This window comes from Eucalyptus grandis, chromosome 7, assembly GCF_016545825.1.
Source record: "Eucalyptus grandis isolate ANBG69807.140 chromosome 7, ASM1654582v1, whole genome shotgun sequence".
Taxonomy (NCBI): Eukaryota; Viridiplantae; Streptophyta; class Magnoliopsida; order Myrtales; family Myrtaceae; genus Eucalyptus; species Eucalyptus grandis.
In genome coordinates this window covers 53,224,199-53,296,287 of record NC_052618.1, presented here as the reverse complement: position 1 = coordinate 53,296,287, position 72,089 = coordinate 53,224,199, and the positions used below count along the sequence as shown (strand labels likewise).

At 38.8% G+C, this 72,089-nt stretch overlaps 4 protein-coding genes across 5 annotated transcripts; 1 reads left to right on the top strand and 3 right to left on the bottom strand.

Moving 5' to 3' along the window:
- Positions 1-24,865: 24,865 nt before the first annotated feature.
- On the bottom strand, positions 24,866-34,936 carry LOC104454220 (protein ENHANCED DISEASE RESISTANCE 2). The gene is given in 23 exon segments (XM_039316430.1): positions 24,866-25,298; positions 25,301-25,316; positions 25,620-25,721; positions 26,138-26,196; positions 26,199-26,232; positions 26,339-26,482; positions 26,571-26,621; positions 26,714-26,815; positions 28,317-28,492; positions 28,604-28,667; positions 28,924-29,237; positions 29,443-29,590; positions 30,381-30,457; positions 30,547-30,611; positions 30,686-30,781; positions 31,495-31,595; positions 31,673-31,719; positions 31,792-31,925; positions 32,829-32,890; positions 32,971-33,036; positions 33,124-33,177; positions 33,273-33,347; positions 34,236-34,936. Coding segments are annotated over 23 exon segments (2,196 nt in total). The 5' UTR covers positions 34,371-34,936; the 3' UTR covers positions 24,866-25,224.
- Positions 34,937-39,313: 4,377 nt separating this feature from the next.
- Positions 39,314-45,276, bottom strand: LOC104454222 (dolichyl-diphosphooligosaccharide--protein glycosyltransferase subunit 1B). The gene is made up of 8 exons (XM_010069008.3): positions 45,075-45,276; positions 44,166-44,210; positions 43,335-43,966; positions 42,530-42,677; positions 40,682-40,861; positions 40,500-40,568; positions 40,110-40,199; positions 39,314-39,653 (listed from the first exon to the last, which is right to left on the bottom strand). Exons 1-8 carry the CDS (start codon positions 45,186-45,188, stop codon positions 39,531-39,533), a joined length of 1,401 nt encoding a protein of 466 aa, XP_010067310.1. The 5' UTR covers positions 45,189-45,276; the 3' UTR covers positions 39,314-39,530.
- Positions 45,277-47,625: 2,349 nt separating this feature from the next.
- Positions 47,626-51,551, top strand: LOC104454224 (BTB/POZ domain-containing protein At5g03250). Its single transcript, XM_010069011.3, has 4 exons — positions 47,626-47,770; positions 48,555-48,624; positions 49,376-50,572; positions 50,721-51,551. The coding sequence occupies exons 1-4, from the start codon at positions 47,712-47,714 to the stop codon at positions 51,264-51,266; spliced, it is 1,872 nt and encodes a 623-aa protein (XP_010067313.2). The 5' UTR covers positions 47,626-47,711; the 3' UTR covers positions 51,267-51,551.
- Positions 51,552-51,628: 77 nt separating this feature from the next.
- On the bottom strand, positions 51,629-56,874 carry LOC104454223 (synaptotagmin-3). 2 transcript variants are annotated; one of them, XM_010069009.3, is made up of 12 exons: positions 56,441-56,874; positions 55,108-55,206; positions 54,971-55,021; positions 54,759-54,882; positions 54,229-54,347; positions 54,028-54,129; positions 53,865-53,939; positions 53,681-53,757; positions 53,287-53,536; positions 52,269-52,640; positions 51,990-52,118; positions 51,629-51,885 (listed from the first exon to the last, which is right to left on the bottom strand). In XM_010069009.3, exons 1-12 carry the CDS (start codon positions 56,549-56,551, stop codon positions 51,757-51,759), a joined length of 1,638 nt encoding a protein of 545 aa, XP_010067311.2. In that variant the 5' UTR covers positions 56,552-56,874; the 3' UTR covers positions 51,629-51,756. The 2 variants fall into 2 exon arrangements, with proteins under 2 accessions (XP_010067311.2, XP_039172477.1); XM_039316543.1 differs by lacking the exon at positions 56,441-56,874 and having other exon boundaries at positions 54,759-54,836; positions 55,108-55,180.
- Between the last annotated feature and the right edge of the window lie 15,215 nt (positions 56,875-72,089).

The following is a 72,089-nucleotide window of genomic DNA, read 5'->3' as shown; positions in this document are numbered from 1 at the left end:
ATGAGGAAAATAGGTTTAGAGGTATTGTCAAATTCGGGCCAACGAAACAAGATTTAGACGTAATGATCTAGTAGAAGTTATACCTAAATAGTGATCGAAGCATTCAGACGCCACAAAACCAAGATTGCATTGCTCAAGCACTATCAGGAAAGATGATTTGCCATCATAACAACCTCGCACATTAACAAATCCACTGCAGAATAGTAATTGCTCAAGCACGTGCGCGCCTTTTCTTACATTCCACAAATGCCTCAACGAGAAATGCTCTTTATATTAGCCCCGACATGAACATTATCACCACCTCTCCCTTCGATGCCTAGATCTTCATGTGTTTACTCACTTCTCTCTGTGTATTCTTGTTAATCCGGTATTTTTGTGGGCGTGTTCGAAGTAAGGAAGAACCATATGTAGCTTAAGTGTGTGCAAAGTCAAAGATCTATGAGTCGTCATAGAGCTTCCGAAAATGCATCCCTTATTTTATAGAATGGTGAACATCACCTTTATGAGGAGGGAATTCTTTTTCCTAGACTTTAGGGTGTATTTAAATGGGTGACCAAAAACTATTTGATGTCATGTCTTATTTATAATTACCTAATTCACAAAGTTAAATTTTGATGAATTGATATATATATATATATATATATATATATATATATATATATATATATATATATATATATATATAATTCTGTCCTCTTTTTTGGGCTTAACACATTCTCATACATATCATATCGTATTATATCATATCATTGGTCGAGTTGGAAGCACTAATAAGTCATGCTCTCATGTCATGTGGCGCTAGAGATTGACATTCTTCTGGGCATCATAAAACTTTGATTGCGTGAAGACATACATTCATGTTTTGACACGAATCCAAAGAGGCATGACAAAGCCAACTTCGATATCTTGTAGAGGTTACCTTTTCTTTTGTATTTATATTTCATTATCTAATTCTGGATAATGGAGCGTAGACTTATTTTACCACACTTGAAATTTCATAGCAATGTACTTCACTCGTGGTCAAGCAGAAAATTCAAAGGCAATTTTTATTAGTGGAGGAATGAAACCATAAGTTCGATGACTTCAATTCAATGAATGAGTCTTCCGGCAACTCTGAGAGCATGAATCTGCACAAGTCCTAACCTTCTTCACATCCACTCCAACTTTCTTGGTATCTACATGAGGTCAAATATGAAACAAGAGATTAATAAAATATTCACATCAAAATTAAAATTGATTATTTTTTTTTAACAAGAGCATTATGTCGAAGTCCAAGAAAATGAAATGATTTAGTGCGCCACCATCCTTTCATAATTAAAATATATCAATGAACATCAACAAAGAAAACACATATTAAACAATGACTTTCTTGGTTCTATAAATCTCATAAGAAGCTGCGTTATATCTTTGATCTTAATGTGAAGATTATTACCACGATGGTAATCGAGGCAAGTAGACAAGAAACAACCGACATCACATTGCTCTGATGCAGACATCAAGGACTTTTTCGATTGACCATTTAAGCATCGTAAAACACATAGAAATGGGCGCTTGAAACATTTTACTGCACACTTGATTTTCTTCCATAAGGAAAGTGTGCGCACGTCGGCGTCAGCACCCATGGATGACCAAAGTATTAGAGCTGCCACAAGCAACACCGACCCTACTCTCTTGGATGTTGTTACTGCCATGGCTATTTCCACCTAAAATGTTCTTAGCCTCTCTCTCTCTCTCTTAATGAGTCTTGACAGCTTTGTGACCAAGTGAAGCGATGTGTGGAGATGAACTAGTGTAGCATCTTTACATACAAATACATTCATTCAAGTTGTTGAATGAGTGGTGACCAAAAAGGTCTATAGATAATAAAAAAAAAAAAAAAAATCCATTTCTTTTAATGAGATTATGCTTGATATATCATTTAATTTAAAGATTTGGATTTCTTACCAAATTTAAGGGGTAAGGTGATAATAGCTTGCCATCTTTTGTGAGAGTTTCTTCTTAGATGCAAATACTTGTCAAAATAAATCTCATTGATATGTTTCTTTATAGGGTCAATATCCCCAAAAATCTCAAACTGGTACACATGACACAAATTTAATCCAAATGACTACAGAAAACTCTAATAGTACACTTGTGATAAGTTTACTTCAAAGAAATTATTTTCCTCGATAAAAATCCCAAACTTGTGCATTTATGACAAATATACCCTCCGTTAAATTAGGTTAATATAAAAAAAAAATACAAAGTTGGTGTAAAAAAATACAAAGTTGGTGTAACTGTGACAAATGGAGAGTAAAACCCCAAACTAATACATTAGTTAACATTCACGTGTCGTCTAAATTAACAATTTGATAATAAAATTTAATGAAAACTAACAAATATAATTTTGTTGTAAATGCACCAATTTGGGTTAAATATATCAAAAGTATACTAATTTAGAGTTTTTTATGGCAAAAAAATTAGTTTAGGATAAACTTATCATAGATATACCAGTTTGAGATTTTTCAAAGCACAACTTCTCTTTATAAAAGGCCCTAATTTTTTTGAATAAATTCAATTTAATCCCTAACCCCTTGAAACCCTAGATTTTCCAACTCCTCACCTTGCAGTGAAGCTTCATGGCTGAATTAACACTGTTTCCACTTGACTAGGGTATTTCCCCTCTTTCTCCTTCACCCCAAAACCACTTACATCACCTTCTAGATACACCACTGAAAGAGCAAAAACAAATTAGTGGGAGTGATTCAAAGCAATCCCTCCTCCAGTAGGTCTCCGACTTCCACAAATCTTCACCCATAGGGTTCCCTTCACTCTCAAACCCAAAAATAGCCACCCATTTTGTCAATCTAACATCTTCATAATTTTCCCATATCCATCTTCATAAAGCTATCTTGCCACTTCAATACGTTGTAAATGAAATTGCAACTAGGTCAAGATGGAAGAAGAACACAAAAGTCACCTTAGAATGATGGCATTGAGCAGAAGAATGGGAGATTTGTGGGCTAAAGAGGATGTCACAGAACTGGATGCGGAAATCCCCAGAGAAAAAAAAGAAGGAAAGTGAACTGTTACTACATGGAAAGCTATTCTCTTAACCAAATGTCATTTTTCAAGCGTTCTTTAGTATAATGAAGAAAGCATTGAAGCTGGAGATAGTAAAATGTGAAATTATAGAACTGGGGTTTTTCCTCTTCATAGTTATATTGGTTGAGGAGAAGAATAGAGTGCTAGAATCGAGGCCTTGGTCTTTTGCTAGTAACCTCCTAATCTTGCAAGAAGGTGATCCCAACATCCAGAAGCATTGATACGATTTTTCCCACTATACATTTTGGGTGCATCTATTGGGGCTCCCTCGAGCTACAGTATCGGAAGACTCTGTGAGACTGATTGCTGCAAAATTAAGCAAAGTGGAGGAAGCAAAAATCAAAGCTAGAAACACCAACTCTCATAAAATAGGTAAAGTAAAAGTCAGGTTAAGTCCTCTCAAAACAGGCACTGTTATTAACTTGAGAGGAAGGAAATTGTGGATTAATTTTAACTATGAGAGGCTACCACATTTCTGTTTTTCATGTGGTTGTATGGGTCACTATGCTAATTACTACCCAAAAATATCTTATGAGGAGACTAGTTTAGCTCAAGACAAACTAGAGAGACATGGATTGTGGCTGAAGGTGGAAGTGAGAGAATTGAGCCCATGTTTGAAAACTTTCTATATGGATATTGATCCATCTCTTGAGGAAGAGGAAATTGTGCCCGAATCACCTAACCCCCTTCTAGTGAGAATCTAGATTATGACATTATAAGGCTAAATGAGAAGGCTTTAGTTTTATATAATCCAATGGTAAATGAGCCATCTAATGATGCAAAAATGATTTAATATGTATCCCCAACTCGAGGGAAAAGAATGCAGAAAACTCAAGAGCTTATTCGTACATGACAAAGCATCAGAAATGTGTAGAGTCATCCCAAAGAGGGAAAGCAGTACTTAAATCTCAAGCTATAAAGAAATAGAAACAGTTTTCTCCTTATGATACAATAGGAGCTTTGATGAATTTAGTTGACGAGGAGAAACTTTTGGACACACCAATCCAAGTGTAGGAAGGGGTGCACAAACAGGCTTTGATGACTAGCCCTAATAAGTCATAGGAGAAGACATGAAAATATCGAACTGGAACTATCAATGGTTGGGCAATCCCTTGACAATCCAGCATTTTCGAGCCTTAGTGGCTCAAGAGAGGCTGAACTTCGTATTCCTCATAGAAACCAAGAACAAAGAAAAGGTGGTTAATCAAGTAAGAAAGCGTCTTCAGTTTATCTTTTCGGTTATTATGAATCCAGTGGGAATTGCATGCGGACTTGCTCTTTTTTGGGATGGGGAGGTGGAAGTGGAAGTGGATTCTAGCTCCAGGGAGTTAATTGGGGTTTTATGCAGGGATCTTGGTAATGATACTATAATGAGGATTTTTTTTCTCTATGCTTACACCAACTTTTAGGAAAGAATCGGACTATGGAAAAAATTGTGTTCTACTAACTTGTCTAATTCTCTACCATGGTTATGCATAAGAGATTTTAATGAAGTTTTGTATCAATGAGAAAAGATTGGTAGATGAGAAGCTTATCGGTATAGAATGGTGGCATTTCAGGAGTTTGTGAATACATGTTCTCTTATGGATATTGAAAGTAAAGGTTGTGCTTACACATTGACCAATAATAGAGAAGGGGATGAGTTAGTTGAAAAGGGATTTGATAGAGCCCTGTGCAACCTTGAATGAAGAGTTTCATTCCTAAACGCTGAGGTGCTTGTGTTAGGGAAATCCCTTATGATGTTTTGAAGATGACAAAATAAATCAAAGGCTACTAACATGTTTGATGGTTGAGTAATAGACCATGCAGATGTTAGAACATGTAAAGGATATTATCAAAGTCGAAGACGGCGGAAGACTCGAACGTAACATATGTCCAGTATATTCTGAAGATTTCCAGACTTCGTGTCAAAGTCTCGAAGCGCCGTGTCAAAGTCTCGAAGACGCGACTTTAGTGTCAAAGTCTGTTCTACATCGAAGTCCGTCAACTCGCCTAATTCCGCATGAACGTGAATGCCGAAGGTAAGACGAGATTCTATCAAGCTGAACCGAAGACAGACTCTATGCTGAAGCTGAACTGGGTACATACCTTAAAGCTAAATCTGTTCAGAAGCAGATATGTTCAGACCCAGATTGTAAAGTCTACAGACTCAGATTGTAAAGTCTATGGCTATCAGACTTTACATCCAGATTCAATGAATCGTAACTCAAGCCCAATCATACAACGGCTAGTGATCTGGTTTGGATTCCACATCAAGATTGATTTGATTAATTCAATCTAATTGATTGACAATTGGATGTTGAAGACAAGATCTTTCTATACGAAGAAGCTTTACTTATGGAAACCAAGATTTCGTTTGTATGGGCGATCGGAATCAATTTGGGATTTTACCTTTGTCACTCAACGGCTACCAAATCTTCTAGATACAGAGCTGTCCAATGGGTATATTGGAAGACGATTCTTCGGGATACTGTCCAACGGGTAGTTTGGAAGTGGAGGAGTATTTAAGGAGATCATGGACCGATGAGCAAGTAAGAGACGGAGCGTAGAATTTATAATTCCAAAGTCGAGCGACTTTAGATCATATACTTGTCTCTTGAGAGCTTAAACGTTTGTAATCGTGAGAGAAATACCAAAAGAGTGACTTAGTGAGATAGTGTGATCTACTACTAAGTGTTTGCACTCGAAGTTGTAATCTCTTGTTGATTGCATAGTGGAATCCAGCCAAGAAGGTAGCGTGGGAGAGTGGACGTAGGCTTGGATTAAGCCGAACCACTATAAATCTTGTGTTCTTATTCTCTTCCCTAACTCCTTTATTTTGTTCATACTAGCACTCTCAGCTTGCTCTTCCCGCTATTAGTTCGAATTATAATCCGATTCTTCTCTCATTACATTCAGCTGGGATAAAAAGATAGAAACTTTTCAGGTTTGAAGCATATTGGCTAAAGAATCCAGGAAGAGCTAAAATAGGCAACCAGCAGAATATTGTAAGTAAGATGAGGACGAAGGTAACGAATTGGAGAGATGGAGCATAAAGAAGTTTAAAAATGTAGTCTGCCAATTGGACCCCCTTAAGGAAAAGCTCACAGAACTAACAAATGTTGAAGAAAGGACTTCAAATGGAGAGGAATACATAAAAATAAAAAAAAAAATTGAGCTAATAGAAGCCTTACGGGGGTAAGAAAAAAATGTACTGGTGTATGCAATACAGGATTAATTGGATGACATGGAGGGATATGGATACCAAATTCTTCCATGCCACCACGATCCAGAGAAGACAACGTAATAAAATCTCTATGCTAAGGCTAGATGATCACAATTGGTGCCAAGATCTTGTTGTCCTCAAGCAACATATAACAGACTTCTACAAATCATTATATACCTCAATTGGATTGAGACATTATCAACCAATTCTAGAACAATGCCTACTAGTGGTTACTAATGAAATGAACAAGGCTCTAGTCAAGCAAATCACTAGAGAAGAATGCGGAAAATGGTGTTTCAAATGGGAGCAACAAAGGCACTGGGCTCAGATGAACTAAATGGTTTGTTCTACCAAAGTAACTAGTCAACAATTCATGACGATATATTCAGGGTGGTGAATTCTTTCTTCAATCAAGGTACATTTGATCCTGAAATTAATAAGGTTCAAATTACTCTCATTGCCAAAGTCGCTAATCCTGAGAGTTTAACCCAATATAGATTCATTAGCCTTTGTAATTCCAAAAATAAAATCATTGCGAAGGTTATAGCGAATAGACCAAAATCTTGGCTTCCAAACATTATATCTCTGGAACAAAGTACTTTTGTAGGAGGTCAATAAATCCAAGACAACATTTTTATTGTCCAAGAGGTATTACATCAACTAAGAGTTAGAAAGAGAAAGCAAAAGTTTCGGGCGATTCTTAAATTGGATATACAAAAAGCCTACAACAAGATTGATTGGGACTTGCTCTGTGACTAAAATAGGTTTCCGTGACAAATGCGTCTCATTATTCAAGCGATGTATATCTTTAGCATCATTCAGCATTACAGTTAATGGGAAATCTTATGAAGCTTTCCGTCCAACTTGTGGGATTAGACAGGGGAATCCATTATCCTCATACCTCTTTATCATTATGGCTAGCGTCTTATCTTCCCTAATGTGAAAAGCAATGATAGATGGAAGTATAAAGGAAATCCAGCTAAATACTAATTGCCTTACATTCTCACACCTCATATTTACGGATGATGCCATTTTGTTCCTAAATAGAACTATCACAGAAGCACAAAATCTTGCAAACATTTTGCATTAGTATTGTTTTGCATCGGGTCAATCTATTAACCTTAATAAATCAGGTCTTTTTTTTTTTGGGAAAAACTATTTTCAGCGGCTAAAATTGAACCTTGTAGTAGAACTACAAATGCCTATTATTAAGAAAACATTAATATATTGGGCATACCCTCAAACTGGGGTCAAACAAAAAACAAATTTTTTCATAGGTATTAGCAAGGGTCGATAGAAATTAGAGGAATGGAAAGAGCAGTTAATTTCGAAGGCAAGGAAGGAGGTGCTTGTGACATCCTGAATTTTTCAATCTGTTTTCTACTGAATAAATCGGGTATTTCATTAACGCGCCTATAGGACTGTTCTCAGAGTTGATTACTCTCGAGATAATTAGATGATCTTGGGAAGCTATTAAGGATTTTAAAGCAAATAGACTTGGGAATTCAACTAGGAATTGGCTTCTCGACCGTGCTCATCTTTAGAGGCCATTACGGCACAGTTAAAAATCGATGTGAGATCGAGAGATAGCAGGTTCGACCGAGATGTGTAGCCAATCGTGGGTGACTCCACTAAATTAGAAAATTCTCATCAACCGACACTAATTTCATTTTATTGTCGTTTTGGTACCCTATGTCCGTAATTGAATCATCAAGATTTTCACGACAATCGAGCATTGCTATTGAGTCGAGTGCATTCATAGTGGCTCAACGAAAATTAATCATGGGTCATTTGTCCTAAAAAGTTCTAAAAACTGTCCGGTAGTCTAGGTCACGCTAAAAACGCACCAAATGGAAATTAACCGTCAATTCAAGTCTGATTTCAAAAATTGAAGATTCTGTCATATCATAATAAATTATAAGAGTATCGACTTAGTCTCAGGATATTTTTCTGACAACCGAGACTTTTTGGGAAAAAATTGGTTTATGACCATTTTGTGCAGAAAAGACAAAGGATTAATTTTGGTTGTGAAAATAGGAAGTAAGAATATATGGGTGAGGAAAAATGCTAAGACGATAAGTGAGGCATCAATTGAATTTACTATGGCCAATTGAGATTAAATCAAGTAAGTTGAGTAGTCCAATCGGAGCCATCCTCCCCCAAATTCGTAGCTTTCCTTCCCCTAGCCAAATGGACCATTTGAGAAGTTGTGAGGAGTGCATATGTGGCTCAATGTGAGCCAAGGAGATGTGCTTGGCCTAGGATGACTTGAGAGGATATTTTTGTGGAAAATTGAGGCCAAAGAGCCCCTCCACACTTCTCACTTATCCTCCCCATCTCCCTCTCCCTTTGGCCGACCATACCATTCCCTTCCCCCTCCATTTCATACGCCTCTAGCTAGCAAGAAGAGAGAGCAACAGCTGTCGCTAGCCAGCTCACTTGAAGCCAAGCCGCCGCCACGAGCAACCGCCGTCGGCGTCGCGCGCCTCCACCTGCGCCTGGCCGCGCACCACTTGCCCTCTCCACCCGTTCAGCCACCGTCTAGCAACCCCTCAGCCCGTGTTGAAGACCATTCAGCCTTGCCAGAGCCTCGCCGTTGGCCATTCGACCTCCACTGGTCCACCATCCACTTTGTCTCGCCAACCCAGCTCATTTCCCTTCTGTTTTGCAACAAGAACAGAGAGTTGAGGAGCGGGTTTCCAGCAACCTTGCAAGTCCATTTTGAGGTGTTTTTGGGCCCCGAACCCGAGGCCCGCTTTGGAGCTTAACGTCCCTTGTGACATTTCCGACATTTCAATCCGAGCGGATTGTTAAATTGGTGAGTTTAGCTCACTAATCCTTGCTTAAATTGTTAATTATGCTTAAAGGTTGATTAGTGTTAATTAAGTAGGATTATGTGGTTAGATTATAGTAGATTAGTGATTATTAATTAATTATGATACATGTTAGGCATTTGATTAGTGTAATTAGCTAGAGGATAGCCTATATTATTTATGGAATGCATCTCGAGATTTTTCCCAACCCGTCTCGGGCTTCAATTAGGCATTACATGCCTAAATTGGATTTTTAGTATTTATTTACTAATTTTTTAAATTAATTTAACTATTTTTTTTTTTTCGAAAATTAGGCGGGGATAGCCAACGACCGGAATTTTAAGCCGATTGTCATGGTGCAATCCATTTATTTATTTGAGCTCTACGTTGCGTGGAATTGAATTGATTGTGGAATTTTATGAATTATTCCCAATTGTATGGAATTTGAGTAATTGATTGGTAGATGGCTAAGTATGATTATATAGCTCAAGTAATATTTTGATGGGCTATAAAGTGGAGAAAATGGTGAGAGTAATCTGTTTATACTCTTGGCTAAGACCAGTTGGGTACGATGTTATCGGGTATGTTAAAGTTAAGGCAAAATTAGGTAGCACATGGCTCGGTGATTAAGTACATCGCCTTGGCAAAAACGGCGCCTGAGAGAATGCACGTGACTTATGGACTTACGTGGCTCGGTGATTAAGTACATCACCATGGCGAAAACGGTGCTTGAAAGAGAATGCGCGTAATTGGTTTGTATTGGCTTTGTGATTAAATATATCACCATGGCGAAAACGACGTTCGAGAGCATGTGCGTAAATTGTTTATATTGGCTCTGTGATTAAATATATCACCCCAACAAAAACGACGCCCAAGAACATGTACATAAAGTGTTAATTGTACATCACATTGGCGAAAACGACACCTGAAAGAGAATGCACGCAATTGGTTTGTATTGGCTTTGTGATTAAATATATCACCATGGCGAAAACGACGTCCAAGAGCATGTGCGTAAATTGTTTATATTGGCTCTGTGATTAAATATATCACCCCGATGAAAACGACGCCCAAGAACATGTACATAAAGTGTTGATTGTACATCACCTTGGCGAAAACGGCACCTTAGAAAATGTGTGGGATGGGTGATTGGTACGTTGTCTTGGCGAAAACGATGCCTAAGGGAATATACGTGACTCAGTGACTAGGTGTGCTATACTGGGAATTGTATAGTATGGTTGGGTATGACCAAGAGATGATCCGAATTGACATGTAATCGACTAGGTCGATTGATTGAGATATCGATCTGTGATGTGATTGCTTGGGTGCCTATTGAATTGTGCTGATATGCAGGTGGAATCTGAGGCCAAGGTAAGTCTTCTGACCCATGCATGCATAGGCAGCCCGATTAGCATATTGGTTTATTAATTGAGTCTTAGGGGGTAGAACTTGCTGAAACGTGGTCTCAATGGTTATTGTATAACAATTTCAGGCCCTTAGATGGCAACACCTCCACCTCCTCGTCCTCCTAGGCATTTTGGTGTTCCAGTGGAAGTTGTTGGATAAAGCTCATTTATTATTTTGAAGTTTACAAAACGTTTCCATCAGTCTAGTCTGAAAATTTCCAAACTCTGTAGTCAAAGTCTGAAGACTGCAAGACTCAAGACTCAAAATCTACCCTCACCGACAGTTTCCAGACTAACGAAGAGAAGACTTATCCAAATGTGATTTTATCTTCAAGGATTCGGTTCGTACGGTTTGTAGAAGATCTTACGGCTAGAGATAGCACCTCATAATCCTTTATTCTTATTGAAATCAATTCAAATAATCAGATCTGTTGAAAGGCAAAGTATACTTGGAAGGTTCTACTTATGAAAACCTAACTTCTAATTGTGTAGGCGAACAGGATTGGTGGGCTATCATCACATTCCTTAATTGACTCTTGATCTCCTTAATTGATTCAATCCAACTGGTAGATTGGAAGAACTCCTTTGGAAAGTGCCAACAGTTGTAAAGGCATGAAGGAGTATATAAGGAAGACACTCAAGTTATTCAAGTGTGTGTGTGAAAGAAGAATTCCAAAAGCTCTTAGTTCTTTACTATTTCAATTGTAGAGCTATACTTGTACTCAAGAGAGAGAGAGAGAGAGAGAGAGAGAGAGAGAGAGAGAACACTTGTGAGACTTTGAAGAAATGTAGTAGAGTCTCTACACTGTAAAGTCAATGACGTAAGACTGTAACATCTCTTTTGATCCTTAGTGCAAACCAGCCAGTGGGCTGTCAGCACGAGAGAGTGGACGTAGGCTTGATCTAAGCTGAACCATTATAAACATTGTTTTTCTATTCTCTTTCCCTTAAACTCCTTATTTCAATTTATAACTTCATATAACTGTTTACTACTGTTTACGTTGCTAACAAATTATTCTGAAGTTTCGTAAAAATTTCTTTATCACCTATTCACCCCCTCTAGGTGATCTTACTAGCCCTTTCAAAAGTCACGGAGATGGAGACCCACTTCCCGATTCATCCTCATCTTGAAGGACTGGAATATGTCCTAGTTCAGTCGACCATCTAGGTTGACGTGGGAATAGATGCTCTGAGGCCCCACAAGTATCGGTCATGGTATTATGAGTATTACGACGGGCGAAGATTGGGCCCTATGCTTGAGACCGATGTGCCTATGTTTGTCCTGGAGGAGGCATTCGGGAAGGGGACAGCCGATCACAAGGATGGGTCGGTAGTGGATGCAAAGGACCCAAAACTCGAGAGCAAACCTAAGTCACCTATGTACTAAGCAGCGGGATCCAACTGGAGCATGCTAGAAGAAGGGGAGATAGTCGAGCAAGAGGAGGGACGGGAGGAGGATCAAGAGTGGGAATGGCCAGAGACGGAACCTATAGCAAAGGAAGCTGAGGACGAGCCAGAGGTGAATTTTGAAAAAGAAGAGCTCGAGGACAAACCAGAAGAAGAAGAGGAGCTAGAAGAAAAACGAGCTTAGTGAAGAGGAATCGGAGGAGGATGACCTCGAGGAGGATCCTGAGTACAACCCGAATGAGGACTGATATCCGATCCTGTTTTGCAAACTTTGGGTTTTGATCGGACGTATAGTAGATTAGACTTGTGAATAGTATTGTATTATACTATGGCTTGCCTTGTATAAAAGTGTGGTTATGCGTTTTCATGTTGTGAAAATTATGGCTTGCTTTTCTATCACAATGTTTTATTGTCTGAGAATTATTGTTTGCTTCCGCATGCGTATTAATATGAAAGGGGTGGACGATGTGCCCTGGGACGTCTCTATTAATCGACCAAGTGAGAGATGGGCACGTGATCGAGGATCAAGGCGTGCATCCCGTTTAAGTGGTATCAGAGCAAAGTTCAAGATTGGAGTGATAAGGAGCAATGGGTCTTGGGATAGTAATAAGAAAGGCTTTTAAATTCATGCTAGTGCATGTTTATGTTAGTTGGATGCTAGAATTGCTTATCGTTTGAATCACTCTGTTTCTAATTCAGTGCTGAATTGGAAGCGAATGTTAGTTGATTAAAGCTACACCATGAGCGATCAGGAGCCTAGAACTCCTGCTAAAAGGGCCGGTAGGGTCGTAACTCGGGGTAGAACGCCAACCAGGATCGGTGTCCGAGGAGGCCATGGTAAAGCGTCAGTTGTGGGTAGCGCTAGTGGCGAAGCATCACCTCCTGTTGGTGTTGGGGTAGTAGCCCCCGATGATCCCAAGTTCGATGGGATCATGCGTGTACTTGAAGCCTTGGGTAACAGAATGGATCAACAAGCTCAGAACCAAGCCGTCGTTGTTGAAGCCGTCGCTCAAGCCACCTTTGCCGCCGCGCGAGCCGCCCCCTATTTGCACCACCCGCCACCGTACCTATTGGAGGTCCGCTGGGGATTGTGGTCGCTAAAAGACCAATTCACAAGCTGGTGAAGCAATTCTTAAAATTGCACCCACCTCAGTTCATCAGGATAAGAGATCCCGAAACTGCTGCCTTGTGGGTTCAAAAACTTGAGAAAGCGTTTCCACTGCTGATGTGCAATGAGACGGAGAAAGTAGTCTTAGCAACTTACCAGCTGGAGGGAGTTGCAAATACTTGGTGGATGACTACTCGGGAAATGATCTTTCCAGAAGGCGCTGTTCAGGAGTGGAACATTTTCCTTGAAGCCTTCAATGATAAGTATTTCTCTAAGACTGCCAGGGAGGTGAAGATGGCCGAATTTCAACGTCTTCACTAGGGTTCCCTAACTGTTGATGAATATGAGGTGAAGTTCGCTAAGCTTTCGCAATATGCCCCTGAGCTAATTGAGAATCCTGTAAACTGACCGAGAAGGTTTAGAGATGGATTCAGACCAAACTTGAGAAGCACTGTAGTCCTTCTGGATCTGAAGACTTCCAACAATCTATATCGAAGAGCCTAGAAAATTAAGAAGGATTATAACGAGAGAGAGTTTGCCTCATCTAGATCGAGGTTTAGCTCTCATTGAGAAAGTATTCGCCAAGGAAAAAGACCTATGCCTGGAGATAAATCCCATGCTCCACCCTTTAAGAGGAGTGGATTCAGTAGGCCGATGCCTAGTAGGATTGATACATGTTGCTCGTGTGGAAGGCGACACGGGTCAGCTCCGTGCCCCACCAGGTCAGAAGCATGTTTTGAATGTGGCCAACAGGGTCACATCGCAAAAAATTGTCTGAAGAAGCAAAGAGGGCAACCTCAGTTGCCACCACCACCACCGATGAAACAGATAAGAGGGTATGCCCCTCCGAACGTGCCGCGGGGAGGACAGTTGAGACCTCCAATTCAAGGCACGGTTTATGCTATCACGTAGGGTCAGGTAGAAGCTGCACCTGACGTGATCACAAGTATGGTATCGCTCAACGACCAACCTGCTTATGCTTTGTTTGATTTGGGAGCAACCCATTCCTTTATTACCGAGCAGTATGTTAAGTTGTTAAGATTGAGTCCTGTATTGCTGGAGTCGGCAGTTTGCATATTTACTCCATTAAAGGAAAAAGTGATTGTTGCTTTTGGTTGTTCCAGTTGCAAGTTAGTGATTAGTGAGCGAGAAGGGAAAATAGACTTAGCCATATATGACTTTGATTTGATAATTGGCATGGACTGGCTCACCAAGCAATGAGCTATAATAGATTGCTATCGTAAATCGATTCAGTTTGACCCGTTAGAGGGTAAGAGCTTCGAGTTTGTCGACAATCAAGGAGGACCCTCAATTGTCCTAATCTCGTCGCAAGAGACAACTTGTCTATTAGACGAAGGTTGTCAAGGTTACTTGGCAACTGTCGTGGATACGAGAGTTGTAGAGCGGAAAATGGAAGACATAGCTGTGGTACGAGAATTTCCAAACGTCTTTCCAAAAGAATTGCCAAGTCTACTGCTAAAAAGAGAGATAGAGTTTGTGATTGAGCTAGCATGCGCCATCATGGACCTAACCATTTCTAGTAGGGTTCTGTTTCTTCTCTCCGCAACATCATTTTGTTGAGGAGTATATGGATTAGACAACTGTCTTTCTATTCCTTTTTCATCACATAATTTTCTGAACTCATCAGATAAATATTCTCGACCTCGATCGGATCTCAATGCTTTTATTTTCTTATCTAATTGATTCTCTACCAGGTTCATAAACCTTTTGAAACAACTTATTGCTTCAGATTTATGAGAAATCAAATAGATATATCCGAATCGAGTATAATCATCTATAAAAGTGATGAAATAAACAGCCCCATGCCTTCCTCTCACATTCATTGGACCACGAGACATCAGAATGGATTGAATGCAGAGGAAATTCAGCTCTTTTACCTTTTCCAAATGGTTTCCTTGTCGTTTTCCCTTCTAGGCAATGCTTACATATGGGCAAATCGACTTTTTCAATGTTTCTCAACAATCCCTCTTTAGCTAGTCTATTCATACGCTGTTGGCCAATGTGACCAAGTCTAGCATGCCGCACATTCACATCATTATCATATGTATTAGGAGACGTGAAAAGGGAATAACAAACATTTGCATTAACATAATCAATATCTAATACAATGAAACCATCCAGAAAATAACCACAACCATAGTAATTTGTATTCAAAAACAAATCCACACCTCTATTATAGAAGTTCATATTAAAACCTAATTTAACCAATACTAAAACAGACACTAAATTCCGACGAATCTCCGGAGCATACAACACATCATGTAGGAACAAAGTGCGTCTACCACGCATATTCAGTTGGCATGTGCCAATTTCTTTCACTTCAGCTCGGGAGTTGTTTCCCACATAGATCCACTTAGTTCCAGTTGGTACTCGTCGGAATTCCACGAAGGATCCTCTATCCTTCACTACATGGTCTGTCGCTCCTGAATCCACAGTCCACAAAGGATTAGACTCAATCAAGAATACAGAACTCGACACAAAAGCAAAGTTCTGAAAAGTACAAGGGGTGTATACCTTCTTTGGCTCACAACAGTCGCGAGCATAGTGACCTTTCTTGTCACAGTTGTAGCATTTCACCCTTGCAAGCTTCTTCATGCGAGGACGCTTTCCTCTTTCATGTTGGTTAAACCTGGATTTCTTCCCTGAAGGACCTGCTTTCTTGCCTTTCCCTTTATCAAACCAGCTAGGGCGTTTGCGCTTGGAGCTCGAAGCTCTATGTGAGCTAGAACTAGCATGATAGAGTTCAGCATCCGGCTTAGCCGCCAAGAGGCGGTCCTCTTCCGCTCAAGATGGCGCACTGCATCCTCAAAAGTTTTGATATTTTCATTATGGGTCAGGTGCACCTTCATATGCTCCCAACTCTGAGGCAATGAACAAATCACTGCTTGCACTTGCTGCTCATCAGTGAGGACATGGCTAGCATGTTTCAGATCATTTATCATGTTTGACATCTTTCTAAGATGTTGCTTCATGGTCTGACCATGAGGCTTCTTATATGAGTCAAACCTAATAGTGAGCTGTCTCGGTCAGTCACCGAAGTATGACCAAATCTAGCTGCCAATGCCTCCCACATTTCCTTGGCATTGTCAAAACGCCTAAACTCTCGCATGACGTCATTTTCCATGCTACTCAGCAACGTGATGCGAGCAAGAGAGTTCTTTCTTTTCCATGCAGCAAAAGCTTCTTTATCTCTCTTGTCTTTGTGCGGTGTTTCCTTCTTCAGGTTCTACCATAGTCAGGTTAAGAGCTTCAAGTGCCTCTTGCTCCTCCAGCACATATTGGATTTTCATGTGCCATATCTCATAGTTGTCACCGTTGAGCTTTTCACCTTTGTTCAGCTCGGCAACTATGCTCTTCGTGGCTGAAGCCATTGATCTGAACACATCAGACATATATACACGAATTATTAATGCCTATCATTTATGCATCCCTTTTGCACAGACCCATCATATTAATGAACAATTTCAAGCAAGGTTTCAGAATCAAAAGGTCACTAAATTTCCAATCATCCTCCAAAAATCCTAACTTAAAACTATCATTAATATAATTGTCTTATGCAAAATAAATTCTATGAAGTTACAAAAACGTCTATAACTACCCACAGCTAACTACCCACAGCAACCAGCAATAACAGAAAACAACAGATAATTGACATCCAATAAAATAATAATGCTTTCATCTAATACAATCAAGATATCAGTTGCTATATCAACAACAATCAAATAGTAAACATTACATAAGATGTCCACAAAGCACACTTAACTAAGATCAGCCAATACATCTAACACCAAGTCAGCACACAACGGGAAAGATCCTCTTTTGTTCAATTTCTTGATCATTTCCTTGTAATAATCCAGTAATATTCATTTACAAAATCCATCAATTTTCTTATAAGAAGCAGCTGTTGACATCCCATATGCGATTCAACACTCCTTGCCATTCAGGTGGAAGGGTGTTCATGAAAAATCACACCATCTCTGACTATGGCATAGGACGACCATTCCATATGACCTTTTGAACTTTCCCGTTGACTTCAAGGACGTGATCGATTAAGTCACCACTCTTCCATCGATGATCCGTCGGCTCAACTATCAACTAAGAAAGCCTTTCCTTTTTTTTTTTTTTTTTTTTTTGGTGACCCAGGGAACCCCCGTACGCTGCTTCGCGGTGGAGTAAACCCTGGGAGGGAGTAGAGTCACCACCACCCTTGCTCCCCAGGTAAGTCAGCACAACGCAGCCGGGATTCGAACGCTGGACCTTTTGCGAGAGGAACAAGCGCTTGAGCCAACTGCGCCGCAGCGCTGGGTGGTAAGCCTTTCCTTTTGTTCATCGGTAATTACGCAAATAGGTGTGCGCAACCTTAGGGGAGGCATTGTTCCTGCAACAAATGCAGAACAAATAAGGGATCACATATAATCCACATAGACTTAATTGAAAAAGAAACACATTATTTTCCTCTTCTTTTTTTTTTGGTCAACGGTCAACGGTCGTCGGTCAACGGTCAACGGTCAACGGGTCAATGGTCAAGTCGTCGGTCGTCGAACCGATCGGACCGGTCGGCTCGGTCGGGCCGGGTCGAAGGAACCGTCGCATGTGTCGCGCGCGTGCGCGGGTTGACGTCACGCGGGCGTCGGCGGCATGTGCGCGCGCATGCCGGCGTCCATGGTCGGGTCGCGTCACGTCGCCGATCGGTGACCGCCCAAGCCGTCCGTCGGCGCGCGTCATCGATGACGTCATCCCAGCGATTACCGACTATTGGGTGATGTCATGCTGTCGTCAAGCACGCGTCGGTTCGCCGACCGACGCGTGCCGGTTCGCCGGCCGGCGACACGCACGTGCGGTTCGCCGACCCGCAGCGCGCACGTGCGGTTCGCCGCCCGGCACGTGTGCCGCATGCGTTAGGCGAGCCAGCGCCGGGCGCGTCGCACCCACGCGCAGCGGCTTCTGGCCGCGTGTGTGGGCGTGTCCGGTGGCGCACGACCCATCAACGGACTCGTCTCGACGAGCCTTTTCACCCAATGTCTTCAAAAATCGATTTCGAGTTACGGAAACTCGAAAAAATGGACGAACAATGCTCGGGTGTCGGGATTTTGCGCCCGATCGTGTTGGCTGAAAATTTTTGCGAAAATTCAATCAAAAAACATGAAAGGGGTCGAGAAAACATGAACTAGGGCTCTAATACTAATGTGTTGGGATTAACGGATCTCCAAAAACCGGATTCGACACTAAATCGAACCCCTAAAACGAATGCGGAAGACAAGCCCGGGAAAATCACGTATCACCGATCTTAAAGCACACCACGAATTCGAGCGTACCTTGTTAGCCACAGATTAGACACCGGCAGCCGACACGAGGAAGAGAATTTGGCCCTGTTCGATCCGATGACGCCAAATCGCCGGCTTGAAGGGAAGAAAACGTTACTGTTTTCTACTTTTGTCGGAGAGAGAGCGAGAGGGGGAGAGGAGACGTACGTACGTTCTGATTTCCAAAAGGTGCGTTCTCCCTCTCTCTCATCCCTTTTATACGTCTCTCCATCCACAGGCCCTATTCCTGTGGGCCGGGCTTTTAGGCCCAACATGGGCAGACGGGCCTTAAGCCCATCACTAATAAAACCATCAGTAGGGATATTGAGTATTGATTATACATTCTCTGTTGATTGTCATATACTAATAACGTAAGGGACAACATAGGTACTTCCCTCCCAATATTGTTTTATGTCAAGTCTACCCCAAATTGCATGCAGCAAGTCCCAGATCAAGAAGACGGGGAAGAGTAACATCCGGGCTCATTTATGCGCGTACGAATATCTTGTTACATGATAATTGCAATATCTCCACTTTCTTTGGATTAATAAAGCTATCTAGCTTGGTAGTAGCACTGAAGTGGTTTCTAGCAAGGTTAAGGACTTCTAGATTTTGGAGCTGGGAGATCAATCAAGGTATCGACCCAGCAAATTTAATGGCATCAAGTGAAGCAGGGTTAGTAGAGTCATGTTCATAAGACAAGTTGGGCAAAAAAAAACTCGATAGTTGATTCATGCGTGGGTCTAATAAAGTGAGAGGTATCGTTGGAAAATATGGCTTCGAATTGGATAAAACAATCAAGTTGGACTTTGCGGCATGATATCACTTTCTTTAAAGATTTATTTGTCCACAATGTTATTACTGGTCACTAACAAATATCCTCAAGATATAATAAAGTCTCAAATTAGAATACTAGATAGTAATTCTAGTATATGTTCAGGGTCTCTCAAGGAAAATTATTGAAAAATAATTGACGTATTTTCAATCAAATAAAAACGAAAATGGAAGGAGAAGATTATCATTGAAAAAACACATTCAATGATTTATAGCAACAAACAAGAAGTTATATCCAAATAAACACAATGATTAAGAAGTTATATCCGAATAGGTATAAATTTTGAGATAACCGTTAGAGGAAATAATAAAATTTAAAATTAAATAAATAAAAATAATAACCGTAACTCATTCGTGAACAATCAAACTGTTTCAACAAGACTATATGGTTAATTTTTTATAAAAATAAATCTAAATTTTAAAAATAAAAATAATCATTATCAATTAGTGTCAAATCTCGTCCACATACATACTTATATATTTGCGATGTGGGACAAGGCATCTCTTTCAAAATAATCCCCACTTTGTTTGTAAAACAAAAATTGGAAATAAAACGTTAAAAATATACAACTAAAATTTCCGTAAGATTAATATACATATAAAAAGGTATCTGTCAAATTAAACATTTACTTACTGCAAGTATCTCAAAACTCTATCAAAGTGATAAGTAACCCAGCTTTAAACTTGTACTTTTAAATAACAAAATCGAACATACCACACATATGCTAACCTCACGTTTCAATGAAAATTTCTATATTACTCCACACTACAATGGCCTTGTGCTTGATCTTCTTTCATGAACTCTCTAGAAAGCAACCTAACTTTCATAAGAAACGACACCTTATATAGGTGAAGTATTTACCACATGTTTCTGTTACTATTAACACATTATAAATTTGTACTACACTGTATTAAGAATTCAATTCAACCTATAAAACGTAACAAACGATATTGATTTTTCATATCAAGGTTAGCGTCAATTTCAAACAATCACATTCAATAACTTGTTCTTATTTATTAAACCTTATAACTAGTGATATTTTAGAAAAAGATCAAATTACCAATACTGATGATTTTAATTAAAAGGTTTCAACCCCATTTCTTGAGAGGTCATTTCTACAATATCTCTTGATAAAGCCTTTGTCAAAAAATCAGCTAGATTATTGCTTGACCTCACATTGACAATATTACGGTACCATCTTTAATCAATTGTCTTACATATTCATGCCTTAGACTAATATGTCTAGACTTACCATTATAAGTGCTACCATAAACTCCTGCCAAAGTGGCTCGACTATCATGGTGGATAAAAATGAGAGGCAAAGAACTAGGCCATAACTTAATATCCAATAACAAATTCCTAATCCATTCAACATCTTTCCTAGTTGCCACTAAAGCAACGATTTCTAGTTTCATCGTTGAGTAAGTTATACAGATTTGTTTCTTGCTCGTACAAGATATAGCACTTCCAACTAATGTGAAAATCCATCTAGAAGTAGAATATTTATCACCCACACTTATAATCCAACTAGCATTGGTGTATCCTCTTAATACAACCAAATTATTATTATAGAACAATTCCAAATTTTAAGGTCTCTTAAAAAACCAAAAATTCTGGTAATGACCTTCCAATATATATTTGAATTACTAATATACCTACTCAACTTGCACAAAATAAGCAATATCAGGTCTAGTATAATGCATTGCATACATTAAAAACCTTATAACACTAGCCAATTCAAGTTGTGATATTGCTCTCCCAATATTATAACTTAATTTGATATCAAAATCAAATGGAGTACTCAAATTCTTTGAAACCAAGATGTTGAAATCGCATAAATCCTTTCCACATAATCCCTTTGGCTTAAGAATAACCCTACTATGTTTTAATTTTAATATCTAAGATAGTATCTGCTTCACCCAGAACTTTTGTTTTGGAAAAGAAAGCTCGATACTTCTTACTCTCAATAACTCTAGTCATATTGGTTCAAAAAATAAGCATTAACCATGGCTCCAAAGAAACTACAAGTGGATGTGATACTTATTAGGCTTACTTCTTTTGTCTCAGCCGCCTTCACCTTTTCCCTATGGAACTTTGAAGCCTCAGAAGAACATTTAGCACAGAGACAAGAAACCAGGGGACCGGGAAACCGAGAAGCAAGTACGACCAAGCATTATCATGAGGCATGAAGCATTGGCCGCAAGAAGACAGGTTTTTCTAGTTCTTTCCACATGAAAATCCCGAAACATTCGGATCAAATCAATCCACTCATTGATGTCCGTCATGGCTATCGTCACCAGTAGAAGTTGTATGGAAGCATTAATGACAGCATTCTAACACACAGTCTGCCCATGAGAAGTGGACTTTACACTTCTCAAATCCCAATTCACGCTACGCCCAAAGAATGGGACTTCATCAATCATTAACTGAAATCCTCTGTCCACTTTGCATGCCACAAGTTTTGCATATAAGGCTCTTGCACATGAAGATGTTATCACGATAACAATGTAATAAATAAATGTATAGCATCAGAAGACTTCATCAATCATTAGCTGAAATCCTCTGTCCGCTTTGCATGCCACAAGTTTTGCGTATAAGGCTCTTGCACATGAAGATGGGGAAAAGTGCCAAAAAAGTTCTAAACATTTTGCCTTTGTGCCAATTTAGTCCTAAACCTTTTTTTCGGTGCCAATTCAGTCCTAAACCTTTTAAGTTGTGCCAATTCAGTCTTTTCCGGCAATTTTGACCGGATTTTGCTGATTGGACACCGGCCGGCTGACGTGGCCTGATCGCGCTGTAACGTGGACAACTTTTAATAATTTTTAATATTTTTTTATTTTTTTATTTTTGTCTTTTTCCTCCAGCCAGTCGCCGGGGTCCGGCGACCGGCCAGAGGCGATCGCCGGCGAGGGCGAGCCTCGCCCATGGCCGCCTCGCCGGATCCGGCCATGGGCGATGGGCGAGGCTCGCCTCGCCGAATCTGGCAAGGTCGAGCCTTGCCGGCCCTCGCCCGACCTCGCCAGATCAGGCCATGGGCGAGGCTCGCCGTCGCCAGCCTCGCCCATGGCCGGCGAGGGCCGGCGAGGCTCGACCTCGCTAGATCCGGCGAGGCTCGCCTCGCCCTTGCCGGCAGTCGCTTACGGCCGATCGCCGGACCTCGGCGACCGGCTGGAGGAAAAAAATAATAAAAAAAAATAAAAAATATTAAAACTATTTAAAAATATTAAAATATTATTAAAAGTTGTCCACGTTAGCGCCGATCATGCCACGTCAGCCAACCGGCGTCCAGTCAGCAAAATCCGGCTAAAATTGGCCGAAAAGGACTTAATTGGCACAAAAAAAAGTTTAGGACTGAATCAGCACCAAAAAAAGGTTTAGGACTAAATTGGCACAAAGGCAAAAGGTTTAGGACTTTTTTGGCACTTTTCCCCATGAAGATGTTATCACGATAACAATGTAGTAATAAATAAATAAAATCTTCTGATGCTATATCAGGGAACCTCCTCTCCACATGAATTTCCCACAAAATTAATTTACCATATCTATTGGTCAATTAAGGACCAACCACTGATCTAGAACTCATAATCTACCCATGGGACATGTTACCCATGCCTTCCTTGCCTCTTGTGCATGTCTTCCATGACATTTAGAAAGAACGATTTCAGAAAAATATTTTTTAAATTATTTATTTTTTTGCAAAATAAACGGAGCATCAATGCGCTTGTAGGTGCGACTCATGCCTTTTGTGTAGTGGGTTGGAAGTCACGTGCTTCGATATGAGATGCAAATCCTCTTCTAACATGGAAGCGACCACGTCCAATTAATAATGTTGAATCCTAATTCTAAGTTCTCGTGACACATACTGTTATTCTTAGGTAACATTGTGTATATGCGTTCGATGATTCTTAGTCATCTCTCAACAAATTAATTATTTTATGAGTTTGTCTAGTGATAACATGAACGATTTACATTTGAGAGGAGAAAAAGAAGTACCTAAACACTAATAGGGACAATTGAAATTATGTTATTAATAGTTCATGCATTTAAACCCTTCACGTTGAATAATCTCTATAGATATATGCTAATTACCTGTCCACATACATCAACTAATTGATGTAATTGTTTATCAATGGCTCGGGATATTCCAAAAGTCCTTAACATATTATACTATTTAGTTGTAAACCTTTCGATTGTGCCAATTTAGTCTTAATTCTTTAGATGATTTGTCAATTTCGTCCTACATCTTTCAATTGTGTCAATTTAGTCATATACATTTTAAACTTTGCTAATTTGATCCTAGACATTTTAACAATTTGTCAATTTTGGCTAAAAATCACTGATGTGGACACCAATTGACTGTGTGTCATTCTACGTGTCATGGCCAGCATTGACATGGCTCATTTTTGCATTTTTTTTAAATTCTGAATATTTCCTTCTTTTTCTTTTTTCTTTTTCTTTTCGCCTATGGCTGGAAACCAACTGCAAGCCTCGCCGAATCTAATGAGGGCTCTCGAACCTTGCAGCCTAGTGAAGGCCGTCAATGCTTGTAGCCAATATCGATCATTGGTCACGGCCAAGTGCTAGCTACAAGCAAAAGGTAAAAAAAATAAAAAAGGAAAATTCAGAAAAAAATTTAAAAAATACAAAAATTGTCTATATTACCGATTTTTGGCCAAAATTAGTCAAAATGACTAACTTAGTAAATCATTAAAAGGTTTGGGATCAAATTGGTACAATTAAAAAATTTATAACTGAATTAATTATCGTATAATAAGTTTGGACTTTTAGACAATTTTCCCTCCGTGGCTCGTTATTGTCACATCCAAAGGGCAAATAAAGGTAATTGACAAAAAGGGGGATAATATTTATAGGTTTAGAACAAGAATAAAATCTAGGGTAATGACATTGATGAGTTCCAAATTTCTGTTCAATATGTAATGGAATCCTCGAACTTTTAATTTGTCGATAAGATTCTTGAATTATTTCTAAATATTAAATATAACTGATTTTGTTAGATCAAATAAAAGAGAAAGTCAACACAAATCCCTAAACCGTTAATTTATTAAATTCAGTCCCTCAACTTTACGTAGCAAGTCAAATCAATGATTCAATTTTATTAACAAATTTTCTTATTTACTTTTTCAATTTTCGTAAGTATTATGATAGTTACGTTTAAGTAGATTTTAGCTTATGGTATCTATAATCGTAAAATTATAGACTTATTTAAAGTTGTATTGGATTGATATTCCTTCTATTGCAAGTCTGATTGTTCTCTTAAGAATGACCTAAAACGATACTAATTTATATAATTATACTAATCTAAATCATTCTTTAAAATTTTTAGATAGATAACATTTTCAAATTTTTGTGTTTTCTGTTTTCTAATTAAAATTGGTCAAATCTGTATCGACCAAAAAAAAATGCTCTACAGTTAATGATCCAAACAATAGAATATTTTACAAAACTAAATAGACCCATTAATGGCCATCTAGCAAAAGGTTTTTTTTTTTTGGGGGGCGCGGCAAACTAGCAAAGCGAATTTCCCAACGGAAGGGCGTAATGGAATTGGAACGAAAATGATTTGGCCCTCGGACAGGGCCGTTCCACATTCCATACATTGCATATTGAACAATCTGCTAGAATCTGAAGTTTCTTGCACTTGCACATAATAATGAGCCACACCATGAGAAACTCAAATCTATATGATCATCATTTGTCATCAATTGATTTTATAGCCAATAGACCCATCACAAAGTAATACCCCCTGAATGATTACATCATCAACCGCCCCCGCCGCCACGGCCGCCACCAAAATTTATCGGAGGACTGACCATCAGTGAATTTTACAATTGCAATGCCCACCAAAGAATCGGAACTCCTATGTAATTCCCCACGCCAATTCGCTTCATGTGACATAGCAGCCAAAGCACATCTTCTATGCATTTTATCTCCTCTTCGTGTTCAGATCATGGGTATAAACATTACACCAAATTTGCTAAAATATTCGTCACTTTCTTTTCTCGTTTTCCACCGGAACTTGATTCTTCAAGGCTGTACTAGGACTGATTTTGATATGTCCAGATGATTTAATCGACATGTACCGAGAAGGACCTCAGGAGCTCGTCTGGTGTATTACCCTGGGGAATTAAGTTTCACCAAATAAGCATACTCGTCTACTTGATACCATAGGAAGGAATAAGCAGAAACAAGATAGTCTAGTGGTCAAAATTAAAACATGTATCCTTGGCCTATGGCTCACTCGTAATGCAAGCTTTTCATGTCAAACGGAGTTTCTTGGTACCGTTGCCAATTGTGCATTCATGCAACTTTCTTGAAACGACTTGCACAAAGATAAATTGTCATTCTTAAGTGTCCATCTTACAGGCAAACGATAATGGATAATAGTTTTCCTGTTGTAAGAAAAATATAGCTACGCATACCTGGATTAGGAATGCCATTTCAATGACCAAGTTGTTCAGATATCCGAGAACAAGACTGACGACTCCTCTTGCCACTGTTGAAGACCCAACATCGACCCCAAGCTAAATTTTGAAAAGTCAGCCAGGATTCTAGTTAATACAAACTGAATAGGGAATTATATCACACAACAATCGAAGAAATTGAATAATATGAAGAAAGAGCAAACTTCAGCATGGAATGCTTCTGTTCTATTATCTCTCTGACTTTCTTCGTTCTTTTCTTTTAGAAGAAGGTTGTTGTGGGAGGGGGGAGGGGGTGGCGGCGGCGGGGAAGGAGGGGGTGCATGTCCCATTCTACCCAAGGCATGGCATGTATTCGTGGAAAACAGTTTATATAGCCAACCCTAATGTTATGAGTGTTGCGACATTTTCCCCCAGAGAATTCAATCTCTACAAATTGAGGAGCCGTGTTCATGAAGAGACAAACTTAACCCTCCAGCAAATCAACATACCATAAAACATGAAAGAGGTTTGCATACCTCCAAGTAATTCTTTCCACGAAAATAATTAATTGCTAGTGCTTGACCCACCAAGCATGCTTTTTTCCAACACTCTGCTTGACTATCCATGATCCCTATTGAGAAGTACCCAACAATAGATTTATTAGATGCATATCCCTCCATGGCAACTGAATCCAACATGGTCGTCTAATTATGAAATTATCACACAACAGTACTTACCTTGGAGATGTATGGTATGAGCTTAAATCTCGAATTCCTAAATGTGTCGTCTCCATTAACAAATCTATGCAGCAGAGGATTTTCTTCGAGAGGAGTTTTCATCATATAATACAATGCCAAATTATATGTGGTGGAGCCCGGAACCTGATCCAATATATGGCAGGATAACATACATTAATTCTCAAAAGTACAACACCAGATGAGAACAAAAGATAGAAGCAATCACAAATACCTGTATGTTTACAATGAAAAAAAATTCTGGACCACCCAATGCAGCGTATTCCTGCATGAAGTTAGTAGGTTAAGCAGATGCACCAATCCCTCAATGCATTTGGATATTTACATTTCACATCTAGGATTATTAAAAGTTCAAACCTGGACCACCCCACCAGGACGCCCTGCAAGATCATCCTCACGTTTGTCAGATCTCAGCCAGTCTGCACCAACCATTTGCATCAATGTTCCTTTGGCCTTGATCTGTGGAAATATGTATGAGTCATGAATAATTCAGAGAAATCTGAGAAACAAGATGTTTTTTTCTCCAAAACACACAAGATAATATCTAGGTTGTCAAATCACTTAAGTCTCTTATTATTCTTGTGCTTATATCAGAAATGACATTGTCCAAAAGCTTTGACAAAATGTTTTGGATATCATCCTATGTATAGTTATTACATTCACAAGCTGACTGAAACTGGATTGCAGATGTACAGACTTCTCAGATTCAGCAAAGTAGAATATACTTTCGGGCAAATAGTGTTTTATGCTTACAAGATTCATTCATGACAATAACTTGGCAATTTACAAAATATACAAATATATAATTGTCCCATAATCTCTGCTTAGCCTTGTCTTTCAAACCTTAACTGCATTCGTTTGGTGCCGGAAAACAGAAGATCATGCTACACAAATGGCCAAAAATGGGCCAAAAGACCATCCATGATATTGAACTCCAATTTAATTTTTGCCAAACAATGCATCTCTGCACTTTCAAGTACTTTTTGCCCAAAAAGACCTCTATTTCGATAAGACCCTTACGATCTACATTGACCAACTGCAAGACTCGAAAACCTACATGCATTCAAAGGACTCACAAAATCCTTTCATAAAATTCTACATGGTTGACCAACCTCTTTCCAGCAGAAAATATCTGCTCTTCTGCATTACATATATAAGAGCCTTCTTCAAAAGAGGAATCATTCCATTGTTGACCTTAAAGCTTGTCCAGAAAAAATTATCTCCTCTTACCTCGTTCACAAACATCAGCAAATATATCTCAGCTCTATTTATGCCTTCAATGTGAGACTGCCTCTTACCCACGACAATCCATGAGGCAGTGATCTCCTAGTCCTATTCCCTATTTCCTTTTGCAAGAATGACAGTAGTTTTTACAGCATAGAGACATCAGCATCTTTATTGTCTGAATCATTTTTCAAAGTTCACTTGGCAGCATTTCACCTCCTTCCAAAACCTTCACCAAAACCCAATCCCTCTTATTAAGTCAACTTTATTAACACCTTGCATGACTTCAGTTATTCTACCACTCTGTTAATTCTCCAAATTGGTCATATTCTAAATTAAATAAGCATTCATGCAAATTTAGACCACCAGTAGGATTGAACCCTCTGAAAAATGAAAGAGAAAACACCATAGACGGACTCCATAGTGATACAATGTTTTTAATTCATCGCCTAGCAAGTATTGAACAGTCGGCACAACAAATGATTTCGTGCAAAAGACTGCTGTTTTTCATATATGGAAACTGGAAAGTAGGTAAAAAATTTCAGAACCATTCAACTAGTTAAATTATTGTGGTGCTTGATTTGTTTAATAGATTTCATGATTCAATTTGTCATACAGCATATTGATGGAGCCTTCCAATCAAGGTTTTGAGCTACAATTTCATCGTACTTGATATTCTTGTGCAGCTTTCCATTGCTACAACCTTTCAGATGACAGTTTGTTCAAAGGGAGATACCTTCTGATGGTCTTTCAAATAATTTTCTCCACGTATTAGGAAGGTAGAAGGATCAGTCGTTGTCCAACTGCAAGGCAGATTACAGCTTGGGTCACATTGGAGAGTCGATCCGTAAGTACATGCTATGCTATCCTCTCTCGCCAACTCTTGTAGATCCATATAACCTTTCTTTTGAACTGCAGTAACAATGAAATTCCACATGTTGCTATCAGAAATGCTTGCTAAAACACCGATACTGGCATGGTGACAATCATATCGAGAAGTTTTGCTGTAAAGACAGGACAAACCTGCTAGATCATGCAACTTTTTCACAAAAATGGCCGTTGATGATAACTTAGGCTGGTACATATTCTGTTGAAGAAGCAATATAGAAAGATCAACCACATGAAATACTCAAAACCTGTTCATCACTAGCAACCCTTCATGTGTTGGCTGCAAATGATAGAAAAGGCTAATGCAGGAACTCCAACATCAACCACATGAAATACTCAAAACCTGTTCATCACTAGCAACCGTTCATGTGTTGACTGCAAATGATAGAAAAGGCTAATGCAGGAACTCCAACATAAGATTTACAAGAAAGACGATATCAAATTAAGTACAGTACCGGAGCATGTAGTTCTGGGATCAATTCAGATGACCAGTTTTCTAATTGGTCATAATCTGTCGGCTCAGGAACATCAAAGAACTCGTCATCAGCATCATTCAGTCCCATCAGGCTGGAAGATTGAGAAGGTGGCCTTTCAGACTGGTCTTCTGTAAACTTGACCTCCTGGATTTTGACAATTTTTTCATGATCCTCTACTTCAGCTTTAACATCCTCCTTTACAATCTGAGGTAACCCAATATCCCTCATCAAGTCCCCACAAGAGTAGTCTGAAGAAAAATTTCCTGCTTTGGATTTGAACATCTCCCTTAATGCTGCAAATAATGGCAAATATATTTTTTTAAACAGAGACTCTCGAAGGGAGAAGTTAAGGAGAAGCATGAACTGCAATTCCATGGTTGGGGAAACAGGCACCATTTGCCTATCTCTACAAGGGATCTTTGAAATCACTCTAACTAAAGCAATGTCGACACAAGTTATGAATGAAAGAGACGGTAACATTAATTTTCTGAAAACTACCTGCAACCCTCTCAAGCATACGAATGGTAGTGGATCTTGCAGATGATGGACGCAGATACATTTTCCAGAATTTCCAATCAATCGAAAGCATGTGTTTCACCATGGACTGTTTTCCTTGGTTTATTGGAGAAACTACATATCCCCCCACCTGCATGATGGGCAATAAATTACACAGAAAGTTCAAAATCAGAAACTAGAAGACCTGATTCTCTGACACATTAAGGCCAATAGCATTAGGAGAGATGACAAATGATTGCATAAGTGGGTTTTTGAAGTAGATAATGACAGAAGTCATGTCAAAGTCTCATATCTCTGCAAACACGGCATTCACTTTCTTCAGCCAATGCTTTGTGGGCAAAGAGGAGATCAATGATAAACCTCCATGCTATGAATTATCTTGATTGTGAGTCTCAACTGTGTTACTGTAACCAATTAATGCACTGGATGCTCGAATGATCCATCCTTAGCTTCATCAGTTGTTTCAATTAGACCAAAAAAAGCTACACTCAGCAAAAACCTTTTTTTCATACGTCCACATGCAGAACAAAAATATGGTCCTTATGATCATCCAATTAAAAATCAACTTTTGTTATTGTGTGGCAATAAGTTTGCAAAGACTACAGAAGGAAAAGGACCATTTTTGTAAAGTAGCAATTTGCAAATATGTAATCTGAGTACAGTTGTTGAACTCAGACTCGATGTTGGAAGCCTTCATTGCAAGATCAAAAGAGTCTTTTCCCATCCAAGTTTTAACAAGTACTTTTAATACACAAGATGGTAGAACCTACTTTTAAAAAGGGCATATGCATCATGTACTCATCATGAGGAACTAAAATGATAAGTGTCTATATCATGTCTCAGTGAAGTAGTTTGCAAGTCATTAGTTGTGATCATAGGCAGTACAAAGTACTATGGGAACATCAAAATTCAAAGCATACATTACTTTTAAGGCAAGCACGAACATAGCCTCTCTGGGGGCGACATTTCTTGTGGAAAACAGAATGGTAAAGTATAACTGTGACAAGAACAAATAAAGTAAGTTAGGGCATAGACAGCAAACCAAGCGTTATAATATACGTTACAGAATCATTGTAATCTAACAACCATAGGTGCCATCATCCTCTCTTCTCCAGTAGCGTCGTAAGAGTAAGTCTCTTCGTCTCATTCCCCTACAAATGATAACGAGTTAACTAAAGCTGGATAACATAATTGAGTTCTTCCTAAACAAAAAATTTAATCTAACCATGGAAGCCAATCGCTGTATAGCTGCATGTGAATAATATCTGTATGACCATCAAGGTGCTCCACCACACTACCTCGGTAAAAGCAGAAATCCCATCTGCAATGAAGGATCAACCAATATTATTGTAACTGGTTGGTAGACCAATATTAATTACCCGAGATGCCTTTTGAAGTGAGTCTGGTGCAATTGGCATTTAGTGTCTATAGGATTCTTCCATCTAATATGTGAGGAGAGACATGTTTGAGGAAAATATGATGTGGAGAAGATGCCTAGCATCAATTGTTAAAGCTCTACAGTAGTAGCTGAAGTGACATCAGGGGCTTGATCGACACTTTAATTAATCTCATTGCCCCAGGGCTTCTTGGAATCAATCATGTGGACGAATAACTTACTAGTTGGTTATAAAGTATTCCATTTAGGCATTGCAGCGGTTGCAAAGTGATGAAGTTAACTGTGTGGAACTCCATAGAGTAAAAGTGACTGGACAGACATACAGTTTTGGTGGTTAAACAAAAAGATAAACTACTTAAGTCTGAGCATGTTGGTGCCATAAATTTAATTAGGCAGTTTCTGAATTGGAATGTTGAGCAGCTTAGACTTCCGCCAATAAATAGATTAGGTACTTGTATAGTTCCCACTTCCATTGACCATTAATTGCCACGTCACATATGCTTGAAAGGGTAAGAGGACTCATCCAGAAGGTCACAAATAATTTAGCACATCTAGTTCTACCACAAGAAATGACCTAAATCATCCTGTGACTTCAGCCATCGTTTCAGGCAAATAAAGCAGCATTCTGGTAATCTTACTCAGAACGTGAAGAACCAAGAGACATAAGACACCGGAAAATAGCCTCTGAAGTTCCATCAACCACTCCAACAGCCATGATTGCTGGATGATCGTCCCAGTGCTAATATAGTAACAATATTCAGTCAGAAGAAATCTTGTAGATATTAATAATTGCAAGTTAGCAGAAAAGCAACGCACCCCTCCACGAGAATCCCAATCTTTTGCTTCTTTGAAAAGGCGCAGTCCTTCAAGATGAGTTACAATTAATTTCACCGGATTCAGTCACTCCACAAAGTAGAAACAAGCTTAATATTTACCATTCTGACAACCAAATATTTTCCACGGTGAGGGTGCGATAACATCAGATTTCATTGCCTCTGTCTGCATGGATGAGAAAACTGTCCAGTCTACAGAGTGTTTACTGCTTGTCCTTTTTGAAGGGGTGCAGATCCTGTCACAAAAACATGCCACTAAAGAATGTCAAACAACTGTTCATTTGCATGAAAAAAAGAAATGAAATTAACTTCATTCGTCTTATTTATAGATAAATAAATATTTATAGCAGTAGGAGCAGTATATTGATAGAGTTATCTAAATTATGGTAAACACCTAGAGGTATGGGCAGAGGAAGATGGCAAATAGAACCAAGATCGTAATAATGAATGCAATTAGATGAAAGGAAGAGAACATTATGAGGGAGAAAATAACTAAAGGCTGCAGAGAAAAGATCATCAAATTAAAAGATATTCTCAGATGATAAGGGCCACATGAATTCTTTCAAAAGGGGAAGGCCACTCCTGCTTCAGCAACTTGCATTGAGGGTCCCAAAAATTGCATTATTTCTTTGCGAGGATCCCGAAATTGCATGTTAGAGCAAATTGACCAGTAAGTGCAGTAAACCTCTTTGATAGAACTACAGATCTGATAATGATGAACTACAGATTCGATACTGATGGCATTGAGTGGCATGAGACACTAATTTCCATGAGGAAATGAATCTATCAGAGAAAAGAAAATCACATGCAAAAGCACGGCCATTCACATTGCCACACCACACCCCAACACCCCCACCGAAAAAAAAAAAAAAAAAAAACCAAGAAAAATAAACTGGATGAAAGGATGAAAATTTTCTGTTCCCTTTCCTTGACTGGTGTACACTTGAAATTGCATGTTACCAATTTCGTCAAACTTGTCATTCGACCTTGGACATGTACTGACACAGCAAGATGCTAGAGCAGGTAAAGTCTCTATAATGTGATAAACTGCAATCACTTTACTCTCCCAAATTGCACACTCAGATATCAGAGCACAGATAAGTAGCATAAAACAGATGCTAAATAACAGATAGATATACCTAAAAGTCAGCCATTTCCGCTTAGAACATGAAACGAAATTTGTGGCTGGGTTTGGATTTTCCTGAGAATGCACAAGAAGTCAAATTCACGCAATGAGCAAAAGAGTTTCTCATGAGATCACTAGATAAGGTAAATTGGGACCTTTGCCGCTGCATCCTGCAAAGAATGTATCCATCTTGCCGCATCCTCTGAACTATCTGCTCCCAACTATATTGTTGAATAGTCATCTTTAGATATGTGAAATCATCAGAGATAAGAAAGGATGAATGAAATGGATAAATCAAATTACTGCACCTTAAGCTGATCATTGTGATTAGCTGTATTGTAAAGGGTGAAAATGAAGACTACCTGTAAGTTGGAAATAAGTCAAATATACATTAAATGCTAGAGGAATGAATTTATATCTCTTCAAAGCAAACCACAAGTAATCATATTATCTGTACTTTTCGATGAATGCTCTCCCTTCCATTATCTATGACCCGAATGCAAGAGTCAATAGCTGCACTTCTGATGGGCTCCTGAACAAAGGGAATCATTCTGTTAGCTGGCCCTTCCCTAACAGATGGAACTAGAAACGGACTCTCAGCTGCCACAGCAGATGATTAATGCTGTATATATAAGATTTAAATGGTACAAACAACTGTAAGAAATATGTTAATATAACAGGAGGAACACAAATAGTTGGATTTTGTTGCGATGTTGTTGTCTGTCCATTTACTTGGGGAATTCTTCCTATCATCTGTAAGGGCCATGTGAACCGATCGGGAAACATCAGATTTGATAACCGATAGCTCTAGATCAGCAAGTGCAAGACTTCAGACTAAGATGCACGAATAGAAATAATATGAAGAGACTAATACACGACCGAACAACATAGATGGATTTCACAATGATCATTCTATTTCACACTCAGTTGATTTCCGCTCATTTCTATTGGTAAAGGAACACGCCTCATTCATGCAAGACGACCAGGACCGTGTCTCTGAAGCCGACAAAGCCACGAGAAGATGCCGTTTCAGGTATCATTCTGCATAAATCAATGACCGTACAATTCCTAGAACAAGACTCCTCGTCCAACAGCAACAAAACCGTATGCAATAAACCCCCGCGAGCAAGCTTTCGCAAATTGTCCAAGCAAACTAAATTCGGAAACTAGCGGCTCGTCCAGAACATATTCGATACGACAAGACGACATCCAGGATAACAGCAACAAACCGAGCGCGGCAAAATCACAACCCCAACCACACCGTTCACAATCCGCGACGCGAGCTTCTAGATATTGTGCTCCGCGCAAATTAAATCCGACGACAAGAAAATCAACTAACTCGTGCAGCTCCAAATGCCAACCGCAAAGATATCAAAAGAACAAAACTAAATAAAAATAAGAAAAAGAAAAAGGCGACCACCTCGTCGTCATCTATAGGCAGGTTTTTGAAGCTCTTGAGGCTGTTCTCCTTGAGAACGAAGTACCGCCTCCGCGAGTACTGGAGGCCGAACCTGTTGGAGCGGATGAGGTAGAGCCACCCCTCCATTGCGTCCATCGCGGAAGACGGCGAAGTTATCTCTCTCGCTCCGACGCCGGACGCTCCCCCTGCCTCCCTCCCTTGCCAGCCCCGCCCCGCCTCCCTCAGCAGAGGCTCGACGCCACGCGAGGAGCGCGCCCTCGACGTCCCGTCTCCGTCTCCGTCTCCGTCTTCGTCTTCGTCTTCGTATTCGCCTCGCCTCCTCAGAGCGCGGAAGGACCGGCAGCAGGGCCCGGCAATGGCGACGCGCGAACCGCCCCGAGGAAGGAGGATTGCATGAAACAGAGCACTCGAAGATGACCACGAACTGACGGAACGGACGGACGAGCTAGCACGGTTGTGGCGCGGCGAGGACGCTAACGCGAAACGAGAGGAAGGAGGAGGAGGTGGTGGTGGAGGAGGTGGAAGGTGACGACGGGGATGGAGATGACGCAAATCCTCTGATTCCACGAGGAATCAGAGAATCGGAGCTCGAGGCGAAGATCAACAGGGGCCCGATCGCTTTTTCACGGGGGGGAAACGAAATTGCCTGGCACGGTTTTTCCGGCGTTCGCTGTTTCTCTCTATTCTCTCGTTGTTTTTTTTTTTTTAGGGGGGGGTGTTGCTGGTTTCGTTCTGGTTTTTGAAAACTAACCGATTTGGTGCCGATGAAATCGAGCGAGACAGCTCTGAAACGAGCGCGAGCGGTTGGAGCTGCAATTACCGGAACGCCCCTCCCCTCCTTTTCCCTCCACTTCCTCTTTTTGTCATAATTTTTCGGATTTCCATTTCCCTTTTTTCCCGGAAAAAGTTAATTTTTTCCCTTTTTTGGCTTGAAATCTTCTTCTCATTCGTTGGGTTTCTTACAGCTTGGAATTTCTATTTAATGCAGGAATAGGGATGACGATGAATTTTAAGTCTGAAATTTATGGAGAAGGGCGATTTTGGGATTTCGATTTTTTTGCGATTTAAATCTGTGACGCCCGAGGGAAGACAGTAGGGCAGGTTGGATCCATTTGCACGCTGACTATGTTTGTCTTGTGGTCAGGCCTGTGCCGCTTAGGAGGACGGATTTGGTCAAATGACAATTTGTTTTTTACAAGTAATCTTTCAATTTTGTTTTCGAAAAAAAAAAAAAAAAAATGAGGAGGAAGGAAGGAGCTTATGGCTAGGAAAGGAAGGAGCAGCTGCCATTGGGTAGGCCCCACCTGAAAAAGAGCGCATGCTGTCCCCTTTGGGGCCCCGCCTTGAATAATGAAGAAAAAAATAGAAAATATTTTTGGAGGCTGGGATGTGTTGAGGGACATCCAAGTGGATGGTGGTGCGAAACATAATCCTCCCTTTGATTCCTAAGATGTTCCAAAGAGATTTTGCCTCCCTCTCAGGCTCTCACTCTACGATATATATATTGGCAAATTGGCCAAAAAAAATAAAAATAAGAATCTAGATGAGTCAATTATCCCAGGTTGGATCATAGCTGGGACAGTTCTTAACTGAGGGGGATTATTTAGGGGGGTAAAAAGGAAAATTTTAAATAAATCAAATAAAAATCATTTTAACAAGGGGAAAAAGAGATTGACATTGGGGAGGCATGTAATGGTGGAGTCTTGCCCCCACAAAGACCTAAGTTGACCCCCCTCCAATCTATTCAATTGACTTTTGCCCACTCTTATCTCTCCTTTCAATTCTTTATTTTATGCTTCTGTCCATGGTCAATGGACTTGATGCGGTCGGGTGCACATTTCAAGCTTTTCAAAGGTGTTCTGGCTTTTTGCCCGAATAGATGCGTGTTCTCTGGGCTTTCTTGAACGCACCCACATTTGGTAAGATTTGAATTTGATCCTACTTTAGCGTTTACTTTATAATGTGGAGACATTCGTTTTTCCCTCAAATCTTGTTGTTCTGTCATGCTGTTCGCAAAACTTCAGTAGCTACAGGAGCGAATGAGGATGGAATTCAAATGATGAAAAAAGTCCGAATTCACATAGACAGTGTGGAAATCCCAGACTCAATTCGTGAGGAGCCCACCAAAAGGAATGGACAACCTACTTTTAACGATCAAAGCCAAACCCTTCAATGGAAAAATGGGTTGTCCGCCAATTTCTCTAACTTCGCTGTGGGTAACTCAGTTTCAAGCAAACTAGGATAGGATGCCACCTTACCATAATAAGAAACAATTCAAAATCCAATAAGATATGGTCTTTCAAGACTTGTGACATAATCATAGGAAACATAGATCCTCCCGTTGATTGTCATATCGTGCACTTCACACAATTTTCATTCACTGGACAGCAAGCACATTGCTAAGGGCGAACTCCATTCCATTTCCCAACTTTGATAATTTCCCGATTCTTTATTCACTTATTCTCTTCATTTTTGGCCCCTTTTTTTTTTATCATTTTCCCAAAATTATGCTGAAAGCTGCATTGACGTTCAGTGGTCATGTGAGACCCACCAATCATTAAGATTAATTAATAAACCTAAATAGTTTATGGTCCCCACCCACGTTTTCATTTATCGAAAATTATAAATTTATTAATATTCATTTCTTAAAGTTGCGGCAACCAATGAATTAGGTATACGCCATGGGACAAATTTTAGTGCTAAAATCGATGCACGAAAAGGGCATCGTTGGAATATAACGAGGGAGGTGATGGTGGCCGGATAATGTGCAATCAAGGTCGATCCATATCTCGGCTGGCAATAATTTGGCATGCTACCTTTCATGCACGGAAAAATAAGTAAATAATTAACTCTCCTTTTATTACTATCATTGCGTCGTCGTCATTATTATTATTTGGCTTTACTGAAAAAATCATCATGATTAACTATGGTGTCCCAGTTCATGAAATTAAGTTTAAATTGTTCGAAAATGATATTATACGTATTTGGTGTTGTGATATAACAAAATAACGTGAAAATGCAGTAGATGCTCTCTACATTAGAAATAATATATCCGTAAATTATTTAAAAGAAATTCGTTGTTTGGTGCAAATTGATGTTGCTTATAATAATCGGGTGGGTCATAGTCATCAATTTACGTAACTTTTTTTTAAAAGCTTCCAAGGAGTTTGTTCACGGAAGTTATTCCTTGGACAAAGTTTGCGACGGCAAGAAAACATGAGCAGGGCAGGGCAGGATTCTCTTCGGATTGCTAAGCCGTTAATTAAATTATTGTAACCATAACTTGAAGTGTCTCTCTTCTCCTCCACTCCAAGTTCCCACCAACCCAATTCTCATGATTAATCCGTGAGGCTAATTAGCAATTTGATAGAATGCATAAGGGCATCGCGCAACGGTTACACGTGTTTGAAAATGAGGCCAACGTATGCGAAGGCATTTAGAATTTAGATGCAAAATCGATTAGATCTAATGCGCATAAGCAAGAATGGGATTGGCTAGTTGCTCTCGCCGACGAATGAAATACTTTCTTCACAACCTACACCTTTCGTCTCTCTCTCCCTCTCGATTTGGCTAACAACCTTTTTTTTTTTCAAATGCGCTTAATAGGAGTCCTCTAAAAGTATAAAGAAATTTTTTTAGTCCATATTAAAACACAATGATATGTCATTAACAAAGAACATGATTTCACAATCAAATTCAACAGTTGTCTAACATCACTTTTATAGAACAAATAACTATCTTGGCTTTTGTTTGAATGGTAGTTAAGCTAATTCCTTTTCCCTATATGATAAACCGGGAATCATTGCCACTATCACTATAAATTATGTGGAAATAGCTAATAAGTTCTTTGGGAATTGACCCACCGTGCGCCTACCCGAAACCCCTCCTTAGCCACTAGGGTCAAGAGCATAAAAAATACGATTAATGATAGAATAAAAAAAAATTGATTTATGAAGTGACATGATAATTTCCTTTTGATGTTTATGTTTGATCAAATTATCTGAAAATTAGATATGTAAAAAGAAAAGAAGAGTGAAGAAAAGAAGAAGAAGAAGAAGAAGAAGAAGAAGAAGAAGAAGATTGCAAGAGAGACTAAGGGGACAAAAAATGAAGAAGATTGCAAGAGAGACTAAGGGGACAAAAAATGTTAACAAAGAAATGATTAAAAAATCGAGGTGCGTAGGAGATAGGGGTTGACCCACCAAGGAGAGTGAGTGAGACAGTATATAAAACCCGAGGAATAAGGCAACTTTTATTTCAGAATCTTCCTGGCGGTGACAAAAAGCAATCCAAACCTAAAAGTAATATATAAATATATAATTATATATATGGGGTGGAAGATACGTAACCCAATCATACTCAGTGAATTCTGTCTCGTGTAGTATTGGGCAATCATAGTTTTTTTTTTGGGGGCAATCATAGTTCACATGAGCCTAAAGCTTCCCTAGAAGAAGAGAAAAGAGGAGACTCTTTCCAGGGAAGAGAGTGAAGGTGACACTTCTGCTGCGGCAATGGAATATGCTAAGAAACCAAACCAGACTTTTCCACGAAGGGACACGGACATCGCCTTCCCTACGAAGAAGCTATCAAGCGGGTGGGATCAAGCCACATTTTGTGTTAAATAAAACCAGACTTAGTCAAATTCAATTCGTCCAAGTTTGAGACCGTGGCGTCAGTATCCCTAATCAGAACTCATCTGATTTAGGTGTTTCAACAGAAGCAACCTGAAACGTTTTCGGGTGGGACTTTGTTGCACAAGGATCGTCTGTAGGTCGGGCCTGTGCAGCCGCCCGCAAGAACGACTCTTTCCATGGTCGAACGGACGATTCAATCGTGGACAACAAGGCCTAAAAGATTCTAAGTTTGGTTAGGTCGTTCTACTGTGACCAGCCTTACCAGCCTAATATCCAACGGGTTGGCCCAACATGCTTGGGCCACTGGAACCGTGATTGGTTTTCGACCTGCATTCATCAGCCCAAAGATGGCGTCGTTTTTCTTCTTCGTAAGGCGAATAAATAGTCATGCAATTCAGGAGACTTCTCACCGCAACCAAATTATTCAGTAAAAGATTTACTACATGATCTGAACTATGAGGATTTATAACCACAAAATTTTCCTGCTACATATACCATTCAAAAGTTACAGCACCAAATTAACTGTCATTGGTGCACTACGAACTGCAGCCGCTAGCAAAGGCTGTAACCCCGACAAGAATTACCAGTAACAGTCTCATCCATAAATATAGCTTCACTCTTCACTAATTTGTTTATCTGTGAGCCTATGCCAAAACGCTGATCATTTGCGCAAAGACAGATCGATGTGTAGGTAAGCTACGCAAGTCACGAAGAGTAAGAAGAATACGGATGTCAACATTAATGGCTCCGCAAGCATGAAGATCGGGTTGAAGTGGTAGTAAACCTGCAAAATAGCAGAAAGAAAGAAGTGAGAAATTGTGGACTTTTTGGGGCACAAAACTTGATATTGAGACTGCATGCTATACTTTAAGAGGAAAATATCTTTCTTCCAAACTGAATATAAATCAAACATTCTAGACATCATCCTTGCAGGAAATCTTATGATAGACAGGTCTTCCTTTTTTCTTAAAAGGAAGGGGGATCCAAGAGATCACATTCCACAGATCAGTAATGTTCTGGCACGCAGGCAGTTTAAGAAGTTGCAAACATGATGGAAGATATATTAAGAAACGATAATTGTGCAGAAATATTAAATCAGCCAGGCTCTTAAGCAGGCACTGCAGAAGCGCTAGTTTGTCTCACCTAAATGCCAAATTGCCAATTATATGGCAGAGCGTCCCCTTCATAATTCTTGGTTTTGCAGAATTAAGTAAAATCTTGTTTATCAAAGTAAAATTACCTGGAAGGGAATGTTATGCTCAGGGACAACATTATTCTTCTCCAGAACTACCACTGTCCTTCCAACAACATCGAGGTATGAATATTTTTTCTGCAATCACAAATAAATGTGACATCCGAGTTAATAAGGAAAAGATTTCAGATTCTGTACAGGAATTTAATGAAAAGTCCAAAAAAGATGGCCATAAGGCACTCGGCCTGGTGTTGAAGGCATTGGGGTGTGGGTATGCTTTCTAAGCTCAGGGGTTAGACTCCTGACCAATTAAAAAACATAGAAAGTCCACATGAAATGAAGCGCTGCATTTGAGCAGGACCTCAACTGACATATTGAGGTGAAAAAAAGGTTAATGAGGCACGGCACTCGTGTATGATTCCTACAGAAAGCAGTTACCTCCAGATATTGATTCACAGGAAAAGGTACGACAGCAGATGGCTCTTTTGATCCCTCAGGCAGCACAACCTGAGATACAGAAATTATCATACACTAAACCATGCCAAACGCATTAAATGCTACATGAAGATAGAATAAGAAAATACTGAATTAAATTAGATTTGATAGGTAATAAAACCCACTTTAATAGTTAACTTGTCCACCACTGTCTCCACTAGAGGACATCCATAACTGAAATTGAGGTAACGCTTGCCATCAGGAGACTCAAAAAGGAAATCTTCCAGTGGCAGACCATACCCAATAACAAAAGTTGCTTTCCAACCTCCAAACAAAGGATAACGAGGCTCAATTTCTAGTTCAGACTGTCAAAAAAGCAAAATTGAGTCAAATATTCAGCAACTAGAATAGCATGCTGTAAATGATAGTATACTCTAAGTTGATGTGTTTAGCAATGCATAGAAGGTAATTTTTTTAACAACGCAAATAATTAAGGAAAATAGTTGGGAAGAGAAACACCCAGTAAAATTCAAATGCTCTCTATGTTGTTATAAATTGCAAGGGCAGCAATGCAGCTACAAAAATAACATCAGATTGAATATCTTCCTCATATGTGAAAACAATAAGTGACTAAACAAGAGCACAAGTCCTAAAATTTGTCAACTTTGTGCACTCAAGTTCTTCCTTCAATTTCGTTAGTTTTTAATTAAACCAACAGAGGGGTGTGGCATTGTTTAATTCGTTTTTTACTGTCACTTTTTTAGTCATCTTTTCAATCCTTGAACTCAAACCGAAGTCGTTTTAACCCAACAACAGAATGTTACAAAATCCGAAATTAAATGAAGCTTGAAAACTCAAAATGATCTTCAAAGTAAAAAAAGACGATAGCAAAATTAGGGGCTGCAAGGGTGGCGCTGCCACTGCTTGATTTAGCAGGCAAGGGCCAACAACCCTCGCCTGACCATCAGTGAGGGCCGCAGATCTCGGAGGGCAAGCACCCTTGCAAAGCTCAGTGGTGCTACCACAGTCACCACCACCAAGTGAGGGTGTGCTTGCCCTTGCCAGTCAAGGGGCGAGGCAGTGCCGCCCACAATGGCCCTACCCCTCGTGATCTGTTTTGTTTTTTTGTGAGTCCTTTGTTAATTTTCAAATAAACTTTTTTTTTCTTTCAATTTCAATTAATTATTTGGAAATTTTAACTTTTTTATTTTTATTGTAATTTTAATTGTTTTATTTTCTAAAAGTGGAATAAAAACAATGTCATTTTTGTGTTGAAAGTGCACCATCACAACATTATTGGCCACGTGAGAAAAGAAAATAACAAAAAAAGCCACACGGCATTTTCCCTTCAAGAAGATAATGGAAGGACTAAAGTGCACAAAGTTGACAAGTTTTAGAATTTAAATGCACAAAACAAAATTTTTATGATTAAAGTGCATGAGGTTGACAAGTTTTAGGACTTGCGACATAATTATCTTGCTAAACAATTAGCTCAAATAAAGCACAGGACCAACAATATTTTTGATTGCAACATGTTTCTCTCTGGTGTAAGATTTCATTAATGAGGAGAAAGATCATGCATCACCCAACTTCATGGTATAGGCATCTTGTCTAGTCTAATTCGATCTAATACATCAGTATAAATAGGGGCTGGACAGAGGGTTATGGTTGAATCATATTTTTTACATCACAAAGCTCCATTCTACTAGGCCTGCCTCTTATATCCTAATGCAAAAATTAGACTACTCTTTTTATATTCCACTAATTCAAACAATAATGCTTTGAGAAAAAAGAGTTCCGACATAAGCTATATACTCAGGGTATGAATTTAATTAATCTGGATAACTGCACATGATGAATGGCAAAACCAAATTCTTCCACAAGATAGTTACTTAAACATCAATTATTCTTCAAGCCAATTTCTTTTATTTACAATAAGTATCACGCAAAAATTATCCCCGACAACCACCTGCAGGAACCTATATCCTGCAAGATAGTGCATCTTATCTAAAACAAAAATATGAAGGATGTACCTTTAGAGCACCCAAACGTAGGCGTGATGATGAAATGTTCCCTATTTCATCACGATAGTATACGGAGTGCACTCTAGGTGGGAGTCTAGCTAGAAGATGTCTGAACGAAGAGACACCACTGTGACCTGGCCTAGATTGATATTCAACCCTGCCAAAAGAGAACTTCTGAAGTTGAATATCTAGGTGTGCAGTAAATTAACCAGATTGAGGAATTCAAATGAACTAACACCAAGAACCAATTCTCTTTTCCTCAATCCAATTATCCAACAAAAGCATCACACCACCTGAGCAACCATCTCTAGATAGGAGAGACCCACAAATGCAGCTATAACCATGAGACACTAAAGTTTTTGTGACATCAATGAGACTGTACCGAGTCGATCATGGATTGCACATTTATAACACAATAAGATCTTTAGAAGTCAATTATATAAAAGAAGGATTCAAGCATCAATCTAAAGTTCTGAATAAATTCCACATACTACTAACAAGCTTTGAACACTAAAAAGAGCAGGAATTAAAGAGGACTCGGAGTATGGTTAATTACAACACAAGAAATAGTATCCTCTGTAATTTATAATTATTCCAACTTAAAATTAAGATACTAATATTTATTTAACAATTGCAAGATTGAATTAATCAAACGCAGCCTACTGCATCCACACATCACTTTGCAGTAGAATTCTTACAAAAACATACTTATAAGACCCAGAAAAGTGAAAAATCAGAAACTAGTTGATAAATAAGCAGTGTTTGCATATTTCAAAATGATAGGACGAAGCATCTTCAAAAGTGAGAAGCCTACCTTGAAAAGACACCTTTGTGGCGAGCACCAGCGTGAGCCAACTTATATTGCTCAGTGATCTGAAGGCTTCCCCAATGAGATATTTCCACCTCCCGTACAAGCTCCTCAACAACAGCGAAGGGACTATTATTTTCCAAGTGCACAATCACTGGTGAATATGAATGCGGAGGACGGTCATTGTAAGGCCCATATTTCAGTTCAGTACCAGCACGATGAGTAGGGTCTACTACAGTGAAAGACTCCACTTTTGTAGTTGGTGTCTTAATAAATGTTATCTGCTGCTTGATATGATATGGCGACAATATTAGGGCACTGTCATGGTAGTAGACCAGCTGTGACTCTGACTGACTTATCTCCACGGGAAAGGGTTCCAGAGAATGTGTTAGTATACAGAGTACCTCCAATGTGACAGCTTCACCAGCGGCCAATGGATTTAGCAGGGATATAGATAAGTACTTAGTTCCATTGGGTGCATCAGGTAACTCTTTTGGATTTACATCTAGAGGGGTATAGGTTTTCTTCTTCCGTTTTCCTGTTGCCACTTGTGCCTTCACAACTGCTAGATGATCAACCTGTGTCGGTGGAAAAGCAAGCAGAATTTCTGAAGCAGGAGAAGCCCCAGTATTTTCAACCTGAAAGAGGCCCATCAATTAAAAAACTAAACTTATGGACAAAGAGCAACTTTACAAGCAAAACTTGGCAATTTATTGTTTGGTATTTATCAGTGAGATTCCTGAAAGGAATTTCATGTAAGATGAACCAAAAGAAATGTAAACAGGAAGATTCTATATGTTCAGAGAGATAAAATCAAACAAAGACACGTGCACTTACCTTCAAAGTCAGGAAAACCTTAATGATGTGAGAAGTCAGGTCAATCTGCAAGAAGTTAACAGCACAAAAAGGAAAATGCATCAGTCATCAGCAATGTTCAAAGAAACATTCCATGAGTAATCAGTGGTATCTTATGCAATTGATGTACCATGAAAATGTAACTTAAGGGACAGGAAAAACAAACAACTACCAGAAAGGCCATTCTTAGTTTCTAGCGTCATATTGAATAAACTGTAAAGCCTTGCATTTTCAGAAAACTATCTTTGAACCAACATTCATGGGACGGAGGAATTGAATAAGCTATGAGCTACTCCCTGGCTCTTCCTGTTCACAGCGATAGACAGACGGGAAAAAGAAATCTCGACAAGATTGAGAAGCTGTGGCAGACTGAGGCAGTGAAAAGTCTATCATCAACAAACAAAATTCCATCTTTTCCCCCAAACTTCCTATAAACTAATCATTCCCGAGTAACCATCAAATGAAGAGGAGAATCGTCCACAAGGTCCACGACCGCCACCGTAAGCAGCATTCCATACGTAACACGACTCGATCCCTTATGTCGGAAAATCCACGGCTCCAAAACCCCTCTAAACAAACTCGCGACCACAACGACGTCCATCCACGGCTCGACAAGGACCTAAGCCCCGTCACTCTTATCACTTCCGGTACGAAGCGATTCCACGTGCTTCGATAAATTAAGAAGGAATTCCACGCACTCCAATACACAGTCTCGGCAGTCAAAATCGATCGACGACGTAGTCAACCAATCTAAGCTCGGACGAGCGGCGATTCCGAGCTCAAGATCCGCGATCTCGAGGGAACGCAGGACGCACTCGCGGGCGCGAATCGCTTCGGGAAATGGAAAGAAAAAACGAAGGAGGAGAAGGGGAGGGAGAGAGAGAGAGGTACCCTGCGTTCGGCATTGACGACCTGGATGTCCTGCGCAGAACAGGAGGGCAGGATCAAGAGGAGAGCGAAGATCGAGATGGAGACGGCGGCTCGAAGCCGCAGCGGAATCGCCATTGGACGCTGCACCTTCTCTTCTCTCCCCTGCTGCGCTCGCTTGACGAAGAAGACGACTCGCAGTCGCGCAAACTGGTAAGTCTTCGGAGACGAGAGACGAGGACGAGGACGAGGACGAGGAGGACGAGATTGTGGGCTTATGGGCTTTTTAAGTGGTCCGTTCGATTGATTTTGGGCCATTATGTTGCGTGGAACGGGCTTCCGGTCGGGCCCGGTCCAGGACAGGCTCTCGGGTTACTTGGAGAATAATTGAAAGGCTTCCCAATTCCATCCGGGTCAGGCTAAATATCGTATGCTTATCGATATCAACGTGTATCATGAACTCCGTTTGTTTTTCCAAAAATAAGTAATTTAAAAAATATTTTCCTAAAAATAATCACTTTTTATTACTTAGAATAATTAGTTAACAAAAAATATTTTTATCATCAACGACAATTTATGTTTAAACATTTTCAAAAAAGATTAAATTATTTTATGTTCATTCATTTTTGTAAGCAATCATTAATGGAAAATATTCTCTAAATCATTTGTTTTTTTATGAAACAATGCATTCTCTTTTTCGTTCCAATTGTATTCTGTCATGGGTTCTTCAATTCTCGGATCATAACCCATTTTAACAACTTTTATCTCTTTGTAATAAATTATCGTGATACACGATTGATGAAAAGTTAGATTCTAAATCCAAAAGCTACCAATCTATCAATTTACAATTCATGACAAGCTGTGCAGTGAAGAGCTTGCCAAGCCAATATGGGCATCGATTGTCCTAGTGGATTGAAAAGGGTTTTTTTTTATTTGTTAGTTTTACTCTAGTTCTCAACTTATTCTGAAACTTTTGTTTTGCCTTTTTATAGAGCGTGAAAGTCTAAACCCAAACCTAAAGCTAATCTCTTCACTCCAATCCCTTGAAAAAGTGGATATTTGAATTTCCTACCTTCCCCTTTTCCTACCTTCCCCATCTCATGTAAGAAATGTTGTCACTGGAGTAAACCCCAATGATTAGAAGAGAGCTCTTTAACTTACCCATCATTATTAACCCAAAAAAAAAAAAAACCTTACCCATCATTTAGTACAAACTTAATGAGGAGGCATACCAAGTTAGAGCTTCACCGTGATTATTTCATTCTTTCTTTTTCTTGGAAAAGAACTTCTATTTCGTGAGTAAAGAATATATTATCGGGATATTAGAAATGATGGAGTGATTGCAATAATGAGTTTTCCTTAACCACCGCACCACATGAATCACACTCAAACTTGATGAATTGCAAGGGGCCCCCTTGGGCATGCTCTCGAGTGAGAGTAGAAGAACCAGCACATTGGATGATATATAATACATGTGGTCCTTTCTCTAGTCTCTTGAGGTTCGGTTCAAGACGCGTCCGACTATTTCGCCCGTGCGTACGACTATTTTTTCATTGCTTGTGCGGTGTCATAATGAATTAGCTATAAGAGTAATAACTCTAACTGAAACTAGACATATAATATTTTATTTTTACAGCTATAATGGTTCTTTTCCGGGAGACAAACATTTGAATCGACATTTTATGTAATCGAACGAGGTAACAGGATATTCAAGGTTGTTTTCATTTTTTATCATTATATTGACTATTTTCCGGAAAGCAAACATTTGAGTCAACATTTAGTTTTTGTCTTAATAATTAAAAACGAACATTTAATCTACATATACAAAAAGGAAAATCAACGACGATAAAGTTGGTTGTTGCACCGGATATTCATTTAAAGGTTTTATTTTTTCTTTTTTTCTTTTTTTTTTGGGGGGGGGTGATGATTTAAGGGATTTTACTAAAAAAGAATGTAGATGAGGGTTAAATGAGAAAGTAAAGAATGAAATAAAATTCACTTTAGGCTTGAATGCATAGAAGATGTCTAAAGTGGCCTGTATTTGCATAATGGACCGACAACAACTTGACTTGGAGATAAAACATGAACGTATGGAAAACGATCAAACGCGCTCAACTGATGCAGTTTACATGCAACGACTGATGCAGAACTCTTGAGATTCCGAGCGGAAGGTCAAAACATCAACATCATGAAAGCTCAAATGTCACTCACCTAACATGAGAGAGAGAGAGAGAGAGAGAGGGAGATCCGAGAATGGCGTCCAAGAATCCAGAGGTTTGAATGGACCCGTTCTTGGAGTCCAAACGAAGATAACCATCGAACGAAAGCACACTGCACTTGCGTTTTCTTTAATCGCCGCCTTTTCGTATTTACCCTCGTAACTGAACTTTCTACCCTTTTGGATCCCTCCCTCTCTCTCTCTCTCTCTCTCGGTAACAGAAAGATCACATTCTGCACAGAGAAATAGACGCCCTCTCGACTTCTGCACTCACCGCTACACTTCCTCATCATCACCATCATTATCGCAATTATCATATTCCGTTCTTGTCATTGCTTTCTTGATCGTCACTCCATCCTTCGGGATCGTTGCTATATATTTCGGTGCTGGAGCTAATGCTTGGGTGGTAACTCGGAGAGTGTGATCAGCTCCCGTGCTCGTTCATGGCGTGCATGAAGTTGGGTTCCAAGCCTGAGGCCTTCCACCTCGATGGCAACTCCTGGTATGCTTCGTTTCGTTGCTTCTCTTTGATCACTTCTTTAATCTTTTTTACTTTCCTTTCAGCTTGGCACTTTCAGTTTCTTTGGAAAATGAGATGCGTAATGTGGGTGATAGGTTGAAATTTGCTTCGTGGGTGTGGTTTATCTGGTGGATATAAATTTGAGGCTGTCGAGTTGTTATATGTTATGGTCGTTAACGTTATGAGCTAATATTAGAACTTTGCTGGTTGATGTTACCATGAAAAACCAAAGCTTAAACAGCATAATTGGAGAGTGTGATTGGCCAATTTCATTATTCTTCGCTCATTTTCAAATTGTTGACCGTGTAGTTGACCAGTATACCTTCACACGTTATGCTATTGCTGGTTACACCAGAGCGTTTGCGTTTTTTTTTTTGCAGTAGCCCTTCACAGGATGAAATTTGGAAAATGTTTTATCTTTCTTTCATAATCTGTGTCTTTTGGACTGATGCTGTCAGCTCAACACTTGGGTTGTCTCTGGACGAATGGTTTTTGGGTCATACTGGAGCTGAAGTTCCTTGGTTTAAGCCGCCAAAGGATGGCAAAGTCCATGGAATTGCAGTAGCAAGAATTGTTATTCCAGTTTGTCTGAAAACACCAGATTTGTTGTTCTTTAAAAGTTGTGTTACTTTTTGCTTGGATTTACACAGTTGTGCAGGGAACTATTTTTTGCATCTAAAACTATTTGGGTCTGTTTAAAGATGGTTCTTTTAACCTTACTCTTTTGGAACTCTCCATTTAAATTGAGCTTCGATTGTTTTTGTAGGATTTGCTCAACAGGGTTACCGAGTGATGTTGTAATTGAAGTTGGAGACACATCCTTCCATTTACATAAGGTTAGTTTAATTGTCGAGTTCAAGACTGAGCCTTTCTGGGGTGTTGCTCTTTTCTTGGTTAAATGCAAACCAGAGATCTTAATACTGGTAGGTAAACGCCAACATTAGGAGATAGGAATTGTAATAACATCTAATGCAACTTCTTCAGTTCAATCCCTTGGTTGTCAAGATTAAGTATTGAATTCTCTTGTAAGAATGACGCATGCGAAATCTTACTTACATGGGGGGTACTTTACATCCCGGATGGATATTTTACACCATGACATTTCTACAGGATTTTTATTTGTCTTTTTTCTTGGTTGTTTAATTTTCAGTTCACGCTTCAGGGGAGGCATTTAAGCAAAATGTGGAATCTTCTATGTTGAAACATTTGTATGAGCACTTGTGTCAATGATCTACTATTCACTGATGAGTTCTGAATCATTCATAAGAGAATAGTTTGACAGTTGCGATGGTCCTGAATATATTCTGTCAATTTCTGGTTGTCAAGATTACAAATCCAACGTATTATTAAACTTTGATCAAAGGGGAAATCATTCCCTGGTGATTTATGTCAGATTAAGCTATTTACCAAGAATTAAGGTAGGAACATCCGACAAAGAAGGTCAAAATCCAAAATCGTAGCCAGACTCAGAGCTATTGTCGTTTGAGCACACAGATACTGATCAGACATTGAATTTGATCACTAGATATCTTGAATCTTCCGATTTTTCAAGTCTAATGAAGTTTCTGTTTCCTATATTTCAATCAGTTTCCCTTGCTATCTAGAAGTGGGTTATTGGAGAGTCTTATCGGAGAATGCTCCAGAGATGATGAGCAGAAATGCACAGTGCATCTCAACGATATACCTGGTGGTGCCAAAACCTTCCTTCTCGTGGCGAAATTCTGTTATGGCGTCAAACTTGAGCTCACCGCAACAAATGTGATTGGTATTAGATGTGCGGCCGAGTATCTCCGGATGAATGAAGACTATGGAGATGCAAACCTCATAGCACAAACCGAGAATTTCATGAATGAGGTCTTCGGAAGCTGGTCTGACTCGATCAAAGCGCTAGAAACCTGTGAGGAGGTCCTGACACAAGCAGAAGAGCTTCATATCGTTTCACGATGCATCAATTCCTTGGCAATGAAAGCCTGTGCAGACCCGAGCCTGTTTAGTGGGCCAGCTTCCTCTCATAGCGGATCAGAAAGTCCGGCCGGTGCTGCATCCTGGAATGGAATAGGTGCGGCTGGCAAGGCAGACTCTGTTGGCGAGGATTGGTGGTACGAGGATGCCTGCATCCTCAAGTTACCATTTTATAGAAGGCTGATTCTAGCCATTGGAAACAGGGGCATGAAGCCAGAGAAGGTTGCTGGTTCGGTCATGCGCTATGCAGTGAGGCACCTGCCGTTGATGCGCAGGCAGTCGAGCGCAACCCACTCAACTGTTTCATCATCATCTGAAGCGGATCAAAAGAATGTTCTCGAGCAAATAGTTGAGTTACTCCCCTACCAAAAGGCCGTCTTTCCTACCAATTTCCTGCTTCAACTTCTGAGGACATCCATGATCTTACATGCTGGATCGTTGTGTCGAGAGAATTTGGAGAGGCGCATCGGGGCACAATTAGAGCAAGCCCTCCTCGAAGACCTCCTAATACCAAACATGGGTTGTTCGGTGGAGACGCTCTATGACATTGATTGTGTTCAACGGATCCTAGATCACTACATCGGGGAAGAACGCGACGTGAATTATCCTAACGCAAATTGTGTGGAAGGACAGCTGATGGAAGGTTCTCACGCCTTGACTCCGATGACGATGGTCGCAAATTTGGTGGACAGTTATCTTTCTGAGGTGGCGCCCGATGTTAACTTGAAGCTGCTGAAATTTCAGTCGCTTGCTGCTGTCATCCCTGATTATGCCAGGCCACTGGATGACGGTATCTACCGTGCAATCGACATATATCTCAAGGTGAACGAGAATTCAGAGCTTGACTACTTCATTGGACAATTGGGCGGGAATGCTCTATTCCTATCTCTCTTTCATTTCAGTATGAATTCATGATCTGTCTCTCACCACAGCTCTCTCTTCTGACTGCTAAATTGTATAAACATATTAGGCACATCCCTGGCTTACGGACTCAGAAAGAGAACAACTATGCCGGCTAATGAACTGTCAGAAGCTCTCGCTCGAAGCCAGCACGCACGCTGCCCAAAATGAGCGGCTTCCTCTTAGGGTGATTGTACAAGTTCTTTTCTTTGAGCAACTCCGTCTCCGCACTTCAATGGCTGGCTGGTTCTTTGTGTCCGACAACCTCGGCGCCTCGCAGAACCCAAGTTGCAACCTCGTGCTCGCGAGGACCGAAGCCCCAAACCCAGCAACTACAACCCAACAATTGGTCGTGGCAGCCGATGACGTGAAGGAGAGGGTTTGCGAGCTCGAGAAGGAGTGCTTGAGCATGAAGCAGGACCTGGAGAAGCTGGTGAAGACGAGGGGGAGCTGGAACATCCTCTTCAGGAGATTAGCTTTCCGACTCAAGTCGAGATCTCCAAAACTGCCAAAGCCATCCAATGATGCCAAAGATTCGGAGACGCCAACAGCACCTCTGATTGACGGCAAAGAAAACCATTGCAACGCCAACAAGGAAGAGCTGTCGAAGATTTAGTTGATGATGTTTGAAGAAACTTCTCTATTGAGTCGTGCCTTTCTCCCTCTTTTCCGTATATCGTTGTCATCAGTTAAACCTGTTAGTGTGCGGCCCTTGATTTAGTTCTATCCTCAAGTTTCTATTATGGTCAGTCTAGATCTGTTTTGCTTTGTTCTCTTATGGAAGCAAAAGGTGCACGTTACCTTATGGTTATTTCAATTGTTCCTGTAACTAGAATGTCTGCATGAGAGAAAATGCTTACGATCACAATATCTGCAATATGATATTAGACATTTTAGAACCTGCAGCAATCTCATCGGAACTATTAATCAATGTCGCTTGATTTGTACGAGAGTTGCAGGGTAAGATTGCTCAAAATCTTTGACCTAACAAAGTTATTTTCTCTTCCATTGCCTAATCATGTACATCCTAGATGCCAAAAGAATAATAGAAAAAACTGGTGTGTACTCAAAATAATCAGCAGTTCTACATTGTGCACAGCAGTCAATTACACTGTTGTCCACCGTATCTCCACATGTATCACCCCATTCTTCGAATCGATCAAGTGATATTTCTCGTTGATCCGTCCATTGTGCACGACATCGTTAAGATTGATTTGCACGTGGCCTAAAGATTCCTGCAATGCAATCTCACTTTCAAAATGTGAAGGTTGTATAAACGGGAAGAAAGTCCATGATCCAGATATAGAGGGCAATCAGCACTAATTAACATGGTACCAACCTTCGACCGAAAGCTAATGCTGGTTCGCTTGCTCATTACTGCAATGTGGATCTTGTCGCTCAAAGGAGGCTCATCAAGCATGAACTGGAATTCTTCATTCCAGCGAGGATCGCGAGTCTTCCTCAGCATCTAATGAAACAGAATATACCATAAAAAGGTGGCTCCTAGACTTCCCAAACGTTATCAAACAAGACAGCACAGACACCTTGCTGACATTCTACAACTAGGCTACTTTGAGAAATGGGTCCAGAGCAGAAGATGCACCGAGTCAAAAATTACCTTTGTTTTTTTCTTCTCTCCTCTGAAAATCACTAATGCATAAGGATTATTGTGCCTCTCCCCTTCTACGTCCTCAGCTCCTTGAACAATAACCGAAAGTAAGCCCGCTCCGCTCAGAGCGCTGTCATCGGATACTTTATCAATTCCACTTTCGATTCTTCCGTAGCCATTGGGAAGTTCCTTAAAGCTTCCACTTTCTTCCTTGAAAGGAACAAACGTTAGTTCCACCACCAGCTGGCCTCTTCTTTTCTTATCCTGGTGATCACTAATATCTGTGTGCTTCATCAAGTTGAGAACAAACTCCTTTTTCTCATGGGGTTTAAGCAAGTTCAGAGGAACTAGCTGTATCCCCAGTCTGTCGTGTGCACCTACCTGCCAACAAGAGGGACAAAATGAAGGAACAATTGACCGTTCAATAAAAGTTGTTCAGATTATAAAAAGGGAAAGGAATTTCACATTAAGGGTGCATCTATTTAGAGTAAAACAATTTCCAGGAAAATGCTTTCAGACTTTTTCCACCTATTTAAACACCAGAAAATGAACCCGTCAACAGAAAACATTTTCCATTAACCAAAATTGGTATGCTAAGCCTTTAGAAAATGAATTCCCCTCCCATGAAGGGGAATCATTTTCCCCAAAGAGACACATAGTACATAGTGGTGCTGCCAATGCAACATCAGTGAGCACCCCTCCCACTCTCAGATAAAACCATTTCCTTCAACATAAAGTTGTTCATAAAACAAAACACACCCTAAGCATAGGTAACAATGTAATTGCTGGCAGTCAAAAGAGCAGAACAAAGATCTCTAAGATTTGAGATTTTTCCATAAGTTTTGGAAGTTTCTTTGAACAGGTCAAATTAAATGGCAGTTTTAATCTCTCAAAGCAGGAGCCGCCTATTATTGTCCATTGTCTGTATTTTTGTCTAGCTTGAAAGGATGAAGAAATATAAAACTGCTTCGACCTCAGCTTTTGAGCTTCTTTCAAGCTACTAAAAAATGGGGAATAGCAGAAGAACCTTGTCCCAGTCAAAGACTTGCAAATGCAAAATCTGAGACTGCGGATCCTTCACTATAAACTTGAAGTTCTCGTTCCATTCGGGATTCAAGTTCTTCCTTATGATGGAAGTCTTCTTTGCTGGAAGTCTGTCTCCGCTCAGTTTGAGTTTGACATAAGGGTCTGACGCCCCCAAAAAGTCCATTTTCAAGAGTTTCATTGCGCGGACAACTTTCACGTGCAGTATTCCTACTGGTTGTGTCGCAGCCGCTCTACACAAGATATTAAACGGACAGAAGTAATAAATTGACCATTTGTTAATCTCTACATGTAAGCAAGATGTGATCCCATCATATGGTTTCAAAAGCTTACAATATTAATGCGTTTGCTAGTACCAGTGATCTACATGAACTTACGTTGAAGCATCAAGGATAGGTACTTCAAGTGTTTGGGGCCAGAGATACATGTTCGCAATCTGTTTCTTGATCGTCTCCTGCATTGTAGATGGAATCAAATTAAAGTTACGTGTAAACAACTTTTCTAGTCAACAAACTTGATCATGATCCAACTCTTTCCATAAGAGAACTGATAGTTCTGCACCTGAACAAATCTGTACAGGCCAGGTATCGACATAATGTCCCCTCCCAAAATTTTCAGTCCGAAATCCACGTGTGGCTGCAACAATTGATAACAATTTATCATAAGAAAGTGCTCTTACACACTCGTCCACAAGTTTTTTCATATACTCTGAGCCAAGACCTACCTTCTCCATTAATGATACCACGAGATTTGCGAAACATGGGAAAGTAGGGACTAGGGGCTTCAGTTTGATCCTCGGAGCCATAAATATTTGCAGATCAACCAACTGGAGAAAGAACAATAAATCTTCTTGTCGGCATCATCCTCTTCATATAAATCAAAAAACATTATAACTGTTTGAGGCATGTCTTTAACCTCTTCTGACCTGGATTTTGATATGCAGAGACAACACTCTCAAGCCCAAGATGATGTTGGGATTGCCTGCCCACTTAATGACTGGTTCCATCACTAGTTCTTTCTCGTTAGTCTCATAAACTTTCATTCCTGAGAAGCACACAATGAGAGGGGAAAAACAAATGAAAAACAGGGCAGAGAAAGGATTTCGATAGAGAAGTGTATCCTCAAATTGTTTTAACGATGTCACTAAAGCATGCGAGCAAAGCATTTGATTCCATAGACAGACTGTTCAATCATTGTATGAGTTTGCAGCTTTTCGTATATAAAAAAGAACAATATTAAAACGATTTTTTTCCTTTTCTTAAGGGAAGCCAGACTTTTTGGACAACCCCTAAAATACAGAAAGCTCTTGCATCATTTTGCAGGGGAATCTGTTTTTATACTTCAGAGTTGCTTCAAATAGAAACCATGAATTAATCATTTTTTGGCGGCATCTTGAAGGAAACTCAATCTTTCAAAGCCTGGGAGGGGGCTATGGTAAACATACTGCTTGCTTACCGTGAAATGTGGGCGGAAGAGTTCCAAGACTTAACTTCTCAAACTCAATAGCTTCAATTTTATACTTTCCAATGTACTCTGCAAACATAGGTTCCGCCGTGCTTCTTATATTACCACAAATTGCCTGTACACGAGACTCGAGTAATGCTCATATGCTTCTACATGCAACAGAAAAAGGTAAAAATAAAAAACCTTATATGCTACGACATTACCCTATCGAGGTATGGCCACATGTCCAAGATGAACTTGTTCAGCCAGTCGACCTGTGCAAATCCAAATTATGGTCAAAGTAGCACGTAGAAAATGCAAACATTTTGCGATATCGTGAAAGAAAACCCAAAGAACTTACCCTATCATAGTCCGGACTCTTGATCCATAGAGGAATCTCTGGTAGTATCTCCTGCAAGGCACTTGTATCCAACTTGTGCAGGGGCGTAGTAACTGGTTCCTGCGAGTAATGCAGATACCAGCTAAGCCGAGACACTTTCGTCACAAATTTTGATCTCTCTCAGAATTTTGATAACACGAATTAGAATTAGTTGTGTTCAAAACAATGGTGGATGAATGGTATGCGTTCGGTCAATATGGCACTGAAAGATAAAGTCTCTTCCTTTTCTTAATCATTAGGAGCCATAGAAAAGAAGCTTCCTTTTGTAATGCTTTACAAAATAAAGATGAAGTTGTTTTTCCTTCGCCAGCCACTCAGGTAACCAATGAACAGAAGAGCTTCGCGTCCTTAAGTATCTTTGAGAAAAGGGGGCTAAAAAGAATTTCAGGATTAGAACCATTAGAACCACTTTAACTCGGTATCAAAACACAAGATCGAGCTTGCCAACTCAATAGTCATCTTATTGGATAAATTTTGAATGCAATGACAAAGAATGTGGTCATTTACACCTCCTAGGTATTCTCATTGTCCTGCCCATTTTACGTTCAAGTTTGCAAAAGTTTGCATTTGTCCAGAAGGCAAAAGACCAAATAATTGGCTTCAATTAATCAGGATAAGAAATTACAATCAAAACCACAAGAACTCCAAGTGATACAACCGTCTCGTGGACATTAGAAATGCCACTTTTCTTGCAGAGCCCTCCCCCCCCTCCTCTCTCTCTCTCTCTCTCCAGTAAATAACAGAAGGAAGAAAGGGTCAAATGACGTGCAAAATTTCAAATCTCATATGTGTAAGAAACTTGTCTGCTTTGACCATCAAGACTGATCGTAAACAAGACGCAACCTCATCATCAACTCTCAAATCAAGAAACTTAGCTTTCAGAGAAGAAAAGATATTATCGATCTCTCGACACACGGATAGACGAAATCATCCGCCACTCAATCTCATTCTGACCTCAGACATTAGAACTCCATAGGAAACTCACCATCCAATTGCATTTAGAAAAAAAAGAAAGAGAAAAAAAACCCAAATCTCTTTTCTGGAAGAAGGTGGCAAGCTCAAGTTTCAGCCGACGAACACTGCGAAAAGTGCACGACATGGCAGCATCGACAAGATTCCAGAAAGAACTGATCGTTGCCGTTAAAATCCCAATAAAAACACGAACAAGAGAGTCCTTCTCAAAGCCGAGTGATGACCAAACAAAACAAAAGCACAAATCCACAGAACAGTTCTCGCGTGCATCCACGGAGTAAACAGCAAATGCAGCACGGCGGATGATCAAAAACGCTCTTACCTCTACATCCTTAGGCTGAGAATAAACGAAAAGATAGAAACCCAAGACGAGGCCGAGAGGAAGGCCGATCGCGAACCCAAGAATTCCGAAGATGGTGCTCAAAAACCCCATCTTGAGCACTCTCTCCCTCGGCCGTCCTCACTCCAAGAAGCTGGAGATGGTGGCGTTCAAGAAACAAGAAAGCACTCCCGAGCGCATGCAGGAGAAGAACAAGAAGAGGACGAAACGGAGGAAGCAGCAGCCGAAGGTGGCGATGACAAGGAAGAGAGACGTTGGTGGTCGGGAACACGCGACCGAGAGACGACGATCGACTCGTGAGCGAAGCTTTGAGGGGGAAGCGCCGAGGAAAGAAGTGTTTTCTATCGCTTCGCTCTGCTCGACGACTCTTTCAAAATGAAGTCCGCCGTCCCTGTCTGCTCGAAACGAATGCTTCCAAGTGGCGACCCTTCCTCGTCGTCTGATCACGCGCGACTCCCCGCCGGCAATGACCATTTTCTCCCTTCGTCTTTTGATTTTTTTTTGTTGATTTTTCCACGGAGAAGTTTACTTGAACGATCCGATGGGACCAAACGGGGAAGACTATGTACGAAAGAATATGTGCAGAATATTATTTGAAAGGGGCAGAGCACGTCGGCTTTAGACTAAGAAGAGGTAGATAATTACAATTTGCTTTTTCCGCAAAAAAATCGAATATTATCGGATGCGATCCTCCTATATGGAGGTGATCATCGGGCTTGATGTTCTTGAGATCGACCAACCTGCCATGCCTGCTTGATGATCAAATCCGTGCTTGAAACAATGAAAATCTCTAACTTATTAATTGTGTATCCGATGTGACTTTTTTTAAACTTTTCCACATTCCTATTGACATGAAATTAAAGGAATAAGAAGCACGTTATTAAATTCATAATTGCGAAAGGCAAAATAATATAAATGATCTTTGAACATTGATTTAATATATAATGTGATTTTCAAACTTTTAATTTGTTCAATATGAATCCTAAACTTTAAATTAATGTATTATATCACTATATCGCTCATGAACTTTTAATTTATTTAGTATAGCCATTTAATTATGGTATATATTCAAATCCGTGAACTATATGAACATACTCAATATTGTCTTTGAATTTATATTTAGTGAATGATAATATTGGATATTTTTATTTAATCTAGTGACTAGTTTGAACATTTACTAGAATTTCAAGGATCACGTCGGACAAATTAAAAAGTTGAGGATAATGATAGGGTAAAGTAGAAGGATTATTCATGTTGTTATCCCATCATAAAATGAATTCAAGCGTTTCACACACGTACACGCGCCTGCGAAGTTTCAAAGCTCTTGAATATTAGATAAAATCAAAATCCGATGGGCTGAAAGGGAAGAAAAACGCAAAAGCGAAACGCCTTTCTAAAAAGATCCAGAAAGATGCCCCATTAATTTAATCCTTTTTGCTTCCTTTCCCCCCCTGGCGAGAGAGAGAGACGGGGCAAGGCAAACGGAGCAAGCGGTTCAGGAAAGGAAAGGAACAAGCGACCCACGCGGCATCCAGCTCAGCGTTCGCGCTGTCAATACGGCGAAGAGAGCGAAGCACCTGCCCCAGATCGAATTTGGCCGGATGGATCTTACCTGCGACGCATGCTAAGACGCCCGACCCCGGATTTTCACTTCGTTTCTTTTTGGGTTCGTGGAGTCCGATGTTCGATCATTGTTTATGTGCGGTGGGTCGGTTGGGCCGGCTAATTGGTTTTTTTTTTTTTATACTTTTTTTGGAGGGGAGGAAGGTGACAAAGCAGAGATACTCCGCCTTTGCTTGCAAATTTTTTTAACCCTTTGCTTGTTAATTTGATTAATCTCTCTATCTCTCAAAAGTTGGCTTTGTGCTGTCGTTGGCCAACTTGCGAAACTACGGTTCCGGGGGTTGGTCCATAGTAATCTTAGCTAGTAACGAAGGGATTCTGTTGAACAGCAGCAGCGAAGCTTACAAGAAAAGGCATTCATTTTTGTTCGGATCTTACGCAAAACTTGCTGAATTCAAGAATCGTTGATGCATTTTGTACGCTTAAGAGATGGTATAGATGCTCATAAGATTTTTCTATTTCTCGAGCCTAGAATCATGCCTGCTTCAATAAAATTATCTACATAACAAAGTTTTCCGCATGACTTCTCCTTTTCCAAACTTGGAGAGAGAAATTTTTTTCTCAAGAGGAGAAAATGAAGTTATGCGATATTGCTAATTTGCACCGCGGTGGATTCTTTTTTCTTTTATAATTTTTGTCAATTTAGTTATCCATTATTGAACAAAAAGTTGATTGATGCTTCTATCATGACACACTCACATAATTTTGCGAATTTGTGCCTTGGTCCCAATATGAGCAAAACATAATAGTGCCACATCAATCATCTCATCTTAGATTCTTATCTCGCTAATTTTCCCTCTTATTTAATTTCTTGAGAAATTCTTAATAAGTATTTCCATGCACCGGCTAAACCAATGATTAAACGAAGAAAAAATTCACAATCTTTTCGTCCGTTGCCCTTTTGAAATCCGTGCATAATCAATATTATTTTAAAAAGTTTAAAGTTTTTTTTTTTTTTGGTCGTAAAAAGTTCAAGTTGTCATGCCTTTCGAAATCCACATAAAATTAAAATAATAATAATACTTTATGGGGTCCTCCCCCAAGTGTGAACGCAGGAGGTGGTGAATCGTACGTGGGCCAGCGAGATGTCTAAATGCGAATAACGACACGATTGGATTAATAATTAATTTTATCGGATTGGAACGTTTTCCCGATCTTCTAAGCTTTTTACTAATCATGGTTTTGCTTTGGTGGACGCAGTGGATATCCTGCATAATTAAATATCTTTTCTCTTTCTGATCCTCGGTGTGAACGGGCGAACCCGGGTCCCACGTACCCGGACTTGAAATTGCTTCGACAGTTTTTTTTAATTATGTACTTTGTTTTTTCTTCTCTTCTTTTTGCCCTCACATTCGACCCGACCGCAGCATAAATGAAATCTTGCCACGTGTGATGGCAGAGTCCCGTACGAAAGTTTTTTTAATTTGCCGAATTTGAGTAAGAAAAATGGGTCTAAACTAGTGGTCCAACAAAAATTTGAATTGTCTTCGGCGAGATTAAGGATTGGGGGGAGGGAGTTTGAAATTTCAAGATCAGATGCTCCAATCAATCGCTTTCGTGCCATGAATAATAAATTGCGATTGAATTTCTTCTTGGCTAAGAATTGCATTGGTGACCAACCTAATTACCAACCGCAATCTCCTTTGTCTAGGGATATGCCATCTGCCGTGGCACATGGAATATATAAGCACTTGGAAAAATCAATCCAAAAGGTTCTAAATTTTTTGTACTTTTAACATTTTATTTTTTCAAAACACTTCGACCAATTTCGTCATAAAATTTTCAATTATACTAATTGAATCTTATACATTTTACATTTTCACATTTACCAATTGAGTCCATCAACGTGACACTCGCCCACATCTAGTGATGGCCAACAGGGGCGACAAGCGATAGTCTCCCCCATGTAGGGCCGATGTGAGATTGTTCCTCCCTAGGGTAGCATCACCCAACTCTCTCCGGCGATTGTCTAAGATTGACTATCGACAAAAAGAAAAAAAAAGTAAAAAAAAAAAAGAAAGAAAAAAATTAAAAAAGATGAACATGTCAATTGATACGATATATACAATTGGTCTAAATTTAATAAATTTATGATTTTTTAGATAATTTTTCATGGAAAAATCTATTATTGCTATTCAAGAAACATGTACGTGGTCAAGATTGATAAATAATAATCTCAATGTTTATAATAGTCATCACAAGATGTTTAAATGTGAATGCCAACACAATTAAACTAATAAATAATAATTTCATATTAGAATGTCTTTTCGATCTCATGCATTTTTACTAATCATAGTTTTGCTATGGTAGATGTGGAAATCCTGCATAATTAAAAATTCTCTCTCTCTCTCTCTATATATATATAGAAAACGATATAAATGGTCCATAAATATAGCCTAATGTGTAATATGATCATAGTTTATAAACTTTTGTCTAGTATTTAATATAGTTCATGAACTTTTTAGATGTTTAATGTGTCATAAACTTTTGGTACATGCTCAATGTAGTCCATAAATTATATGAAAATGTTTTCATATAATTTATGGACTACATTGAGCTTGTATCAAAAGTTTATGAATTATGTTAAACAAATTAAAAGTATAGGATCTACGTTGAACATAAAGTTAAAGTATACAGATCATATTGAATAAATTAATAATTTATGGATTACATTATATATTAATTAAAAGTTAAGAAATTATGTACGTCGTTATTTTTTATTTTATTTTTTCAGATCCTCGGTGTGAACGGGTGGTCCGGGTCCCACGTACTTGACTTGAAAGTGCTTCGACAGTTTTTCTTGGGTATTTGGTCTTTCTGCTCTTCTTTTTGCTCGATGTTCCATCTGATCACAGCTAATGACTAATGACAGTTTGCCACGTGCAATGAGGAGTCCTTGGTTTTTTTTTTTTTTTTTTTTTTTATAATATTTGTGCTGAGCTTGAGAAAGAAAATGGGTCTAAATCAGCGGTCCAACAAAAATTAGAAGTGTCTCCATCGACAAGATTAAGGAAAGCGGAGGGGGTAAATTTCAAGATCAGCTGCTCCAATCAATTGCTTTCGTGCCCAATAAATAAATCGTGAATCAAATTTCTTCCCGATAAATAATTCTATAGGTGACCAACCTAATTACAAACCGAAATCTCCTTTGCCCAGTGAAATGACATATGCGTGGCACATACATATGATGTATGGAGTATGTACGCACTTGGAAAAATTGAGCAAATTATACCAAAGAAATTATAATCTTATTGTATTTTGACTAATTCAATTATAAACTTTTTAATTGCATCAATTGAATTATATGCATTTTCACAGCTTGCTAATTGAATTCGCATTGCCAATTTTGAATGAAAATTACGAATGTAAGAGTCAATTACTCTATATAACTCCGTCAATGGTGATAATGAGATTTTTTAAAAATAATTTTTGAAAATTTTTGCCTTTCTTTGTTTTCTTTTTTATTTTTTTATTTTTTTTTCTATCGAGTGTCGATGAGGGTCGCTAACAACCCCCGTGCAATACCGAACAAGGGCATTGCAAACTTGTCGATCAGCCCACGAGTGAGGCGACTCTTGCTTGGATCTAGTGATATACAGCCTGTGGGCTGTGGCCATGAGGGCACACTTTGCCCAAGCAAGGCCATCCCTTGCCTTATTGTGGTCATCAAGGGTGGCCTTGCTTTGCGCTCTACGACCATTGTCTAAGATCAACCACCAACAAAAAGAAAAAAGAAAGAAAAAATTAAAATAGTTATCCATGTCAATGTTAATACACCACATCAGATGATCAAGTGGACTACCATGTCATTATTTTATGATCAAAATTAATCAAATGGACTTAATTAGTATAATTGAAAATTTTAGAATTAAATTTACCAAAGCACAATAAGTTTAAGATCTTTTGGACAATTTTCTGTAGAAAAGTCTAGTCGGAATTTGAAAGCATGCCATTGAGTTCAATTGTACCGTGTCTTCAATAAACTCAAGCTCAACTCTACTTAGATTCGACTCGATCGACTAGTAAATCTTACTCAGCACCCTAATTAAACTCGAGCCTGGGCTCGAATTCTAGAGATTCATGATAAGAAAATAAATAAAATAACATATTTCATTTATTGATTTGTACTTATAAATATTAAGTACCCAAAACATATCAACATACGATCACTCGACCAGGCGCGCAAGTTATGCACGACGGACTTGCGGATACTGGGGGAGAGGAAGATGGAACTTATATTACGTGACGAGCATAACATTAGGCGGATCACTCAAGATCTCCAGCTAAGCTCATTAGCCTTTTGCGTCCCGACACGGCCGAAATCACGATCTGAATTCATGTCCCACAATCTGCCAAATCGTTTCCAATTGTGCCCAACCAATCCAACGTACAATCAGTGGGCCAATCCGTCCGCTTTTCGCTGTCTTCGAATGCTAGAAGTTCCTTGTGTAAACATGAGTAATCATCTCTCGATTAAGCAATGTATGGTGGGATGCGGACAACCTTATAATGACCGATTAACCGAAGACTTCTTGGACGACGAGGCAGTTGATTAGTCAGTTCTAATCCATACGAGCTTCATAATGGATATGCAATTGACCAATTCTTAATCACAATGTTTTACTTTGGGGAAGATTATCAATCCTAGCTTCATAAAAAAAGTGGGGAGGAGAGAATTATTCAAAAAGTCCTTAATCTAATGCCTTTTTACCAATTTAATCATAAACCTTCAATTATGCTAATTGAGTCTTAAACATTTTTTGTGCTTTACCAATTGAGTCAATTTAGTCAATTTTAATTGAAAATCGCCAGTATTGACGTGAATAATTTCTAATAATATACTTTTTATTATTTTTTCGAATTTTTTTATGTCTTTCTGCAAGATTTGAAAAACTTTGTGTCAAAATTCGGGTCAAGCCCATCTTGGATTGAACCGAGCCATGCCATGACTTTAAGGTTTGCACAACAATAGCACTTGGGCCATGACTGTAAGTAGGCCATGACTACTTGGGCCGGACCGAGTACCTTATATCCCTCGCTCGTGAAAGTTGTATTTGCCGGTCCGTCTTATAGACTGTACCATTATATAAAGTCAAGAGAGGAGAGCCTCCCCCTTTTGAGGAATCTCAATTGTCGTTTTAATTTACCAAAAATTCTTAGTTAACTATTTTAAAAATATTGTTTCCAGGGACAAAATATATATATATATATATAATTTTATTTTCTCACTAACATCATTTCGATATTAGAAAGTGGATATCTTATAGAGATTTTAAATCTCGAAATAATCTTCTCTTTTCATAAATACAAATGTATATACATCGATTGCTCCTTTCCATTACGTGATAATTTGATTGTTCGGTGACAAACTTAATTTCCCAATTGTCAGTTTCTCACATCCATGCAATGCGCGTGCCCATGTTATCAATGCGGAGCATCTAATCACGCGTAGTTGAAACCTAGGCTTGCGAGAAAGGTTTGTTACTAATCATGAACACAGTTTTTTTATTAACGTTCAGTTAACAGTCATAAACTACTCTAGCTGAGTATAGAGGGATGGATGGTCCAGGACGAACGGAATTTGTCGAGAGCTAAATTTTGGGTTAAGTAAGGATGAGAAATTGCTCTTAGAAAACAAATCACACCCTAAGCATCTCTAGAGGTTGATTTATGTAATAATTACGTTCGTCAATTTGGAGTGGACTTAAGGGGCATCTTTGTTGATGCAAAGACCATACCGATTGCCTTCCCAGTCAGGTTTGCTCGTGAATATTGGTCAAACCGAGTTGTTGAATCCCACGCCGTCTGCTGCCCTCTGCCTAAATTATTCAGAAAAAATAAAATAAAAATCGAAGCTTTGAGAATAAATAAATAATTTCGAAAGCAACCTGGTCCATCTTTCTGACTGCATCTGAATGATAATTCCTTCGTGATTAAATAGACCAGTTAGGACTGTGGTGAAAGATTATGAATTTGAATTTGATTGCATACTCATTGGTGTGGAGATTTATATTATATTTATAGTATGTACATAAGCGGGAAAATCACAATTGCAAAGATTTTATAAAAGATAAAAATCTACAATTTATCGCATTCTATAAAATTTACTATAAATGAAATTGACTCTATAAACAGGATTGATGCAGATTGTAAAAGATGCTATATTTTAGGAGATTTACTCACAAATCATGGAAGATTGACCCATCAACAGGATTGGCGTAGATTGTGAAAAATGCTTTAATTTGGGAGGCAGGCTGAGCAGATCGTAGAAAATGCTTTATCTTGGGAGACAGGCCAAGCCTAGTGCGAAAGATTAGTAATTTTATGGAATCACTAATTATTAAGGATCCCTCCTTTTTTTTTTTTTTTTGGCTTTTCTTTTTGTCATTTTTCAGATTTGACCATCCACGGTCACTCTCGATGGGTTTGATTTCATGCAAGCTTACGCACGACTCTATCTAAAAGTGGATAATTTATTCCTCGCGACTGTTAACAAATAAAAAAAACACAAGATATTAGTTAATTTAGCCATTAAAAAAAAAGATGCTATTTCCACTTCTTTTTTTAATACCTCTTTTTTTTTTTTTTTTTCTGGCAACTTTTTTTCCGACGTCGGCTTCTAGTTGAAGAAGGGTTTGACATTCATATGGTCTAACTTGATCCGGATTTTCTTGATATATTAAGTATAAATCCACAAGTACCCAGAATGCATATATAATAAGTACATAAAATCCCATTTTTCTTCTGGACTTATCAAGAAACCTCATGGATGGAGACACCCTTTGGATTCTGCTTGTTGAGTGGACAAATAAATTCACAATTAGATTCCCATCATCAGGGACTCAACGATCATACTTGCATGTACACATGTTTACCTCATTTATATGTTAGCTGAAGGAGAAAAGCCGATCTACGTAAACCTAGGTCGAAGAAATTCAATATTTGATTTAATTTTGAAAAAAAAAAAACCCTGAAATCTCATCGTGTGTGTATATAATAATTGGATACATGAGAATTTCGAGGTTCTTGTTCTAGTTGGTTGATGTAATTCGTGTGCGTTCGCAAACCATACACGTTTCTCATGTAGTGACTAGCTTTTAGCCTTTTTAAGTGAAGAGCATGAAATGTAGAGGGGGAGTTGGGACTCGGGATGTAGATGCCTTCTCCATCTATTATCTTATGTTTACGGGTTGAAAATTCTAATATAACATCAAAGTTGGGGTATTGAGAAGTACATCTCACATAACTTATTTACCGATACATCATGATTTTGTATGCATTTTAATCATTCCGTTAATAGTTTAAGATGAAACTTCTAGGAACCCGTAAATCTATTGTTCCGTGTTCAATCCTAAGGAATTTTTCTGTCGTGCAAACAAATTTAAAAAGTGGTGGTAAGTGGAAGAAACCTATTCGTAAAAACAATGATCGTTGATTTTATTTTATTTTTCAAATACCGTTTTATGAACAAATTTATAAATTACCAACTTATTTGGAGCTTGCAAATTCCCAAATTTTGTACAAAATTATCTTCTTTTATTTGCATATTTTACTAGGGAAAATTCCAAAAAGAGACCTAAAGTGCCGTCTTTTTTTTTTTTTTTTTTTAATAAGGGTTTGAAGTTGATCTTATTTCAAATAAGAACTAGAAGTGCCATCACTTTCTCAAAGAAGAGCCTGAAGTGGATGCTGTTTCAAATGAAGATTTGAAATGGTTATGTTTATTTCAAATAAAGTCTAAAGTGACTATATCCGTTTCAAATAAGGACTCAACTTTCCGATGGTCAAGGTATTTTCATCATTTGTCATTTTTCCCCTTTTTTGCCTTTTTCTTTTTCCTTTCCTTTTTTTTTTTTTTTTCCTTTTTTCTTGGTTCTTCTTCTTCCTCTTCACCAATGACACCCACCGGCAAAGAGGAAGAAGAAGAACCAGAAAAAAAAAAAGGAAAGAAAAAGGAAGAAAAAAAAGAGAAAATGCCAAATGATGAACTGATCGGAAATTTAGCCGATTGGTGATCGGCAAAGTCAGGTCTTTATTTGAAATAATCAAAGTCACTTCATGCCCTTACTTGAAATAATCAAGGCCACTTCGGGTTTTTATTTGAAACAAAATCCACTTGAGACCCTTATTTGAGAAAATAATAGCACTTCGGGTCTTTTTTTGAAAATTTCTCTTTTACTAATGCTTTGAATTTGCTAACTATTTTTTAAAATTCATAAGCTAAATTAGTATTATTTACTAAAATTTGTCAAATTAAATTTTTAGTTTTGAATTACCAACTATTATTAAATTATTTACGGACATTTAATTTTTTTTAATCTACCAACTGTCCTGTTAAAGTTACCAAGTTTGTTTGTCTTGAAGCTATTTTTTAAATTTATAAGACTCATTCAAAAATTACCAATCAAAATTAGCTTGATTTACCAACTTTTCTTCCATTAAATGATCACATAGTATTAGTGCCTACTTTCATTTGAATTACTTACCACACTTTAGTTGTTTAAATTTTCAATTTGCCTACCTTTCTTATCGTTTCTGAACTTTGCTTTTCCTAGCAACTCTTGTGATTTATAGACTCTTTTTTCAAATATTATCACTAACCTAATTAAATTGACATAACAACTTCTCTTCAATAAAATTATCGGCTAGTCCTGGATTGCCAACTCTCACTTGAGTTATTTACTATTTTTCTTTTAAATTACCAACTTTTTTCTAAAAAATCTTTTATGATGTTTTATCTTTCTGAACTACTCCATACATATTATGCACAATACGCGAGATGATCATACGCAATCACATCTTTTTCCGTCGATCTTTTTCACACAAAATATGTAGGACTTCTTGGGCTCCTGATTAATCTTCATTAAATGAACTAGTTATCTCAACTCAAATAGTGCCTTATGGTACATTATTGTAGGTTTATACTCCTAACCATCATCTCGATAGGATAAGCTAACGCTAACAATTGCCAAATATACGGATTAGGTATCAGTTTGGCCATGGTTCGATTAAGTCCAGGTAATTAGCTGCACTTTTGGGTGACTCCAAGTTCGAGACTCTTACCACCAAATCAAGACTCGAAAAAACACAAGAGATTAGTTAATTTAATCATTTTATTTAAAAAGATGCTATTTCCATTTTATTTTATGATTTTAATACCTCTTCTTTTTTCTTGCAAGTTACTTCTCCGATGTGGGCTTCTAGACGAAGAAGGGTTTGACGTGCATATAGTCTAACTTGATCCAGATTTTCTTGATATATTAAGTAATAATCTACAAGTAAGTACCTAAAATACACATATAATAATCACATAAACTCCCATTTTCTTCTGGACTTATCAAGAAACCTGATGGATGGAGACACCCTTTTGATTCTTCCAAGGTTGCAACTTGTTGAGGACAAAATAAATTCAAAATTAAATTCCCAACAGTAGGAACTCGTTGATAATACTAGCATGTGCACGTGCATATTAGTCAAAAGTCTAGAAAAACTTCCCTTGTTTATAGGTTAGCTCCAGAATAAAGGTCAATCTAAATATATCCAGGTTGAAGAATTCGATAATAAATTTAATGTTGAAAAAAAACCCAAAACCTCATCCACACACACACACACACACACACACACACACACACACACACACACATATATATATATATATATAGGCAAAAGATTGCTTCAAGTGTCAAAAGTTGACACAAAGAGACACTTAAGTGCCAAAATCGGAGTAAAATTGATCACTTAAGTGGCAATTCGACCAAAATGTTGACGTGCACAATTTCCGGCAAAGTAAGTGTAAAATGGTGTTGTTTTGCACGCCGACATGGCTAGATAATGCAAAAACTACGTTGTTTTGGTGCTGATGTGGTAAAAATTAATATAAAATTAATTAAATTAAATTTAAAACAAAATTTATCTAAAACATTTAAAAATAAAAATAAAAATAAAAATATTATAAAAAATTTAAAAATATATTTTTAATTTTTTTTTTAAAAGGAGGCGGTTGAGGGCTGAGCACTTGTTGTCGCCGCCTCCCTCGCTGCCGCCAGGAAGGGCCGACCCTCCCACCATCGCCGGTGGGAATCCCCCCTTCGTCGCTGGCCCTTCTTGGCGGCGGCGGTGAGGACTCAACCCTCAGCCGCTTCCCTATTTTTTTTAAATGTTTTAAATAAATTTAGTTTTACATTTTATTTAGTTAATTTTTATATTAATTTTTTACCACATTAGAACCAAAACAATACCATTTTGCACTTGTTTTGTTGGAAAATCGCTACATCAGCATTTTAGTAGGATTTTGGCCAAATTGACACTTAAGTGATCAATTTTGCTCCGATTTTGGCACTTAAGTGTCACTTTCATAACTTTTGGTACTTAAATGTCCATTTGTGCCAACTTTTGGTACTTTGGGTGTCCATATATATAAGATACACTTAAGAATTTTGAGGTTCTTGTTTTAGTTGGTTGAAGTAGTGATTAGCTTTTAGCCTTTCTAAGTAAAGACTATGAAATGTAGAGAAGGAGTTGGGACTTTGGGATTAGATGCCTCCTCCACCTGGTATCTTGTATCTACATATTGAAAATTCTAATAGGACATCGAAGTTGGAGTGTTAAAGTATATCTCGCATAACTTAGCTACCAGATTTATAACGAAGTTATATACATCATTAAATTGATTAATAGTTTAAGATGCACCTTCTAGGAACACAAAAATCTATTGTCTTGTGTTCAATTCTACGAAATCTTTCTATTGTAGTGGCAAATTTAAAAATTGTTCGCTAGTGAAAAAAATGGTCATCGATTTTTTTTTTCAAGTAAGGTGTTGGTGAATTTACCAACAACTTTATGAAATTGCCAACTTAAAAGTTTGCAAATTTACAAATTTTGTACAAACTTATCTATTTTTATTTGTCTATCTTGCTAATGCTTTGAATTCACTAATCTTTTTTTTTTTTTATGAAATTAATAACCTAAATTAGTGTGATTTACTAATTTGTCAAATTAAGTTTTTAAGTTTTGGTTTATCAATTCTGTACAAATTATTTACCAACATTTTTTTTTTTTATTTAATCCTCCAAATTTCCCGATAAAGTTACCAACTTGTATTACTTTTTACCACCTTTTAAGTATCTTTACTAACTCCTCCAATATATGTTTTTGTGCGACATGTGTCGAAGACGTGATCGTACGCAATCACATCTTTTCCGTCGATCTTTTTAGACAAAAACACAAAACTTCTTGAGCTCTCAATTAATCTCTACTAAACGAGCTAGTCATCCCGACTCAAATAGTACAAGGTCCATCGTAACATTATAGGCTCATGCTCCCGACGGCCATCTCAAGAGGATAAGCTAACCCCTAACACAATTGCTGGCTGAATCCACAAATTATGTATCGGTTTGGCCATGGTTTGATTAAGTCTTGGTGATTAGCTGCACGCCGGTCGACTCCAGCTACCGAAACACACATTAATTAATAAAACTCAGGAAAAGATTCGCGCCCAATTACTGCTATCTGTCAATAGGACCCGATCGAATATTTGCGTCACCCTTTTTATGTCGGATGTAAATTTCTTACTGGCTTCACCAACTCGAAGGAACTGCGATTTAGGTGGTAGGTGGCGACCCTTTGTTTTCTCTCTTGTCTTCTTTTTCTTTTCTTCCCTTGATTTTTCTTTATTTTCTCCGGGGTTGGTGGTAATTGGTAGGCAAGACTTTAATAAATTCTTTGGCCTATGTCCGCATTTATAATGTGGTCTGACCGCATCTGAATTGAAAAGCTAGCTACCGTCTCCCTAAGATGACAGAGACTGGCGATTTGATCGAAAGTGGTGGGACAAAAGGATAATGATATCCAGTCTTTGGATTGGATGGATGGGATTTAGTAATCCCCAGCTAATCTCAATTTAATTTACTTCGTCTCAAAATTCGGGGCTGAGTTCTTTGAATGATTCCCTTGTGAGCATGGACCTGACTCGCACGTGATTTGCGAAATGAAGTGGATCTTTTCATGCAAATAGATAAAAACGGCATTGGAACTTACGGTTTTATAACTTAGTCATCATTACCCAGATTTCTGAATATCTTTTCATTGTCGGTAGAGGTGTGCAATGGGAACCGCCCAAACTAGGAACCGCCTAAACTGGACCGAACCGGCCGGTTTTGGGCGGTTCCCACGGTCGGCGGTCCGGTTCCCGGTTCCAAGATGGGAACCGGACCGAACCAATTTTTTTTTTTTTTTTTTTATATATAATTTTCTATGTATAAAATATATAAACATTATAACTTATTGCAACCAAAATTGCAATTTGAGGTAGTAATCTCTTATGTGGCCAAGAGACCATTAAAACCCTTCTTGTTACTCTTTTATTTATAAAGAAAATCTATTTGTTAGTTTCATCTTCTACTCGATGTGCGACTAAGGCTCCAAGATCCACAAGGCACTTCAAGTCTCCAATTCAAAGAGTATAAGAGAGATTGTATATAAAAGTTAAGCCAAGTACAACCTTTAGACAAATTGTTCATGGTTTTCATGGTTAGGGTTTAAGTGTGAAACACACGAAGTGTGAATTACACAAGTGAAGTTTGAATATTTTTGCACGTGGAAACATGTGTGATTAGCCTTGTTGAATCGCTTGAGAACCGAATTGGATTGATCGGGCCGGTCCGGGTCTAGAGCGCGGTCACTCGTTAGTGCAAAAAAGTAGAGCTGATTTTGTTGGACCGGACCGGACCGGAACCGATGATCCGGTCCAGTTCCTGGTCCTAGGACCAAACGTTCCGGTCCAAGGTGGAACCGGACCGAACCGGGAACCGATCACCCCTAATTTTCGGGAAGTAACAAAGAAAGACATGACTTGGGATTTACTCTTTTTGGGTCAACAACTTAACATGGGATTTTTGGAACATGACTTTTCAGATTAATACAGTCAACAAATTCAAAAATATGATCATTCCTAAATTCATTTAATAATCAATTTTGGGCATATTTAATCTTTATATAGCTTCACGACCTACTCCCAAAACAAAGTAGTTTTGTCTTTACCAACAACTCATCGAAACCACGATTCCACAACGGAGTTTAGCTTAGGAATCGAATTTTCATTTGACATTTTATTTGGTATGTCCTATGTTGCTAACATCCCACATGGTCATGGAATAAGGAAAAAAAAAAATTCATGTGAATGCAGTTTCTTTCTTAAGGAAAAGTCAAAATAGAAAAATGAATCTCATCGTAAAATCTTTCTTCAATTATGTGAAGACAAAAGGTCCTCATATACTCTTCCGTTTGAGTTGAAATTATCACGCATGGCACTACATCGAGATTTATAGCTTGCACTGAATTTTGTGATTGGATTGAATTTTAATTTTAATTTAATTTAAATGTTACGGTCCACAAATGTTAATTTTTTTTTTAACCAAAGAGTTTGAGACTTTCACATTATATCTATGATTTTTTTTTTGGAATCTAAGTATTCTAAATTATGATGGAAAAAAAAGGGAATAGATTTTTCTTTTAATTATTTGCAAACAAGCAAGCTCATCTTATTAAGTCATCGAAATAATAAATTTAGTTTATCAGTGAAAAATAGAAATTCTTCAGCACGCTTGTCTCTTGCTATCATTGAAGTGTTTAGTGTCATGCGAAATATAAGCAATTTATTAATTATTAAGTATTCACAAAACCATTGGGGTTTGTTTGAGTGATCACCCTTCCAATATAGAAGGGGGAGGTGGGGGGTTCGAATCCCCATTTTCTTAAGAAGAGTTGGGGTGGGGACGAATTAGTTTTAGGAGTGGGTTTCGACTCCCACGCCCTGCAAGGAGGTAGGGTAAAAGTCTGAGAGTGAGAGTTAGAGTAGGAATAGAGTAGGACTGACAAAAAAAAAAGTGTTCACAATACATGCGAGGTTAATAAATTATCGAGATATTGAAAGTATAGTCAATTGCAACTATTTCTGTTCCCGGAACAATTATTTATGTTCTTTTGTATCTAGGGAACGAAAAAGAATAGA

Coding starts and splice junctions, on each gene's coding strand:
- LOC104454222 (XM_010069008.3), bottom strand. CDS start 45,188: ATGGCGATTCCGCTGCGGCTTCGAGCCGCCGTCTCCATCTCGATCTTC. Junction 42,678..43,334: donor CACAAAGGTGTCTTTTCAAG/GTAGGCTTCTCA, acceptor CTCTTTTGGCAG/GGTTGAATATCAATCTAGGC. Junction 40,200..40,499: donor CTGTGAATCAATATCTGGAG/GTAACTGCTTTC, acceptor TTGTGATTGCAG/AAAAAATATTCATACCTCGA.
- LOC104454224 (XM_010069011.3), top strand. CDS start 47,712: ATGGCGTGCATGAAGTTGGGTTCCAAGCCTGAGGCCTTCCACCTCGAT. Junction 48,625..49,375: donor CATCCTTCCATTTACATAAG/GTTAGTTTAATT, acceptor TATTTCAATCAG/TTTCCCTTGCTATCTAGAAG. Junction 50,573..50,720: donor CAATCGACATATATCTCAAG/GTGAACGAGAAT, acceptor TAAACATATTAG/GCACATCCCTGGCTTACGGA.
- LOC104454223 (XM_010069009.3), bottom strand. CDS start 56,551: ATGGGGTTTTTGAGCACCATCTTCGGAATTCTTGGGTTCGCGATCGGC. Junction 55,022..55,107: donor AGAGTCCGGACTATGATAGG/GTAAGTTCTTTG, acceptor GGATTTGCACAG/GTCGACTGGCTGAACAAGTT. Junction 53,537..53,680: donor CCTATCCTTGATGCTTCAAC/GTAAGTTCATGT, acceptor TATCTTGTGTAG/AGCGGCTGCGACACAACCAG.